This window comes from Acanthisitta chloris, unplaced genomic scaffold (assembly GCF_000695815.1).
Source record: "Acanthisitta chloris isolate BGI_N310 unplaced genomic scaffold, ASM69581v1 scaffold11077, whole genome shotgun sequence".
Taxonomy (NCBI): Eukaryota; Metazoa; Chordata; class Aves; order Passeriformes; family Acanthisittidae; genus Acanthisitta; species Acanthisitta chloris.
In genome coordinates, this window is record NW_008682059.1 from 7,565 (window position 1) to 67,304 (window position 59,740).

At 38.2% G+C, this 59,740-nt stretch overlaps 2 protein-coding genes across 2 annotated transcripts in view; both read right to left on the reverse strand.

Annotated features, from left to right (window-relative positions):
* The window catches only part of LOC103805696 (collagen alpha-6(VI) chain-like), a gene marked incomplete at its 3' end in the record, with an annotated part of 4,105 nt that extends 2,606 nt beyond the window's left edge, over positions 1–1,499 (reverse strand). Inside the window, exon 1 of the mRNA XM_009078357.1 lies at positions 887–1,499. Coding sequence (XP_009076605.1) covers positions 887–1,499 — 613 coding nt within the window. The remainder of the gene's footprint in view (positions 1–886) is intronic.
* A 3,160-nt stretch (positions 1,500–4,659) lies between these two features.
* Positions 4,660–31,840, reverse strand: LOC103805697 (collagen alpha-4(VI) chain-like; the record flags this gene model as incomplete). The annotated part of the gene is made up of 22 exons (XM_009078358.1): positions 4,660–5,159; positions 5,856–5,892; positions 6,758–6,793; positions 7,275–7,337; positions 7,599–7,661; positions 7,785–7,820; positions 9,670–9,720; positions 10,131–10,193; positions 11,751–11,813; positions 13,571–13,633; positions 18,666–18,701; positions 19,654–19,707; positions 20,740–20,805; positions 21,919–21,981; positions 22,513–22,557; positions 24,967–24,993; positions 25,478–25,549; positions 26,080–26,133; positions 27,620–27,712; positions 27,812–27,957; positions 28,499–28,577; positions 31,497–31,840. Coding segments are annotated over 22 exons (2,054 nt in total), but the record flags the coding sequence as incomplete, so codon positions are not given.
* Positions 31,841–59,740: the final 27,900 nt, after the last annotated feature.

A 59,740-nucleotide genomic window follows, 5' to 3' on the forward strand; every position in this document is an offset into this window, starting at 1 on the left:
TAAAGTCCTCCAAATCCCAATATGTTTAATAAAAAGCACTACATGACTTTTTTTGCAGTGAACTGGAGTTTGCATCTTTCAGTAAGTAGCACACCATATCCAGAGTGACCGGCACTATGTCCAGGAAAAGAAAAATTATGATAGAGATCAACTAGATGAGAATGACTCACAGACTAACCTTTTATACTTTTGTCTTGCTCTGTAATACACTATTTGTCCTTCTACAGAAGCTTTGACATCTCTACGTACAGGCTTCTGTATGTATGAGGATTTTAAATCAGTGACAGTTTCCCTCTTGATAATCTCATTTGTATTTCAAAACACCTAAGACCTGCTAATCTGCAAGACTGTGTGGTGAAAAGCGAAGAAGTCCTTTCTCTGCTCTAGAGAGGAAGAATAACTGCAGTAAAGAAGGTTTAATGTCAAATGTGCTAAATATTTAATATTGCGCCCATCCAAAAGCCTAAATACACATAAACACCTCAGTAAATCTGAACCTGCCAATGGTCTGAGGAGAAATGTGGGCCTAAATTAGGAATTCTGTTCTTTTACCTGAAGGATGATCTCTTTAGTCAAAGTGGAGTCCACATAGCCACACATTAATTACAAACTTTAGAGAAGCGTCTCTTTAGTAAAAGTGGAGTCCACATAGCTACACATTAATTACAAACTTTAGAGAAGCAAAATTACTGACTAGAACATAACGCTGCTCTGTCATTACTGGCATTTCCGTTAATGCTGAGCATGAGGCAAACTAAAGATGAAAGATTGGCATCTAAATTATGACTAGGAACTGAATGATAGCACATACATACTGACTACCTCTTTCCATCCAGCATTTCCCTTCTCTCCAAGACTTAAACAAAAGCCATTGTGTGATACTTACGTTGTAGAAGATTTAGAAATGTCCGGCTAAACCTCTGAGCATATACCATCTCTGCTGCTGAAACCCTGCCCAATGTCAGTAAGTGCTGGTCTGTGGGGGAGCTTGACAGCTCCATCAGCTCATTGCCACTCACATCACTGCCAAGGGCAAGAACGAACAAGGTGAATCCCTGGCACTTGGCTCCGAGTGAAATCTCTCTCAGCCTCTCTCTGTCCCACGTGCTTGTCTTGCTTCCAACTATTGAAAATATGACCCTGTGTTTTCTTTGTCTGGGAGCTTTAAAGAATACGTTTTCAACTGTCCACTGTAGAGCAGAAGCAATGGCTGATGGCCCTTCCAGTTGTTGAACAGACTCTTGGATGTGTTTCTTCATCAATTCTTTATTGCTGTATGTGACTAGATCAAACTCCAAGGCCACAGGGGTCTGGTTTCTGTCAGGCAGGAAGCCCCTGGGAGCCTGCTGCACCAGTGCCACTCTGATGCCTCCATATGATTCATTTGGCTGTGAGGAAACGACAAACTGATCTACCATGTTGCTTACAAAGTCTTTGGCTCTCTGAAACTCTTCACTGCTGATGCTGCGAGAGCTGTCCATGATGTAAGTGATATCCATATCCATCTGAACAGTGGGAGAAAAGGGCACCTCACAGTTGGTCCTTGGTTTGCATTTATCTAGAGAGGAAGAGCCAATAGGCAGCAAAATATTTAGTAAGAAAATTTACACAGTCCTATACATCTATTTTATTTTTCTTAAATATTCATTTTAAAAAAAATCAGCTTGGGAACTGGAAACCTTGTTGTTCTAGTAAGGAGCAACAGACAAAACTAGCTGGAGATGGTTTTGAGATACCATGGGAAATTTTTCAGACTCGAGAGCAAAAACTATTCATCAGGTAAAACTTCATAGATAAGAGTTCCCTTGAGAAAGTTTCTTGTGTTGAAATCTAAACATTGTAAAGGACACAGAAACAAACTCTATTTTTCATCTCAGATGATTGTTCAATACTGAAATACTATGATTTCAGAGCTTCTCCCCTCCTCACAGTGAGGGGAGAATTTACAGAATTTCCCTGAATTTACAGCAAGTGAGCCTGTTTTCCCAGAATCATAATGCTATTTTAAGTGCATTTCTGTTAAACAGCAAATGCTAAACACAATAGTTCATTTCACATGGCTGTGACAGCAACAAATTAAACATTTTTTGTGGGTTTGAGATTCTAATTTTTACCATCCACTGAAGGGGAAATTAAAATTTCAACTCTCCAGCAGTGGTAATTTGTAACTAAGGAATGATCTGTCACAGAGGGCAACCTGTTGCAGAAGGGGTTAAACTGGCTGGAAGCAGGAACACCAGAAACAGAGCAACTCCCTGTAAGGGAGTGAAATTTCTCTTAGTGCTGACAAAAACCAGCTACCACGTTGTCTTGTAGCCATCCAGGAATGGGAGCACTCAGGGCCACCTATGGACAGCAGAGCTGGGCTGAGTTGTTCCATACAACCCCTCATGGGATTGGTGCTGGTGCAAGCATGTGTAAGCAATAAGCTCTTAATGTGTTTACAAATGTCTTGAAGAGCCATTTATGACATTAGGATCCTGCCCAATGCATTATTCATATTTTTCTTTTATATTTAAGCACAAACATGTTTAAGGTGTACCCTAAAAATTCACCAACACCACACTGCAAAACAAAAGCTATAGAATTTGTTATTGGAAAGGTAAATAGACCAATTCAACAGGTGGAATTTTAAAATGTCTTACCAAAGCAAAGTGTACAATATGTGATGTCCTCCAAACTTTCATCCTGTTGTCTTTCCCAAATAAATAATTGAAAACTTCTAGTGTCATCAATCTATGTTTTAAAGCAGACACAAAGGTAACATTAAAAAAGACAAGTAAAGCACAGGTAAAAGATATGACTTTTTTTTTTCCAGTGGAGGACTATGACTTTTTTTGTTGTTGTTTTCTTAATAGGGTGCTATTTTTCTACAGAGAAAAGGGCAGGATCTCCTATCTCAGGTCTTTCTTGGACAAAGAGTGAAGATGTCTTCTTGGGACAGAGAATTCTAGCATTAGATAGTTCCAGCATGAGAACAACCTATGTGTTGCTTGTGATCAGCTGAAGAAAGACAATTGTCACCAGTAGAAGATTTGACCACAGAAATGCTTGAGGAACTCTGAAGAAGCTCCAACAACATCCTACAATTTCACTGACCACCTAGCCCCACACAAATGGGATTCAAGGGAAAAGCATTTCCTTGTGGACTAAGATAAATAAAAGTGGCTGCAAAATATCATAGTATTGCAGGAAACAAACAATATCTAGATAGGCTATAATGGTGAATAAAGAAATAATTGCTCCTCTGCACTAAACTTCAGCTTTGTGTGTTACATGCAACACAATTAAATTCTGGTTAATGTCTGTAAAGGACGTTAATGATAGAACTCTACAAACTAATTAGAATTAGTAAAGACTGTTTAAGTGATCTCTAAACTGAAGCTCCTAAAGCAAAATAACCAAAGCCAGTAAGTATCTGTGGCTACAAACTGGTAGGATTATAAAGATTAAACCACCTCTCAACTGAAAGGGCAGAAGTCCATCTGAAAGAAACAGGGAAGTTATATCTGCCTGGAGCATGGTGGTGAGGTTGGTTGCCTTCCCACCATGGTAAACATAAAGGAGAGTGGGGCAGTGGTTCTTTTTGCCTTTCCCCCCACTAAGCTTCTCTTTTAAACATTTCTACTCTGAAAACTGATTTATGGAAAGTCAGCACCTTTGTAAATACCAGCTGTGATCACACGCATTTAGAGTCATAATCTGCTTATACTAAGTAAAAAAAATACTGATGTTTGCACCTGTTTATCCTGTGGAGCAACCCAGTCAATAAACTATAAGCTTCCTTCTCATACACCAGCAGCATTTTTTCATTCTGCTATATTAACATTCAGCCAGAAAAGTACAGGAATTGGCTTACAGATATGAGGTTGCATGAGAATAAATATAATATGAAGATTTAAGGGCTGACTCAGATGCTTCTAGATCAGAATTTAAACTCCAAGTTTTGCACTTTTTCTCATGTATAAGTGAACATGTTTCCTTCTAAAAGGACAATTTTGAAGAAACAGCAGCTGGAAAGAAATTTATTTTGAAAAAGTTAAGTCTGAGAACATATGATACCAAAACAAATTAAAAAGATGGAAAACATAAAATCTGTATTATGAAATCTTAAATAAACTTAGAATTGTTTTCCTTTCATACCTTGTATAATGGATTGTTTATTTTTGTTCACTATCTTTCATATCAAGTCATATCTCTAAACAAATGTTGATAATTATCCTGTACTAATGGCAATACAGTGATACCAGGAAAACCTGAATCAAAAGGGGCTTTGCTTAGATAATTTTCTTTTGAAAAGAAAACTAGTGCACTTGCAGACTTCTACTACTACTTTTTCTAGAAGCTAGGGCCACAGCTTGTTAGTTAAATGGTTAGTACATGTCACAGCTTCAGAAGAGTAATGGCATAGGTAACTAAGAGAAATTAACACAATGTTAGGGCAATTCTGTTATTTGACCTAAAAGCACAAATGATTAATAGTTCATGTGCAGAAAGAGGTCAGATGCTCATCATTATGGTCACTGTTTCTTTGTTAAAACAGTAGCCATTAATATACCTCTACCTAATAAGGGATTGGACAGTTTCCATTGAACTTATTGGCTTGAGAGCAGACTTCACTCAAATACTAGCAGGCACTAAGCAAATGGGTGTCTTAGTCTATCTACTTACTGAGAAGGCACGTCTGACATTTGGCACTTCACTGAAGGCAATAACCACTGGAGTGATATCTAAGGCACTCAACTCAAGCACAGCTGTGCTGATGGCAACATCATCCTGTGATGGACCATTGGCAAAAAATACGGCAACTTTTCTTGTGAGGAGGCCCTGACGAACACGTTTGAAGACATTTCGTGCAACAAATCTCATGGCTGCCCCAATATGGCGTTTTCCAGAGGATCTCTCTAGTGGTATGCTCTGGACTGCTTGTAGCAGCAAGTTGCTTTTTCGGAATTCTGAGAATCGGATGAGATAACGCATGTTGGTATTGAAAGAAACAACAGAGACGCGAGCGCCTGTTGGGCAATTGCTTTCACTGATCTTAATGGTCTTCAGCAATGACAGAACAATGTTCCTCATCCTTTCAAATGCAGCTGGTGTAACGTCATCAGACATATCGAAGGCAAACACCACTTCAGTTGGATAAGCTGGACACGTGTCTGTATATTGAAACAGAACATTTGTGTGAGAACCTGTCCACTACTCAAACATTCTTAGCTTTTTCTTCAAGTCTATAAAAGCATGGATATGCAGAGGCCAGATGAGCTTACCTGATGAGCAAGCTGGAATGAAGAGAGGGAGAAAAAATAAATTATTTTGGACTCATATTCATTAATATAAAGACATATTCAGTTGCTTTCACTAAAGAGCCAGATTCAAAGGTCAGACAACTGACAGAATCTGTCAGTGCAAGACAACACTCCTCTTCCACAATCAAATACTCAAAATACTGCAATTTTACCAGATAAGAATTAAAATAATTGTTCTGGGTACTGCTGAGCACACATCTGAGAGAGGATGAACATAATTAATCTGGAGGACAGCTGATATACAAATACTGTCTTCTCTCAGAGAACTCCCCAGACAGTGTTGGCATAGCACCAAAGAATTTATTTAATCTTTAATGAGTAAGAGAGGTATTTGTTACAGTTTTTGTAATTAACAGATAGAAAAAATGAGCAAAAAGCCTAAGTCTGCCTCATACACCTGTTGAAAAAACCCTCACCATTAGCAACTACAAGTCAAACTAAACGCAGGCACAAACAAGCAATTTAGAGGGTTTCCAATAGAGGCTCTTCCATTTAAGAAAAGTGACTAGATGGAATCAGAGGTAAAAGAAGATGCTCCCTACTTACGGCAGTTTTTTCGTGTAAAATTCACTAGTTCACAAGGCTGCAGGGTCAAAACAAAAAAGGAATTAGTGGCAAATCCCAGACCATCCCAGACTGGGAATCTCACTATTGGTTTGAGCTGAAGGTCATATCCCAGCTCCTGAACTAACTTTCATTACAGTAGATGCAAAATCACACATCCCAGTTCCTCTGTATTTCTAATAGTACAGGGGCTTTCCTGTCCCTGCAGAAACTAGGCAGCTTTTTTAGACCTGCTGTGCTGACATTTAACCATGTTCTGGAGTATTAAGCAGCCATTTATCCATTCATTATTTTGTGCAATAATCTGATCAATGATGTCACCAGGCAAAGGCAATTCTATAAAAGAATGGGTATTTCAGTAGCAATTCACATAGGAAGAGAGAGGTCCATGGAGGAGGAGAGGGCCTTCTCTGGACACAAAACACACCTGCAATAGCATTGCCTGCAGGTAGTCAACCATGCAAGGGTTAGATGGAGCCTTTACTCAGAAGTGTTCAATTTACATGGGATTAGGATTCTGAAGAAATCCTGCACTTCTGTTCCCAGTGAAAACAGCTGTTGCTGCAGGAAAGCCTCCCTTTCCAAGAGGGTGAAAAGTAATCCTAAACAGTTGGTATGTAAACTGATGAGAGTAAAGAAATAAATAAAGAAATATTAATGGTCCAACAATTTGTAAAATTTTGGACATGGCGTTAATCCATATGCATAATTGTTTCTCTTTCCTTGATAATTTGCAGAACAGAAGAACACATTACACTCTGACAAATACGTGAGATAGTGTTTTATAACAACTAATTGTTGTCGTTGCTGTTAGTGCTTACAAATGGAAGACTAAAACTGCTAATTCCATGCAGTATACAGTTATCTCTAAGGTGATTACTTACTTCCATTAAAATGGTGCCCATTGGTCCCTTGGCACCCTGAAACAAATTAAACACAAGTCCAAAAAATCAGATCTTGATCATGTATTTCCATCTATTACTCCATAGCCCAAAGAAGATGCAGGCACACAGTGTTTCCCAACAGCCATTTGTGAATGTGAAATATGAGAAGACATCAGTTCCCAGCATGTTCCCCCTGTGGACCTGTTCCAGAGTTGCAGACTACTTCTCAGACTTATTTCTCAGTCCATTTTCCTTAATAGTTTTAAAATGTTCAATACTTGTTGCCCTTGAGGACCAGTATAATTCAGAAGAAATTCTGCCCTGAAATGTACTGCTGCAGTTCCATTTCCAACAGCAGGTGCTCCTGTGCACACACATCCACAGGCAAGACATAACTCCATGCAACTGCCAATTAAACATAGTTTACCACATGAAACATTATTAAGTATTCCATTAATCTAATAGTAAGTTTCATAGCAATCCAAGAGTGATTTTTTTAGAAATAAAAATACTTTACCATAGGTCCTGATGGCCCTCGGTCCCCTGGATCTCCCAGGGAACCTGGTGTGCCAGCATTACCCTAAAAATAGGAAAAACAAACCCTGTATAACCATGTTGTGAGCTGGATCCTGCATTTACATGAAGATAGACTACCTATGAATTATTGGCAACTAGCATCTCTGAAGACAGACTTGCATTCTCTCATGACCTCTTGCCCAAGATATGGCAATACAAGATCAGGGTGGAACCAATTTAAAACTTTGTTGGCAAGGAAACACTTAGGACATAAGGGTTTTACTTAGAGGACTCCACAGAGTTAGCATTCTTTAGTCATTCTTACTCTTCTACCCCTAACTCCTTTGGGTCCTTCAACTCCTGGGCTGCCTGGATCTCCTTCTTCTCCCTGAAAATTAATGATATCCATAATTTATTGGAAAGAAGACAGACAGAAACACAGATAACCACTTCCAAATAAGAATAATATAAAACAAGACACATAGAAAGCAAACATGCCCATTAATCATACCTCTGGACCAGGATATCCTATTAATCCAGATTCTCCCTACCAAAAGAAAGCACAAAGACTTCATAAGAATCTAGAACTTTATGATCTGCTTAGTGTTTGACGCCTTTAAGCCAAAAATATTTTCAAAATCATTCTTGGCATTCCAGCCCTTTCAAGTAATAGTGGCTCCTACACTGGTCTCAAATGACACCATTTTAGATTAACACCTCGTTAAATTAAAGGAAGAGCATTAAAAAAATTTCAAAATTTCTGAATTTTCAATAGTATTCCATTCCTCAAATAAGTGTTTTATCAAAACTTATTGATGCCTCCTATTAACATACAATGGAGTTCATGTGTAGTGATTATCAGTAATGTGTAACTTTCAGAACTCAGTCTTTGAATGTAATTTCAAAATATTGTACCCTATGTACTAAACAATGATGCCATAGTACTTTGTTGGCATATTAGAAGCCAATTCATTAATTGTTTTAAGTTACTTCAGTTTCTGGTGGGCTCTTTGCTCATATATAAGAAATATGGAAACTCACAAAAACCAATCAGCAATGTATCTTTCCTCGACATCAGAATTCACATTAATTATGTATGTCCTTGTCTTAAGAGTTCCCTCCCATGAAAGTGGACATGCCTGTAAAACATTATATGACTTTATCCTACAATTTTCAGAAAATTTGGTGCACGTAGGTCCCATATTACACGTAAGAGTGTAATGTGATTGTGAACCTGTATAATTAATAGCAACATTAAGTTAAACCTATTCTAAAGGTTATTCTCTTAGAAATTAGGGAAAAACAACTCTTTCTGAATCACTATTCTGGGGTGAATTGGTTTTTTGGTTGCTTTTATTACTTATTCTAACCAGGCCATCCCAAATCTTGGGCAGATACATCAGTGTGTAAGAAGAACATTAAGTCAATCTTTTAAAATAATGAATAATGACAAGAAGATTTAGTAGAAACTTCTTTCCTCATTTCTTGTAAGACAGAGGATGTTCCCTGGAATGAACAAGTGGAAGATTCCAAGAGATAAAAGAGCAAGTCTTGCATATAATGTATGTGTAACCTATAAAACTCTCCCATCAAGGGAAATTGTTTGAGCTCAGAAGGTAAAAGAGAGACTGGAAAATAAGAAGCATCAAGAGCCATTTTAACAAAAAGGCATTTTAGAAAAATGAGCTTTTCAGTCGGAGAGTCTCCTGGGAAGCCTTTCATGTCTTTTCTACAGCATTCTGAAACACTGTTTCTTCCACAAACAGGGAGAGTGAAACAGATGGGACTACCAGTGAGATCCATTCGACCACTTCTGTTTCACAGGCAACAAGAAAGCACTTGTACTCCAACACTACATGAATTCTTTGAAAGGAGAACTGCAGCTGTGTCCAACATCCTGACCAGTTTTCTCATGGCTTTTTTTTTTTTCAGCACCATGAAGGGAATGATAAGAATTTCTTAGCAATCCAGAGATTAATCCTCAGAACTTATTGCTGACCACAATGGAGAATATTTCACATTGAAACAGTGAGGATGTTTGAAGAGTATTGCCCTCACCTTTGCAGTCTTCTGAAGAAAGAAAAATGAAAAGAATCAAAAGTGACTGCTCCACCAATACTTGCAAACAAGGGTGGCTAGTCAAGCAGACTAAAGCAGGGAGAAAACACTGTAATCCAAGAAGTACAATCCTCCATATCCATATACACACATCAAGGGAAGAGTGAGTGGTCCTCAAAAGAATATCCCTGTTGCAGAATTTCTCACAAGGACTGTGGGAATTCTGAACCTCTTACTGAACCTCAGAAATGCACCGTGGCATTTTCTTTTTCATCAAATATGGATGTTTCACTTGACACTGCAGAACACTGAGAGATGTTCTGACTTGAAGCACTCACCTTTGTTCCTTTGCTTCCTTCAGGACCATAGGCATCTCTGCCATCCATGCCCTGCATAGGTTGAATATACTATGAGTCAGTTTTTAATAGAGAATTAGATCTATATCGAGTTCTATTTTGGAATTAAGATGTCCCATTACAATGAGGTGCCCAAGCTGTTAAGAATGATGAAGTAGGGCAAGCTATCGCAATACAATCTAAAACCAGTAGCAATTGGCAAAAACCGTAAGAGAAAACAGGGATTAAGGCCACTGCTCCTTTCCACTGAATGCCCTTTAGCATATTTTCCTCTCTTCCAGAGAATCTGAGGGGAAAGATGTGCTCTCACAGGGAATCCAGTGTCCATAAGGAAACTGAGAACCAGATGTGAAGAAATTGTATCAAATTGAGAAAATTGAAGGGAATGAACTGTACCGATTGAGATGGAGAGGTATTAAACTACAGGGACCAGAACGACTCACAGGTATGCCTCTCTGTCCAGGTGGTCCAACTGGGCCCTTCTCTCCAGGGTCACCTGGTTCACCCTGTTAGGATTGAAACATAAAAGGCATTAGTTTGTCTCATTCAAGAGAATTCTTTTTTCTGAAATGCAAACTTCTCTGCTAGACTGAAGTGGGCCTATAGGTTTTATAGACTACTTGATGCTGGGCAAAAGCATTCCATTACAGACCATGTTTCATGAAAGATTTCTTATGGTGGAATTGGAAAGGACTTAACAGAATCAGAATATGCTCAGCATTCATGCAGTTAAACTCCAAAGGCCTTTGCTCAATAAAACTCCCATTGTTATACTCTATCACCAGTGAAAAAAGTGGGGTTTGGAAAAATTTGTACTAATGGTAGAAGGATATATTCTGGAATTCTACCAGCCTGAAGCACCTGTTGATAGGAGATGATATTCCTCAGGGCAGGCTGTCTACAACGCGCTCTTAGTCCTCTTGCAGGGTTTCTTTTCTTCAGTTCCATTTTTGTTTTCACTTTCTAATTAAACTTTCTTCTAACAAGGAACCCAATATTAAACAGCACAAAATCAGACATAGAAAATGGAATGTATGATGGAAATTCCTGGAGTATCTTCCCAGTTTTTGTCACTGTTTCTCTGTATGTTTTCATAGGAGCACTTTGACCTTCTGATACCTCTCTGTCACTGAATGTAGTAACCCTCTGAAGAAACTGAAAGGCTTAGCAAACTGATATTTCTTAGGCCTTTTAGACTCAAAGACCCATCAAGACCTAAAATGAGTTATTTTTATTAATTAAAGTGAGTCTCCCATATCAACACATGTAAATGAAAGGAAAGTAAGGCATAACATTTATTATTAATAAGTGAACCATAATGTGGACTATCTGTTAGTATAAGCCTTTCTGTTTAACTTCATGCTGATTCAGTTCTTCTCAGCATATGCATTGCACTATAACAGACATCATAACAGTCAGTGTTCCTTGGACTAGTCTAGAATCTTTAGAAAATCAAGGTTAAAATAAGCATCTATGCTTCTTTGAACTGGGAAGGTTAGATTGGATATATGGGAAAAGTTCTTCACCCACAGATTGAAGTCACTGTTCCAGTGTTGGTTACTGGAACATTGGCTCTCCACAGAAGTGGTCACAGCACAAATCCTACCAGAGTTCAAGAAGCATGTGGATGGTGTTTCTAGACATGTGATTTAGTTTTAAGTAGTTCTGCAAGGAGCAGGGAGTTGGACCTGATGATCATCTTGGGTCTCTTCCAACTTGACATATTCTATGATTTGCCGGTATGTATTTTCAATGGATTGGACAGATTCTAGGAATCATAAAACAAGCTCAAGCGTCAGCACTTCCTTATCCCTGCTGCATTTTGTGAGAAGCCAGGACCCAATGAGAACCATTACCTCAACAGTGATCATGGCTCTGACACCTGTAAGATTACCTTGAGCAAATCACTTGTCTTCCCATGCAATCTAAAAATGCCTATAAAACTTAACATTCTACACATGTTCCATAGGACTAACAAAGTGTCAGTCCACACTTCTTCAGTCAAATTCTTGAATGAATGAAACTGTTAGATTCCTGCAATTAGACACCTTAAAAATCTTTACCTTTGCTCCTGTTGCACCTAACTTTCCAACAGAGCCAGGTGAACCTGGGGGCCCCTGACTGCCCTGTAACAAGAAGTATCAGTTAAAAGATGCACAATTAAGAAATCAAGGGCTCAGCAGCACTCAAGGATTCATTGCCACTTGAAATAACTACAGAATCAATAGAAATATTAGTGCATTTACGGGCTGTTGAGGACCAGAGTAAGAGTTACTGGTCACTATGTTATTCCACTTCCTGTTATCTGTATAACTGCTGCATAATTCTCAAAATGCTATTAGTATGCCATAAATGCTATTTTCTATCTACATAAATACCTAGTGAAGACATGCATATGTGCACAAAAAATATGAATATGCACATATAATGGGGTACCTAAACCTGAGCATCATTACTTGACAGAAGCAAATGACCAAGGCTGACAGTGTAGGACATTCCAGCCCTGAGTTACACTAGTGTAACTCCAGACAAGAAACACCAAATCAACAGCATCACACAAGGGAGAAGATCAGGAGGCAGTGCTTAAACATTGCAATCTCATCATGCTCTAGCATAAAGCCTCACAGGACATACTTAAATGAAACTACTGATCATTATATAACTTTGGTCTCAACTACTCCACTGTACGTCTGTATTTATACATACTGCAAGCCATAAACCTAGTCCTAATACTAGAGAACTGAGGGTGGAATCTAGAGTAAAGGTTTTCAGTGCAGTAATGGAAAAGCTTGGTAACACTGAAGTTCACTTCCCATTCACCTACCTAAACTTATTTTCAAGGCTGTTATCTTATCATTTGAGGCTGCAAATCAGTTTCCTTAAGTACTGCACTGAAAACCTCTCAGTTTCTTCTTTCTATGTTTTTTTTTTAAAATCCCTTTATAAGTATAAAACCAACATTGAGAACCAAAATCCCTAATGTGTGCAGCGGGAATATATTATTTAAAGCTAACCAGAGGGCCTGGCATGCCTTGTGGTCCTGCAGGTCCTCTGATTCCTTGTGGTCCTCTTGGGCCCTGATGTAAACAAAGTCATTAAAAAAAAAAGAAGTCAGTTCAATGTTGACAGCCTTTCATTGAAAATCAGATTGCTGTAATGGGCAGAATCTAAGTGCCTGTTTTGCAAGCCTTAATGCTCAGGTGAAATTTCTGTCTGTTTGGTTGTGAGGATTTGCCTGTGTGAAGCAGCTCAGATAGTCACTGCCTGAGGGCCACATTCAGAGAGGCACTGAAGTGTTTATGATACCAAGGGAGTCATAAGCAGTCCACTATCAACTAGGCACACTTTCTGCAGATCTTAAAACTTAACTTATACTTAAAAGCATCTTTAGATCATCTTAAAACTGGAAGTAAGGAGTCTACCACGATAATTCCCTTCAAAATGACTCCACCTAGCAAAAACACAAGTCTTTCCTCATTGTTTTTGTCAATTGGTAAATAATTTACATGATTTTAATGCACCCTGGAAATACAGTATATTCAACAATGCAATAGATTTTATGTACCTATTGCTAACAATTTCTAATGAATTCATTTTGATGATATCTGTTTGATAATATCCTGAAATTTGGAGATGTGTTGGCTAAATTACTTATTTTTGCTGTTAATTTTCCTCTTTTAATTTCACTAGAAGCTGCACCCACATAACTTGCCATATTGAATTCCTCAGCGTGACAGAAGAGATTTGCCAAGGAAGAATCTTACTCATAATATTCCTTAGCTGAAGTAAACAAAACATTCCAAAAGAAAAACAAAAGATCATGACTGATAATTCATCTTCTCCACAGCTAACCTAAAACCAACTCAGAAGTTCTATTAGTTACCTGTGGGCCTGGAAGACCAGTCTCTCCTGGGAAACCTTCTTCCCCCAATTCTCCTTGCTCACCCTGCCAAAACAAAACCCAAGGCAACAACAAACCCAAACAAATTAGCCCTTGTCATCTGTACATCAAAAGATAATAATTTCATATCTGTAAAAAGCATCAGTTGACAGAATGTTTTTCAATGCTTTCAAACAGCTTCAGATTCCTGTTGAAGAAAGCTCAATCAAAAAGTAAAAGAGTTGAGTAGCTTTTTATTGCTCTTTAGGGGATGTGAAGAATATAAAAACTGCAGCACAAGAGGTCAGTTCTATCTGCTTTGCATTTTGTTGAACACATTTTACACCATGTCTCAGCAATATTCCTGCGTTACCCTTGTCCATGTCCACTGCAAAGACCATGAGAAATCATAAAACCAGGACCACAAGGGCAGACCCTCTCCCCTTATCCATGAAGAATGACTCTGAGTGGGAATTGTGACTTCACAATCATCATAGAATTGGATGATTTTATACTCCCCAGTTTTCACTCTCGTTATTTAGTGAGGCAAGTCAAATTTTCCTTGATGATGGAAACAAACCAGTTTTCCAGCTCTCATCTCCATAAAGCTGTCGTCTGAAGATGAGAAAGTTTAGCTGACATCCATGAGAAATATTTGCTGTCTGCTGGATTGAGTAAAATGGTGACAATTAGCACCAAAGTATTCCAGGCCTTACAGACCTCCTTTCACTGGAGAAATCATAAACATTTGTCTGAAGATTTCTGGGAAATAGAGGGTTCTGGAAAGAATCTCCTGAGGAAACCTGCATTTGAAAGGCTTGAACTTCCATTCTCTACCACACAAATGGCATTCAAGATAACAACAGAAAAAAAAGCCAAAAGGAATAAACAAAGTTAAATTATAGACAGAGTAACAATACTGTAAAACAGAACATGAATAAGCAGATGTTATTGCCAGATGAAAAAAGAAATTGAATAGATTTCCACAAAAATCATTATGACTATAATGAAAATGATTTCTTAGGCACACTCTACTAGAATCCAAAACCAATAGAATTTCAGCTGCTGAAATTTACTTTGAATCAAACCCAGAAAAGAGGCTGTGCTTTACTCTTCTCAACACATTTTTCCTCTCTCTCATGCTTTCCTTTATCGCATTTCCATCTTCACTGTCTTGCTCTGTTTTCAGAACACAGACTGCAGTGTTGTTCTTGTCTGTAGAAGACACTTCTTGGACACTACATCACATCTTCTGTTCCTTCTGACTGCTGACTGCTTCTGACTGTTAAGGATGCCTAGCTATACTGCTTTATTTTATTTTTTAACAATTTGGAAAAGTAAGCCTCCCTTTTGTCACAAAAAATGGACAGATAATTTGAACTACAAGTCCTGGGAGAAGTCATGTTCAGAGTATGGTGAAAAGTGGTGTGTTCATGCTGACTGCAAGGGAAGTTAATGGCTTTGTTGAGAAGTACCTTATTTCTGTGCCTTTTATTAACAGCTAAACCCAATACAAGTCCTTAGGCATTAGCTGGGTGAATGCTGTGTCACTGTCCCTAATTTGATTATTTGTTCCCATATACATTACCAATAATATCTGTCTTAATGTAAAAGAGGGATTCCTTTCCATTCCATTTCAGCACAAAACCTTCCTCTTCCAGAATGACTGGTCATACAATATTTCCTTACAAAGACAGATACTGTGGTCCACAGAAGGCCCCCTTGAACACCTCACAAACATCAGGACTAATTAGTTCTTCTTCCTGGCCCAGGGACACCCAGAGGATGTCATAGCAAAGTTCTAGACTTGTGCTGAGTCTATCTCTGTGGCAGCTTTGCAAATCTCTGCCATGCAAGAGATCCCAGTGGGAGGACACAACACCCAAAATCTTACCCAAGGATGGATGACACTGTCAGGGTTCCTGACCTATATGTTCCATCTAGGTCCTCCAGGAGATGTGGAAGACAGAAGTGTCTTTGCCATTCCTTTTTACACCTCTTCAGTGAAGGACATTTACATCAGCTGTGTTCTGAACATGTGTAGGGAGGGACCTTAGTTTTTAGTGATTAACTGACCCATGCAAATGGAATTTTTTTGTTTTTAGTGCCTACTGACCCATGCAAATGGAATTTTTTTGTTATACTTTTAGAAGTCAAAGCTGGTCATCACGTACTTGAATGAAAACAGTTTGGAAGTTCTCAGTTGTAGTGAGGTTCAATCACCTTTCTTGTTCCCCACCATATTACAAAAGGGTGGCCTCATCACAGGGTTGTTTCAGAAGGTTCAACTAATTCTGTACTCTATGTCCTACTGACCCATGCAAATGGAATTTTTTTGTTATACTTTTAGAAGTCAAAGCTGGTCATCACGTACTTGAATGAAAACAGTTTGGAAGTTCTCAGTTGTAGTGAGGTTCAATCACCTTTCTTGTTCCCCACCATATTACAAAAGGGTGGCCTCATCACAGGGTTGTTTCAGAAGGTTCAACTAATTCTGTACTCTATGTTTTTACTAAATGAACTGAGCATTTTTATTTTCTAACCACATCAGAGTTCTTGTGCTTGTTAGTACAACCAAGATAAGGCACAAATCCATTTCTACAGACTTCAGTTTTTGTCCTGTTATTCTCATAGCTTACTTGTATTATTTCTTTCTGCTGGTACCTGACAGAAAGATGCAAACAAAGATCTTCAGAGTTCAGCAGCAATCAAATGGAAAGACAAAAAAGCACAAAGTTTCATAGTTACCTAAGAAATTTCTGAGTTATTAAGCAAGAAATGAAATAATTAAGAGGCAGGCTTGGTGAACATTCTTCAGTATTTTTCATCTAAAATGCCTTTATAAACCATATAAAGACTTTCTGAGATAGTAATAGGAAACAGTAACTATGAAAACTCATATTCTTTCAAGTTACACTGATCCCTGTGAATAGCCAAAGCATGGAGCTTTGTACCCACTGGCAGATAGTGTCAAAATCTTCCAGTCTATTGCTGTCTGCAATATCCCAGACAGTGAAAATTCTGGATTCTCAGAGTGAAATCTAAATTGGGACTTTCAGAAACCAGATGGGGATAGGGGGTTGGGCACAAGGCATACCTGCATATTCCATAAAGCTGGGATGTGTATTTGGGGAAGTTACAGGACCCTCACTTTTGACTGGCATTTCCCAGTAAAAAATTCATTGATATCAGTTTAAATGTAAGAAAATTGTGTTATCTTGCTGCAGCTCACTGGAAACTGTAATAAATGTAGAGCAAATCTGCTCCTCTCAACAGGAGAGGAACAGGAACTCCAGAAATGGGAGTTAAATCAACCACTGTGCTGCTGAAGAAATACTACTACCATAAAAGACACCTCATCCCTCCCAGCAGCCTTTTTCCTTTGCTGAAATTTATGTTCTATACTGCATCATCATGGTTATTCTTGCTGCTATTTATCAATATTTTACACTTGGCCTTCAGTTTAAATGCTTATTGCTGTTGCAGAAAAAAACCCACTCAATCCATGCAAAAGTGTCATGAAAAATCATGAACCTTTTGCCAAAGTTCAGAAAAAACCCCACTCAATCCATGCAAAAGTGTCGTGAAAAATCATGAACCTTTTGCCAAAGTAAGAACATGGCAACAACTTCAATTTATGTACTGCATCCACAATAAAAAAACATGAGAAATTGTGCAAACTTATCAAACTGAGCAAACTGTTACCAGTTAATGTGTTTTATGCAGGCCAAACATTTTCATATTGTGAACTTTGGTCAATGAAACAGGGCTTTGGCAAGGAGTTTGAAAAAATTGCTACTCGAGTGCCTGCACATCATTCTGTCTCCTCTTCGATACAAGGACTGAACTGGTTGTGTATGAGGATGTCTTGGAAAGAAGAGATTGGGTAAAACTGGTCTGAATTTTTACCTGACCTTGCTTATGAGTGAAGAGTTAAATAGAACAGCCTCTGTTTAGAGGCTACAGCTCTGTCCATTCCCCAGACTCCAACACAGGGCAGAACTTCAAGATATATTCCATCCTGCTGGTACTGACAGTGTCGCAGACAAAATAGCAGTGCTTCTCTTGGTTTATATGTACTAAGATTAAGGGGAAATGTTATACAAAGACATCTTCCTTCTCTGTGTTAGCAGCTCTGCAGAGAGATTGGGTCAAATGTGAACCACTTGCACTAAATCAATGTTTCCTGGAATTATCATATAACCTGTACTTGAGAATTCTTAGAATTTCATTTTTACTTGCATTAGTCTGCTCTTAAACATGCTACCTTTAGATTTGCTTTGATAAGTGTGTTTTGTAATTTGTACCCTAGGACAAACAAGTTTCTTTTCCAAGAAAATTATCTGAATCATCATTTAAGAGAATGGCTGTGACGTCTTTACCAAGTATGTCTCAGGAAAGTTTCTTTTCATTGTGACTCTATGGGGCATAGGTCCAGGAAAAACAGGGATACCACCTAACAATGACATGAGAGAATTTTTCACCAGAGGATCTTTCTGGAAGGATCAGTCAGCATGCACTGGTGTGGACCTATTCCTTCCATCCTATACCAGCATCCAAACTATACTATATTCTTTTAGATATCAACTTGGGAAATTAAATTATCTCCAAAATCTTGATTATTTTAAATACGTTGAGTCAATTTTCAGAGCTGCAGTTAACACTGCTATGCTTATTTTTAGCACAGCATCATGTAGAACTTGCCTTAGTTTTATCTCTGCTGCATGTGTGCATCATGCATATATCTGTGTTCATGCAGCAGAGGAATGAACTGTCCAACTTTGCAGCCTGACTACTCATTCCTGTCACCTTTAGTGACAGTCTTTTCTCTAGTTATGTTCCCACATTTGCCCTAATAATAAAAGTAACTGTCCTTTTATTTTGATGAAAGCTCTTTTCCAATTCTAAATCTTTCAAGACAGGAGGGCCTCAAGTGCATCCACCTGAGATCCAAAGGCTACCTTGGCTTGAAGGAGACTTTTGATTGTTAAACACCTGTGTCTTGCATCACATTGAAATATCTCCCTTAAGTGGTGCAGATACTCAGGCTGGACGTGTAGCTGCATATAGATAGGTAGCAGCAGCATCAGCCACTCACCTTCATACCTGGAGGGCCTCTTCGACCTGCTGCACCCTAGGAAGGAGTGGCATGAGAGATTACATCCAGAACACTCAGCCATATTTGAAACAACAGCTTATAATAAAATACATTATACATACAATAAAATCAAATACAGATTACAGAAAGTAGAGATTATTTCCAAAGAAAGGTTTAAGGTAAAAATGAGAAAAAAGTGGATTTGGGACAGATATTCTTACACAAGTAAGCCTTATATAAAAGAAAAAAAAGTTTTAGACTGTTAGTGAGTGCAGAAGGAAGATATTTCAACAAAATTCTGGAAAACATCTTCCCAGTCAGCTTCCCCTTGGCTAAAATAAAAAGAACTTCTCTCCCTCTGAGCTAAGAGGTTTGCACTGCTTACCACTGCACCCTGCTTAGCAGCACTAGTGAATGTTACTGTTAAGCCTCACATCACCAGAGGCCTTTAGGAGGTTTCTGCAGCTTGACTGAAGAGTGATCATCATTCCAGACTTTGGCATTAGGCCCCATTCTGACAGACAAGCAGAGGTGCTTTCATAATTTCTAGTCTCCAGTGAACTAAAAAACAGCAGCTCAGCTGCCAGTGAGTTTATATATGTGCTTGAACAGGCATACAAAACTTGCAGTCACAGGGAGGAAGAAGAGGAAGATTTATCCATGGTGAAATTATGAAGCAATTAAGGCTCATAGAACAGGTTGCACTGAGTTTAAAGTTTGTGACTTCACATGAATCAGACCTGAAATTCATAGGACAGCAAATTGATAATTGTAAGAAAACAATCTACACTGCAATATACATAAGCCACTAAATTTGAAGCCAAATATGTTTCACTAGGAAAATATTAGAAAATTTTTGTTCCATCTCCTTGCAGGAGTTTGAAGTGTGGGATAAAAGGAAGAAGAGAAAATGGGTTTTGTCAATGGAACTCCACTGTGCCAAGATACCCATCAGTTACTTCCACCCCATATTGATTACTGTTCTTACATCAGGGCCAGCATCACCCTGCTCTCCTTGGAGTCCACGTGGGCCTGGGTCTCCCTGCAAAACAAAGTAATGAACAAGCTCTTTAAACACTCCTCCCTTTTTCTTGTACTTGCACATTCTTCTTTATACATTCCTTCTTTGTTTCTTCCTCTAAGTATTTACATTGCAATCAGTTGTGTCATGCTAAATGTTGATTCTTGTGTTCTGCAAATCATTTACAACCAAAAATTATAAACCAGGCAGATCATGCTTGCTTTGAATTGTCAATCCATCAGTTACCAACAGCTGATACTTGGTCAAGGCTTCTGTGAAACTATTTTTGTTGTCTTCAGCCTTTCAGTTGGACTTTTTAAAAAGAGAAAGTTTGATGATATTTCCTTCCAAAGAGTTATCAAAACCCAATTATTCTCCAAAACGTAACCCTCACAGCTTTTCTGCTGCTTTCAACACACTCTTCATAGACATATGCACACAACCCTACTTGTTCAGATAGAATCGTACTTCTAAAATAGTGGATTTTTCTCACATATTGCTAATCCTCATCTTCTTAAACTTTCATATGCTACTGTCCAGCTACTTAACAGTTTATTCTTTATGAACAAAGTGTAATGGTAGAGCAGGCTTTGCTTTTCTGTTATGTTTCTTTTCTCATACTATTGCTCAAACACCTCTTAAAAACTCAGACATCTCTATATAAACATATATCCCAGCTCTTACATTCTACATACAGGTCAAAGTAGAGTTTATCCACCACCCTGAGGAAATAGAAATTCCATAGCAAAATAAGTACAGCCTGTTGATACTCAATGCTTTTTTCCCAGCATGATGTTTAACAATATCCTCACAATCCATTACTAGAAGCTTCTCAGGTTGCTGATGTAAATTTGAGGTAGAATAATATATTTTATAGTAAATGCATATTTTACTCTAGCAAGCACTTCTCAAAGTTTCCTGTATTGCAGACAAATACTAAAGGCAAAATGCAAAATAAAATAAAGTTTGCAAGAGCTTCTTGGTCATTGGAGAACCAACAGAACTTAGCAATTATGCAAAACCTCTCTCCATAATATAGGACTACTTGCTTACCTGTGGTGCTAGGTTTCCCTTGTCACCCTTAAGACCAGTAACATTATTGTTAGCCCCAGGATCTCCCTGGAAAAGTTAAATGGAAAGCTCAGCATTCTTAGTGACCACACCTTTACTGCTTTGATTACAGAGGCAGGATATGGAGGCAGAATTAATTAGATTTGTCATTGCAGACAGTAAGAAATAAAAAAGTTGTTTTAAAAGATGATGCTTGTAAGAAAACTATATAGGTAGTTCTGAAAATTCCACAAAGTTCTTTTCCAAAGAGATTTAAAAAAGTTGCTAAAGGACAACAAATTAAACCTGAAAATGTGAAGCTGTTCTGCTTGATCTGGTATAGTTAATTGAGTTAACACCATAACTCATCAGAATGGAGTTCCATTTAGCCACTTAATGCTAGACACAGGTGAAATCCTGATCTCTCTAGGATGCAAATTACCATGACACCTGAATTATTTTTTTAATATAAGCCTTAGAAGACCATCAGTCAACACTATATTTGACAGTTTAGAACAAAAATCTTGGAAATACATGTGCAAAGACATAAAGCTGTGGCACAGGAAGCATGATATCTCCACTGAAATTTTAGTCCTTAGGGACTGCATTTATACAGAGCTCTGGAGAACATACAGAATAAAATGTCAGCCAAAGAAGTAGCTTGCCTTTGCATCATTATAAATTGCTAACCAAAAGCACAGGGTTTTCAAATGGTCTAAAATTCCTCTCTAATGTGGGAACCACCAGGAAAGACTGGTCTAGTCCAACTGATTTTTCACTAGACCATCTAGTCGAGTGGGAGGTGCCCCTGCCCATGGCAGGGAGTGTGGAACTTGATGGTCTTTAAGGTCCCTTTCAACACAAGCCGTTCGATGATTCCATGATAAGCAGCTCCAAAAGGAGTTATGTTGCCCATGGTAAAACCAAACAAATTAATAAATAAAACAAAAATGCAAGGAACAAGCAGGAGGCTTGAAGCTTAAATACCTGCTTCCAAGCAACACATCAAAACATCTGCATTTGAAGAGTTCAGGCCTCCTGGAATATGCCATACTTCCTGCAGAGTACTGCACTATCTAGGACTGTGAAAAACCCTTCAATTCACACACATTTCAGACACCACCATCACAAAATCCAGGTGAAAATCAGTGCAATTTTGCAAAAATAAAAGAATACACTTACATGATCTCCTCTTAGGCCAGATTCTCCTCGTTCACCTGGTTCTCCCCTGGGGCCTTTTCTGCCCTAAATTCATGAAAAGAGCACAAGCAATTCTAGTACCAGTATAAATAGTATCTGTGGTAGAGGAAGGCCAGATAAGAGAACACAGATCTGTTGATGTCAGTGGAGCTACACTGATTTACGGCAGGAGTCACATCGTATAAGAGGAGAGACAGCTATTAAAAACAACTCATAGGCATTACAGACAGCACTACACTTTCGAAAGATGCTTCCATAAAACCCAAACATTTCTGCAAATGGTACTTCACCCATTTTCCTGTGTTGCCCTTCTCTCCAGATGGTCCAGGAAAGCCACGTTCTCCCTAGACTCACAGAGGGCGAAGAAAGAAAAAGAAATTAATGGTTGTTCTTTCTGGAAAATGTGGTTCTCCAATTTTGTCTGGCAGAATCCAACTTCAGTCACTTATGCAAGTCTGAACAAAAAACAAAGGAATTTCTACTCAGGATTAAAGCCCATTGAAGGCACAAAATCTGTACTTTTGAACCCTGAGGTAGGTGTGTCTAATTGCACTGCATATTTAAAGCAATGATTACCTGCTCTCCATCAGTGCCATCAAATCCACTCTCACCATGTTCACCCTGTAGCAATAAGCAAAAAAAAAAAAGCCTATTAGCATCTGTCCACTTGCCTCTGTGAGCAAGGGAAGAAGCTTTCACCCTACATTTGCAAACTTGAATAAGATTATTGTTTTTCAATGGCTAGCAATAATAATGAAGAATAATAATTACAAATTGGAATCAATAATTCAGATTTTTAATGAATTAAGAACATCTAAAACAATTAATAGTAAAAAACCCTTAGTAACAACAACAGTTATTAAAACTATAGATTTTCATCATATTTAAATACTGATTTTCCTTCTAATAGTTTTCAAATCTTTTCCTGACTGCAGCACCTTCAAACTCTAGATATATTCCAAAATATAATGACTAGCATTTGAGCTATCATGCTGATAATCTTGTAATTCTGATGCAAACCATCATATGTGTTTGCATTGTCCTTGAGGTTTTTTACCTAGCTTTATACCATGAACAGTACATTGAACAGCTAGTAAGAATAACCATGATTAAAAAAATTACAGAAGGCTGATCTTCGGCTTTAGAGCTATCTAAAGAATCTGCATAACTCTTTTAGCAATGTGATCCTTGTTACAGAAATAGGAGTCATCTTCCCTTTCAAACACACTTTACTTTTCTCTTCCCTTTGTCTGCAAAAATGATTCACCATAGGGAATTCATTTATGGAAGACATTTTCCCACAAAACAGCCATCCCAGCCTTAAGGAATTTGCCATGTTATCTTGTGTGAGGCATCAAATAGAGCTATAACTATAAGAACTGTCTTTTATGTATGCTCCACAATGTTTCAGACCTGGCCAAATAACACACTCGATTTTTAAAGGATATTTTGAGGCGCTTCTTCTGTCTTTCTTTGCTAGGATAAAAATGAAGAAATTACCTGTGGTGTATTAATTTGTAGCAAGAAATCAAATTAGCAGAGAACACTACCCTGAAAGCTGAAATATTCAACACATCACTGAAAGTGGCACTAGAGCATGTTGTAAATGTTAAAACCATCAGGAGTCTCACTCTGATAGAGACCACAGACACAATTGTTTTGTAGGGTTTGATGCTAAATTGACTTTGCAAAACCACCTAGTTCCTGAGGAAAAATTTCATCAATTTATAACAGTTCTGCATGTACAACAAGAAAAAATATCTGGTTGCATATTTTGATAAGATTAATATGTCACAAACAAGAATTTCTTCAATATGTATTCTAGAAAAATTTTGAGCACTATGTAAGAAATCACAACTTTTAATCAAGTGTTATTTCTTCCATCCCTCATATCCTGCCTCAGAAAACCTGAGCCAGACTTCATACTATTAAATATTCATCGTTTCCTTTTTTCTCTAAATAGCTGTACTAAAATGCCTTACAGACTTGAACAAACTGCCTCAACCGTACTAAGTTAGCAAAATTGAATCACATTTTTTTGTGTGCTGAAAGTTTCATATTTTTAGTTAAAATAAAATTAGTGGATATAAGGATACAACATAAGGAAGATATTCACATATTTGTTGGATTTCAGTAGGGTTTGTGCACATGGTAAGTCCTGCTGCACTATTCAACTTGGACAAATCAAAATAATCAGGACGCACTCTCCCTCTTCTGTAACCAGATGTTTCAGATATTTAAAGGAGAAATTACTTCAGAAAACAGAGCAGAAAATGGAAAAGGAATGAAAAATACATGAGAAGATTAAAAAGTTAGTACAGAGCAGCACTTTAAATAGAGCTGAGGTATCAGAAACACTCTCTGAACTTTCTCACATGTACAGCTGCTCAGTTTTGGAGGCAAATATCTTCTGAGCCTTTGAGGCTCCCAAGTCTTTTTTAGAAGTGGTTTTGTATCAAACCATTCAATTCAAGTTAATTCCATTTTAATCACTGGAGCTTGTGAACTAATATTGCCATTATAGATCATTGTCTTCCAGGGTTCAAATTGTATTAATGAATTGATGGCAATGTCTCTTTGATGAACAGGTATGTTTGAAAGCTTAAATAAGCAGACTTGCAGGATCAGTGAAAGAGAAAAACAGCTCAAAGAGAAGTTTTGGTATGTCAACAATGATCTAGTGAAAGTGCTGTCCAAACTCTCAAAAAATATGAGTCACAATCTTTTTTTCCCACCTGTTCCACTTCCTCAACAATTAGAACATGAGATTCAGCTGACCAGAATTACCACCTTAGACTAAATCAACTATGACAGTAACCATATAAAAATATAAACGACTGCTAATTTTGATTGATGTGATAGGTATGTTAAATCCATTCTTATACAACCATAGCAAAAGTACATTATGTGCTCTGAAACTTCTGCAGTTTTTCTTCCTTGTTGATAATTTCATTTTAAAAGGTAACATGAACTTAAAAGAAAGCAGAACACTGTTCTCAAAGAAAATTGAACACACATGAAAACACGTACCTGATTTCCTCTATAGCCTCTGGCCCCCTGAAATTGAAAATAAACATAGATGAAATTTGGTGAAAGTACTTTCATTGAGCTTGAAAAGCAGCTTGAAAAGCAGGACACAGCAGCTTGCTGTGCAGAGGCATGCTGGGCTCAGTATTGGTAGTCCCTACTGTAAAACTCTCTACTGCCACATATGGGATTTATGCCTTTCCTGTGGGAAGACAGTACAGCCTTCATTTTCATTTCCATTCCATAGAGCTTTATAGTTTAAAGTAACTCTGGACTTGGTGGTAAAAACGGCACTGGCAAGTTGCTGAGCCAGCAAAATCCTTAGCTATTTGACCATGCTTTGGTTACACAAAATACCTCTCAAAATGAGACAGCCAAAATTGTTTTCCATTTTTATGGCTGTGTCTTGCTTTCTGTTCATGCTTCAGGAATATAGCACAGGGATTTGTCCTCAGTAGAGAAAACAGGTTTGTGGGAAACAAAAGCAGGAAATGCTTCCAAGTTTCATACTTGCCTTATGGCCTCTAGCACCTGGACATCCCCTGTCTCCTTGAGTCCCACTGAAACCAGCTGGGCCTCTCTCCCCCTACAAAACAAAAGAAAATGTTCATTCTTATCCATACAGTGATGTTTACTGGATAAGTCATCACATAAGATTATAGCAAATCATTCTCATCCATACAGTGATGTTTACTTGATAAGTCATCACATAAGATTATAGCAAGAGAGAACTGTATCACTATTTACTGCACTAAGGACACAAATGCAAGTAACCTGGAAATTTTCACACAGCCCACAAGAGAACAGTCAAGTCCTGGTTTGAGTTGCACCCAGTTTTCTGCTCTCACTATCATGCCATGTTTTATACTGCACTACCAAGCTCTGACTGATGTCTCTGTACTTGAATGTAGGCCTTTTGGTGGGATGGGTTTTTAACTGAATAACTAACGACAGTGATGTGCAGAGGCACAGAGAAGCTGATCCATATATTTACCTGCAGATACATGTTGCTCAAATGCATTTTGGGTTAACACTGATGAATACTCAGTGAATAAGTGCAGACAGGTTCAGGCATCAACAAACAATATTGCAGCAGAAAGAAATATGTTTACTTACAATCCCACCTTCCTCACCAGGATGGCCAGTGGATCCTCTGTAACCTGTACCTCCCTGAAAAATGAGAAGTTAAAAGATACATAACACTGTTCCCCAAGCACACTGGATTAATTTCTACCAGATTACTCTGCACAGAGAGATAGAAAACATTTCCTGAAAATTAGATCTGGTTATGCTGAGAAGGGCAGGCTCCATCAGCTACATTTACACAGACACTCTGCACAGTCCTATGTATTTGACACGACCATGAAAAAAAACCAAACACAAAACCAACAAAACAGCAATGATCAATACAAAATTTCAGTATGTTATTTCAGGAAACTGTCTGATGGCTTAATAAAGCTCTTTGGGATATTTGGTCAAAGTAAATACCTTTCTAGTGATTTGGAAAAGGAAGCATTACACAGTAATGAAATTCCTAGGTGAAATGAGAAATCTAAGGAGTTGAAAACGTTTCAGGGCAAAATTGTTGCAATGGCTTACAAAGACACAGGAATATTGCAACTTTCTATTTGAAGCCATGCAAAGCTCATACCCATAGGGCAAATATGTGAACAGATAGAAACTGGAACAAAGGGAATTGCTAGGAATGAAAATCAAGAAAATGAACAAAACTGAGACATGAATTTGTGCTGCAAAAAATGCTTTCAGAATTGTAAGCTGTACAACCCAGGCATCAGGTCTGTCTGCCTACAAAGCAACTATGCTTACATTCTGAACACTGTTTGTCTAAGCACCTTAATGTAGCCTTTTAGTAAAACAGAGAGGTGTAAGAAAATCAACAAGAGTAATGGAAGGAATCAGTAAATTGGTTTAAGAATAAATATTAGAAGACTATACTTTTGTTAAGAGATAACCCAAAATTCATTCAACTGCAGCCATGTAACTGAAGAGTGTTAACTACACATAAAATTTACATAGCATGCTACTGGAATAAGTAGAAATAATGGAATGGATAGTAGTCAAATGGAGATGACATACACTAAAAACCTTAATAATGAAGTCTACTAGCATGCTGTAGAAGTAGTGACATATGTAATACTCAAAAGGCCTAAAACACACAATATAAAATCTTAAAAGAAATATGTTAAATGAGTACTGTTTTGGATCAAAAAACTTACAGAAGAGGATATAGGCATTATATCTGGCATAATAACTGGAGGCACAATAGAACAAGGCACACACCTAGTGAAGAAGGGTTATTTTCTACTCTCAGCTTGTTGGCTGAAAGTGTCACATTGCGAATAGCTAATAACCCTCTTGGTTAATCAGACTTTATTTTTTTTAATCCCTCTCCATTTTCTGCTGAATTGCTGAAGGAGAGTGCTGAATGATTTTTGTATGTACAAATAATTTTCGTTACAAACATACTATTGCATAGGAACATGCAGCAGAGAAATGATCACTTTTCATGTTTCTCCTTCATTTCTCCTAACAATAAAGGTCATGCACAGATGCCTGCATGCTCTGAAGCGCTACAAAAAATGGAAACACTTTGAAAAATAAAGGAATTATTATGTAATGTCTAAATTGCTCCTACCTTGCTTCCAGGACTTCCCCGAACACCACGATCACCATTTTCTCCAAGGCATTTACAAAAAACCTCACAGCATTTCCTTTCTGCAACAGTATCCTAAAAAAAATGACAAGAAACATTTCATTTATGTATATTAATCATAAAGCAAAGACTGATTTTTTTCTCCCTTTTTGTTTATATCACAGAAGGACTTACAAGGTTTCTCTGCAAGATGTTTGCAATCTCTGTAAACCCCACACTCAGAGGTTCATTGTATCCAAACCCTCTGCCAAACTCTATTTCCCAAAATTCAGTCAAGTTCTGTGTATTGTCCAGGCCAACTAACAGAAGTGCATCAAGACCTTCAACATAAGCACAGATTTAAATTAGTGAATGCCTCAAATATAACAGCAGTTCTCTAAAAGACTTACGTTTCATGGCTTCAGCACAGTATGTTAAAAGAAATCAAGCTATTGAAACAATGTGTAAGAGAATAACCCAAACCAGTAATTTTCCAATTAACTTCTCTCCCCGGTTGTCAGACCAGACTGCTGCTCTGTGCACAAACACAAGTGTTTCATACTGTAGAAGTCAGTGTTGTGACTAATCTCTGGTGCTGTACTCATTGGTGAGTATGTGAAATTGAATATTGCCCCAGGTGTTGGAGCTGGACTCCAGAAACTAGAACCTCTGCATCCCTAGGTGTGTTTCTGGCATCATCTGCCAAACAGTGACAAGTCATCCTGTACTCTTGTTCACATGGAGAAGCACTCTCCCAGTGGCTCCTGAAGAATGCTACATGAGTGTGGAGAGGTAATGTTATGTGGAAAATTTGCAGTGGGGGAGCAATATGTTGGGCCTTTGACAGTAGGAGGTTGGAGCATCAACCTGGTACTGTAATACCTTTAAAGCGAAGTGAGTCAGCTGCTTTCCTGAGATCTTCCAAAGAATCATCCAGCCCATCTGAAAATACTAACAGAACCTGTCAGAAAAGGGAGTAATACCAAGTCAACTAGAAGGAATTGAAAGTTCAGCCATTGAAAAAAGTACAGTTTGCATTGAAAACTGGCTACAAGGTGGTTAAATTGCACTACACTGTGGTAGATCTGAAATGTGTGCTGGAAAAAAAGTGCTGAGGAGCAAAAAGCCTCTCTTCCCTGACAGTACTTCCATTTGAGGGATTTGTCTTCCTGAACAGTTCATAGCATGTGAGGTGGAAGGTGAACTCTGCTGTGACTTATCCTCTGAGAAGCTTTCTCCGATGTCTAAAAGAGTTCTGCTTTATGTGAATGTGGGGAAGAACTTCAAGCGGACAAAATTTTCCCATTTCTTCAAGCGCAGCTCCAGCTGGCTGTCAGGAAGTGCATCCTCTCTGGATCCCATACTCCCATCCTGCAGATGCCTGTGTACCCTTGCACTTCCCACATAGGCAATGCATCACCCTGTTTCACTCTCTGCCATATTTTTCCTTGCAAAGACATGTCTTAGCTCACCTATGGATGCTAAACATTTTTGTAGGCTACATTTCCACATTTTCAGGCCAAAGAGCTACAGTTAAGCCTCTTTCAGGACTGAGGAAAGCATAATTTCCTACAGTTCCCCTCCAGGCTACTAATCTCTTCCCATTTCTCTCTTTACATTCAAACCAGTAGAAGACTTCTCAGGCCCCACTCACCCAGTGGATTAGTTTTGCCAGAAAGAGGCTACACAGGTAAATGGTAATGATTTGAAGTCCTCCTGAACTCTCTGACCAAAACGTGGACAAGCACAGCTAGAGCTTCTTCCCTCCTATCCTTTGTATTTTACATTTCCTATACAAGGCACACCTTCAACCAATGCAAACTCTGTTATTTCTGTTAAGCTAAACTTTTCCACAGGTGACAAAGGCAAATGAAGTGACTGCCACACCAAACATCCCACTTCTGTGCTAAAGCAGAAAGGAGACAAGAATTTAAGAACTGGCAGAGCTAACTGGTTTTGGTGGTGGAAAATTCCCAAATATCCAATATGGAGCCACTGGTACTGATTCTACATTTGCTCAAGCACAGTGTGATACAGTGGAGAGCTGGCTCATGGGTGGGTAAACACATCACAGACTGTTACAAACAGCACTGTAGGCCTGGGATCAATGCTTTTTTTTTCTATGATCTTTTAGTTTAAAAACATGGGGAGCAGGGAATGTGGGGTGTTAGTGTGGGCATTCTATGTAAATATATGTAAACATATTATTATGTATACAAAGCTTTTGTTTATATAAAGCTCTTCTTGGAACTCTTGGAACTTTTTTGCAAAACAAAAAAATAATAAAGAAAAGAAGAAATGCAAACAACAGAGAATCACTGTCCCTGATGAGGTTTATAACTAATAATCCTTACAGTATAAGCATGTTATTGCTCAGGATCCTAGGGAGATTAAATTGCAATTTCATGTGCATTCTGAGCTCTTGTATTTTCAATTTGCACATAAATGGTATCAGAAAGGAATATTAATTCACTGGTAAAGTGCTGAGATATGCAGAATATTTATTTCTAGTAAAAATGCATAAGCAGAATGGAGCCTTACTTGACTCTAATCTTCAGAGCTGGCAATTAGGAGAAAAAAAAGCTCTGCTTTTACTTGTATGTCAAAAAAGTTCTCTCCCTGTGGCTCAGAAGCAGCAAAATCTTATGTGGTCATGTTCCCTGTTCAGACTTTCTAATAAATCTTTGGGGGGAAAACAATTAAAAACGCACCAAATGACAACCTAAATTGATATGCCACACCTATGCAAATGCTGTGAAAAATAGAATGCCAACTTTCATCTGAAAGCAGGGGAATTTGAAGTATGGATTTCTCACCCCATATCACATTAAAATCAGCATGTTATGAAAGTTAAAATAAGGTTGATAGAGGAAACCCCCTATGTATTTTGCAAGGACTAACCAGTCGTTCCTCAGCAGGGAGGTTTTCCTGCATTGAGGTCTTAGTAAATGGCAATCTTCAAACAGCTACTACAGGACGTGCTCAGTGCTTTACTGAGTCAGTGCCTTACCAAGAATAAATTATCAGGGTGATGACCCTGAAACACTCCAATGAGATCTAACATTCTTGAACTTAATTTGAAAGAATCCCTATTTACTTCAGAAGAGACTAGATTTATGTTTCTCCCTTCACTTCACTTCAAGATGGATGAATTAACTGCAGCATCTATGCAGATTTTCCTGATCATCAGTTATCCATAAGCAGAACTCAGTTTTGTCATTTGAAATTATTTGACAAGTTAATGACACAGAAAATCTTCTGTAAACAAATTTCCCGGATGACCTTTTTCTGTGACTTCTGCTTAGAGTTGTTACTACTCTGAACAGAAATTCAGGATCAGGATTAAGACTTCCTGAAAGTGAACTACTTTCCACTACTCAAAGTGCAGACATTCCATGGTAAATATAAGAAGGTTTTCTGTATGAATATTCATCATCACATGTATTAAGCCAAATGTTCTGGATACCATCTCAGTGCAGGAGTGCTTAGGGAATTGGAATTGATATATGTTGTTATATCAGGCCAGTGAAAAAACAGGAGGTTCTATATAAACTTGAGGAAACACTTTTTATCATGATAGCGACTGAGCACCTGCACAGGTTGCCTGGAGAGGTTGCGGAATCTCCATTCTTGGAGATACACAAAAGCTCCCTGGACATAGTCCTGAGCAGTGTGCTCTAGTTGACCCTCCTTGATCAGGGGGTTTGGACAAGCTGACTTTCAGAGGCTCCTCCTAACCTCTACCATTCTGTGATTCTGTTTATCAGATTCACCAATTCCTGAACTACATTTTTGTCTCCCTGGAGTACTCAGCATCAGAGGCTGTAAACATCAAACTTCATAATGTTTTCCAAGGTGCATGTGCATACCATTAAGTTACCTTAACTTTAGCAGAAGTCATATTAAAGAACTTCTCCTCAAGTGCCTGCAAGAAGTCTGCATTCAGGTAGGTGTCCACAATGTTCTGTGCATCTAAGAACTTCTGGATGATCTCTTCATTATAGTCTTCAAAACCAGAGTCAAAGATAAATTGTTTGTTCTGTGCCAACACTTGGAATTTGAATCTCATGTTAACTGGAGCGTTACAGCTGGTATTTGGCAACGATTTGATCTGGAGTAAAAGTCTGGGAAGGAATGCTTGCAACCTCTGTTTCAGAAGCACTGTGGGTGCTGGCTGCATGCGCCTTGAGATATCAATTGCTATAGAAAGATCTATGTTGCAATCTGAAAAAAAAAGGTGTAAGAAATAGGAAACTATAAACATACACCATTCGTGATCTTGTTTTTTGTCAGAATCATAGGATTGGGACAAAATTCAACATGATAGATTGAAAACCAGAAGTAAGAATTAGCGAGATAGGTTTTCACTAATCATAAAATACCACCATCCCACAGGTTTCAGTGGGGCCATGTGAACTTGTGAATACTAAGAACTACATTATTGGACATATGCACATGCCCAAACTGCAAAACATGTCACTGTTTTCCAGCTGCCCAATGTCCTCAAAGGGCCTAATCTTGAAAATGTTTCCATGGGCTTTGCTACCAACTGAGAATGTACAACCCATATTCCAGTTGCAATGGGAAGCTCGATGGCTGACTGTGCTTTGTTCCCTTTGTCACAAGACCAGATGATACAAATGTAGAACAACAGGCCAAAGAAACAAACATGAGAGAAAGAGGCTGTTGCCTATATGCAATGTCATATAACCATTGTGAAAAACAGCTGCTGTAAAGTGAGTGCTATCTCAGTTATGGAATTGCTTTCTTAGCTCCTTCTAATAACAGCAAATACTGTCATGTGGTTAATTCCTTCCTTCTCCCCAATCATCTTGCCCTCATGAAACATCTAAACTACATTACTTTTTTCTTCTTTACCTTGATTATTCATTTCTCACATTGAATTTTATTCTGTGCTCCTAGATGCATTATTATTCATTGTTTATCTCTGCAAGGAAGTCAAAGGCATGCAATTTTAGCTGAAAACAGCACTCTATCTAATTTTGTTCCTTCGTCACCCGTCAGCTCTGAAACACTTAAGAATCACAAGGTTGTTTCCCGTGTTTGCTAGTTTGGGCTGGTTCTTACAGACCATTATTCCATACATGTTTTTTACATTTTTCTGAGTTTTCACTCTCCCATGAAAAAGATGAACGTGTTCAGTTCTTCAACCAAATACATCTAGAAATAATTTAACCTCAGAGGGACCATTGTTATGTTTCAATATTTTCACTTGCAGTACAAACTGCCCTTTAGAGGGTATGATCTGCTGCTAAGCTGCATGAAAATCTTCAAATGTAAAAGGTCACCTTGAATGAGTTTTTATGTCTAAAAAATCTGACATTCAGGCCTCAGAGCAGCCTAAAAAAATTCTAAGCAGTGTATCTCTTTAGTCCACAACAAGATAAAAAGTTAAATATATCTATATATGCATACATGTCTACACCTATGAACATAAAATTTAAGGGTTATTTCTTCCAGTATGTGTTCATGTCCAGCACACACAGAGTATGTTTTCAACAATGAGATTTTTCTGAGACCTGGGTCTTTTTAATCACATCATTTGAAGACAGTTCAAGGGGCAACCATGGACTCAGCATTTTTACCCTGCCAAGTGGTCATCCACACTGCTTAGTTCTTAAAACATTCTCTGTCAAGTCCCCAGTGTACCAGCAATAAAACCAAAACAGCAGTAAAGCATTCACTTTTTACGCTACTGTGTTGTGCATGACAATGTGTAAAACAGCTTCTGGTAGGTACACTTTACTCCATTTATAATCTCTATTTATTTGGAGAAGTAAACACCTCTGTGTAGACAAACTCTTTTTTTTAATCACCTGTTCTCCTACAAACATCCACATTGTTCAACTGTCCTGTCTTACTGCTGCAAAGGTACCTTTTCCCCTGTCGACATGCTATACTGAAAATGTGCTTTTTTAAATTGAAAAATCTGTCAGGTTAAGACAAGGTGACTGGAGAAATGGGACTTAATAGATTTATTGCAGGAAAGAAGGTCAGTGAGTATAGGAAAACAGACGACAGGACAAGAAAAAACAGGCTTCACAGAAAGCTGATTTTTGTTTTATGAGATAAATTTATGCAGAAGTTAGCAATAAATACATGCATCGCTGAGATCAAAGCCAAAAAGCTTTCCTTAACTGCTCTCTCTCTCCAAACAAGTGTGCCTGTGAATATATTAAGTTTACTGCTGTATCTCCCATTAAATCTCCTTGTTCTCTGGCCGTGAAACACCAGGAGGTGCTACTGCGTCAGCCACGGTCGGTCACACTGTTCCATGGCAGAGAGCTCTATTTCCACAGCTGCTCCCTCTCCCTCTGCCTTCAGGAGCTGGGGGATACCTTTTCATCTGCCCAGCCCTTGATGAGAGAAAGAGTGGATGGGGGTGCAGAGCTCATACGGAATCAGACCCAGCTGTCCTCTCTGCAAACCACCTGAGCAGACACAATTCATACAGAGTGTTGCTTCTGTCTTTAGGAGGGAAGGCTCAGCTCCTCGTTTGGCCCCAGACACTCCAGCACACACCTGCCAGCTCTGGGGTGTTTCAGATCTCAGTAGCCTAGGGTGCTCAGCTGCTGTTACAAAAAGCCTTAGACAGGCAGTGTGATCATCCCAAAGTTCCTTTCTCACACTAGGTTTCTGGTCACTAAGGGAATGAAGCCTGGAGAGGTGGGTTGGATTTGTTTCATGGTGTAACAAAGAGAACAAAGATCATGTATCCAATACATGCTAAGTATCAGCTGTATGAGGAAAACACTGGGAAGACAACAAGGAGCTTTATAGGCCAGTCACAGTCCCTGTAAGGATGGGCAAAGAGAGAAGAACCACTCCAGAACTGTCTACTCCTGCTATCCCCAATCACTGCCACACACTTACACCACAGCAGGTCACCCTTACCATCAGCACAGAAAGAGCTCAGATTTTTGATTCGTCATTCGCTTAATTTTTTAATTTTTTAAATTTTTTTGCAACTTAACAAACACATCTACAATATCACCCGACTACAGAACTGGCATGAATAATTGTAACTTTGAAGAGCAACTGTGTATATTCTCTGGTTCAGTCTTCCCACAAGACAAGGTAACTGATACCACAGCACCAAGTCAGGATAAACTCAGATACAAACCCAGCATCTGACATCTGATCAAAGACAATACTGAACCTTTAATTTCTTCGGGGTTAGCAGCCTCTCAGGCTATGTGGCATCCAAGCCACTGGTGCCATCAAGATGTAGTAAGAGATACCACTGTCTGGGGGTTTTTTATCTATGAAAAGCTTTTGGGTAGCATCTCAGCATTACTGTGGATTTGCTGTTCACATCTTGCTGATACCTCCCACATATCCAAGGATGGATTTCCTCACACCCTCCCCTCCACAGTGCCTCCATGAGTCTTCAGTTTCACCAACAGTTGTTGCTGACAGTCTCATTAAGCAGTACGTGATAAAGTTAGGTTTCTGGAAGGCTCTTTTTAAAATATCACTGAATTCCCTGTTTCTCTCTTTTGATTAAGACACCATTCTTAGGAAAAGGAGAGATGCTGAAACCCACATCACACAATTTCCATACACAGCCTGCCCAAAACTCAGATGTAATAATGCATGTGGTAACTGGTGTAGGCACTTCTGTATGTGAAACAAAACCATAAGAATTTGTTGGCCTGTTGTCAAGTGAGCAAAGGAAAAGTTACTCATGCACTTTGAGCTCCATTCTGCAAACATACATTAATAATTAATATTTGGTTTCTGAGAGGGGGAAAAAATAAGCTCACACCAACTTAAAGTGTACTAACTACATTCCCTTGTAGTAAATATTAAACTCTTGTTTCCAGAGCTTCCAGAAACATATGACACTAGGAGTGCATGGATGGAACAGCTATTATTTCCTCAAACAGTCATGCAGAAAATGCTCTGCAACTGGGCAGAACTGTTTCTCAAACAGATCTTCCAGAAGACCTGACTACCAAAATGGAACTGCTAAACTTATCTTGCTTTTGGCAGTCATACAGTTGTAAGAGGTTTTCATCGCTTTTGAAAATATGAAATCTCAGCATGCATAAAAAAACCAAATTTTAATGAGCTGTTGTGTTTGATTTTGAATTTTTTAGAACAACTCTCCTATAGTAGCATAACTATAAGTTTCATAAAAACATACCACATTATCCCTATTTACAATCCCTAATTAGAAAAAATAATTCATCAGTTATTCATCTCTCTCTGACATTGGTTATAAATGTAAAAAAAATTTTTATAGCAACTTGAAGAGTAATTCCTTTACTGTATTACCAGTCTCCTGTGCATCTATAGAGCAGGTCAAAACATAGAGAAGAACAAGAAGTGGTTTCCAGTCATCCATTTGGAAAAATTCCCTGGAAAAACAAAACCAAAACCAAATACGGTAAGAAATACAGAGCATAATTTCCTCAAAAAGAGGTTTTTAATTGTGGAGGAACTGGGTAAGTGCACTTTATTAACAACATGCAGCCTTACTAGCTGTATGCAATTTAAAGTAGCACTTTAAATTCATATTTTCTTCCCTCAGCTTCTAACATACAGGCTCTGAACACAGACCTCTGAGAGTTTGACACTGATGTACAGCATATAACCAAAATGAACTGTTCACTGCTTCACTCTCACAATCATACTTTATTCTGATTCACACAGTTATATTTACCACAATCTAAAATTCAACTAAAAGCAAGCTATTCATGGTGTAAGATTAATGGGGGTTATGCCTTCAAGATACCCTCCTACCACTGAAATTTCCCACCCACACATTGATTTAAAAGAAAAATTTGGTGGTGGTATCTATATACGATACACATAGATAAGAACAAGCATTCATTTACAAATGAAATATGTCAGTGGGTCAGTAATAAAGACACTTGTCATATAAAAGTGCCAAAGCTGTGGGAAATGGGAATGAAAATCTCTCAGCAAGCAAGTACAAAATTAAGCACACCGAACAAATGAGAGCAAAGCAGTTTTGAATAACTTTCAATTCTAGGACACATGTACACTTAATGCTACTGTTAACAACTCAGTACACAGGTTTTATACTATACCTTGGATCTGCAAAGACAATTTACTAGAAAGGCTACTGCTGGTCTAACATTATAGCACAGTGTTCAGTTCCAGGTTCTTAGGGTAACAGTATGTAATATTACCCTAGGTCTTGTAAATAACAAAAAGCAATGAATAGAAATCATCTGCTTGAATCTATAGTACCCTCAGGCAAGAGCAAAGCTTCATTTCCAAGTATCACCATGCCAAGCTTCATTGTAATTCTTGAAGGGTTCTTTGGAACCTATTCCTGCGGGGAGTAAAAAGCCACTTTTCCTATGTTTCAAGATATTTATCAGATATGGGCACTCTTTACTATTATTAGCAGTGCAGTAATGCAGAGATTCCAGATGTAACTGAGGTCTCCATGCAACAAAAGAGGTTCCAGGTACTATGTAGTCCTTAGCAAGAATGAAAAGCAATGCTGGGGTTGATGCATTGAGGAAACCTTCCTCTTGTCTCTGAACATCACAATTTTCTTTAATAAGCCCTTCTAATGTAAAGGAAACTGTGGTATGTCATGCATGAAACCACAGCAAAGAAAAATGTTTTGCAACCATCTTATATGCCATCTTCACAATTAAATTTTGTCTTAGATTTAATTAATTTTTCTGTATATATTCCTGAGAGTTAGTGAATCTCTTAAGAGCTCTCCTTGATCACTTTGATATGGATATGATCCCTAGGTATCTATTTTCACTACTATGCCTCATTACATGAGCATTTTCTTTAGATGTTAATAAGCTAAAACTTTATATGGAGAGATAATGAAATATTTTAATGGTATCCAAAATCAAAACAATAATTATTACTAACTTTCATTACTGTATTATGCAGTACCTACTTTGATAGCCCAGTTATTGTGCCAGATCAGCAGTAAGCATCTTGAACCTCTGGTTTTAATAAATTGCACACAGATCTATAGGTGCAGACAGAAATGTACATATTCAAGAGCAGATAAGTAAAATGCTGCCAGTATTTCCAGAGTCTCTAATTAGTGTTTTACTCTAAAAATTTTCATGACTATGAGTTTGGGAAAAACTCGAGGGCACCAATATCACCAAGCTATCAGGGTGTATGTGGCTGCCCAGTCAGATGAGAAATATACAGTTGCTGTTTTAGCAAGGGGTTAGACTTTCCTCAATTATGTAATCATTCAAATTTCATACCAAAATTCAATAGCTCTTACTGGTACACGATACAAAATAATCAGTGACTGTTCAGCTATGCAATTATTTCCACAGCTCCTAACAGTAGTCTCTGTTTGCCTCCTTTAGTTTCTTCCAGACTCATGACTCAAGAAGATTTCCTGTGCATTAGGTGAAATACCTTAACACCTGGCAAAATCTCTCCCACTCTTCTAAACAGTGAGTGCAAATGGGGACCCATTTCCCACTTGCTTTTTGTTTTTTCCTTCATTAGCCCATACTGGCATCAGGAAGTTTCTTTATATACAGAGGACACTGCAATTGAAAAATGTGCAGACTGATTTCCATACTTGTACCATTTATTTTGTCTTATCTTCACATAGGAAATTCCAATCATGCACTACAAGCTGTATAAACAAAGGTACTTTATGCCTTCTACATGTATTCTTCATTATTTGCTAATGCAAAACAAAGTAAGCAATTTAATGGAAAATTCACATCATACAGATCATAGATACCATGGCTCAAAGACCAAGTAAACTCATTCAGAAAGATGCAGTGCCACAGAGCATTACCAGCTCTGCATATTACACTAGCAATATGTTAATTCCAAAACTTATTTGAACATAAAACAGTATATACTAGTCCTAGGATAAGGTACTTAAATATGCATATCTGTAGTTGTTTATATAAATATATATATAAGCATAATCTATGTAAGATGCTAAGACAGCAATTCTCAAGAATCTAAGTTATATTTCCACTTTCATTCTCTTTTAGGAGGCAACAGTATGAAAATTAAAAGTCCTTAGAAAACACTATTAAATGATACATATTTTAAAGCTTATTTTACTGCCGGCATTTCTCCTTATTTGTTCCCAGAGATCCACCAACACATATAAAATAAGTCTCAAATAAAGAAAAAAAATCAACAGTACTCCTGAATTCTTTAAATGTTTCACAAAGGTTACCAGCCACGATATTTTGGTTTTTTCTTTTTTAATCAACTAATATTGCAATTTTAGCTTCAGCTGCTTCAATGTTTTACTCAGGTAAAAAGTCAGTCTGTAGATTTTTGCTGCCAGTGCAAAATGCACTGTCAAACATTAAAACGCTTCTTAAGCACACTGTCAAAAGTATGGAGATCTGGTAGCAACATCTCTTTTTCACCTATAATTTATAACCATATTGCATATAGGATCCCCCTGCCTACCCTGGTTTGGGGAGAGTTTCCCTCTTCACTTTCTATATACTAAGAGAAGGAACACAATCTTTCTTGTGACAATTTAAAATCCCACCTCTACCAGTGCAAATGAATGTGATCACGTAGTTTTCACTTACCTACTGAGTACTCCAGTTAGATTTCTTTAACCTTTACGTGCTGATTTCATTCCTTCTGAAGTCTGAAAAATGCCCAGGTCCTGGAGTGCAGCAGATAGAAAGCTTCAGCTCACATGCTCCAGTTAGTTATCTCTTTCCTCTACCATCCCCTTTTCTCTCACTAATACAAATTTAAAACCATCTGTGGAACTTCCTGGTTACACCAAACAGTAAACCCAGGAGAAATCCATCCCACCTTCCCACCTCACCAGTCTCCTCATACATCCACGTATTGAACTTTCACCACTGAGACATCATAGTACCAGAAGGAGGATAAATGTTGCTGCAAAAATAATGCAAAATACTTTCTAGGTGTCAGCTCTTTATATAAAGGAAGACATGTTTCTGTTGGTTATCTCCTCTCTACAGGCACCTTTTTCCCCCTTACAAGTACATTATATTTTTGTTAGTACTGAAATGTCTCAGGAAGAAAGTGACATATTTAGCCATTGCAGGTTTCCCAGAGAAAAGAATAGTTTCCTAATGATTCCACACACAGTCACATGGTCAGACTGGTTCAAGGAAGGAGACCCCAGTTGACTTACCTGACTTCGGAAGTCAGTATGATCAACACGAGGTTCAGTGTTTCGAATGGTTTTGTTTAGAAGGACAAGTAGACACAGCTGGAAAGGATGTGGCCACAAGGCTAGGAACACCCCCCCACACAAGCACATAACCAGCCCATTAGGTGTCTACACCCAGCCTTACATGGAAAAATTGACTGACATTGAAAGTCAGTTTCATTTACTGTTAGAGTCAGTGTCTGCCTGTCTGTGAGCATTAACACTAATGTATGCAGGACTATGGCTTTAGACTTTTCTTCTGGTTAGTTTCCACAAGAAATGAATGTTACATTTCACCTTTAGTCCCAGATGGGGGAAAGAATTTGAAGACCAAAGCCTGTAAATGGAGCTGTGAAGATGAGGAATCTCTTAACCTTGTTAAATGAGTTCTTACCTAGCAGTGACTCATTCTGACCCAGAACAAATTCTTTCAAACTCCTAAACACTTTGCTCTTTGGCCTCAATAAAAGAAGAGCAGAGGGGGACCTCATATGACAATTTGGGACTGTAATCAATAGCATGTAGATAGACATATTTCACAGCAAAGAGAGTTTGTGTCTTACTGAGGGATTTGTTAAAAGACAGTAAAGGAGGTAAAAAGAGCTCCTTGTCATGGAGTAGTTTTCCCACATCAAAGTCCTTGTGGAGCTGGAGATGCATTTATTATTGTTCTTCTGTTTTCTATCAATTCTGGCTTTCAACTTATTTTGCATGAGACATGCAGCATCAGTACCAAAGAAATATCATGGCAGCACTATGGATCAAGTTTGTTTACTTACAGAAAAGAATATAAAAGTGATCAATCGAAAGCATTAAAGCAGGAAACCAAAACCATTTGACAGGTCTTGTAAAATGGGCCAGCTAAACCTGGAGGATGATACAAGTAATTTGTCATATCCTTGCCAGTTCCCTTGACTGGAAAATAGACAAATGTGAACAGCATAAAGGCTGAACTTTACCCACATGTGCTTCCCTGATTCATTTAGTAAAGGATATTAAGTGAACTAAACACAAACATTTCATTCATGAAAGCAGTTTCTCAAAGCCAAAAGTGCTTAAAAAACCCAGCAGATGTGACTCTCCTACTTCCAGGAATATTGAGTGGGAAAGCATCTCATACACAGGAGTAAGTACTCAAACCCACTCTCATCTGGAACAAATTGTTTTTAGAAGAAGTCTTGTTTTAGAACAAAAATAGTGTAAGTCACTTCATGTTGAACTATCACAAAGTGGGGAATTCAAAATTAAGGGCACCAGTTTGCACATAATGTTACAGAAGCTTTTGAATCAGCAGAACATTATCCGCTAGCATATGCTAGATGTAAATTTGAAACAGGACTGTAAGAATATAAGCTTACTGGTGGTGGAAAGATGCAGGTTCTTGTTTTATAAAACAAGCTTTGTATCAGTAAAACGTAACCTTGCAACAGCCAACAGAAGCAAAACTAGCAACATCTTGCTTAAAAAACCCTAATTAACCTCTCATTTCTAGCACTGAAAATCATGCAGTTTTACCAGAAACTATCACTTTTGATAGCATGAAAATATGAAGCTAGAAAGACTCAAGACTTTTGCTTGTGAATATCTTCACAAGGTCTGTCCTGAAAACAACAGAAAAACTGTCATTTTACAGCTACAGATGTGAGGTATATCTCCTCTTTCCTGACAGTTTTAGGCTTATATTTGCTTATAACTAGTCTTATAAAACATGTTAATAAAATTTAAACCAAGCTTTCACTAAGATCCAAAAAAAATATGACCTTTAGTAAGAAATAAAGCAAGATGTTATTCATTTTAATGTGTTCTCTGAAACTTTCAAGCACTTTTCTCATTACCATAACTCTTGGAAAACTGAAAAAGCAACAGCACCTTTTCATATCCTATGATTCTTTACTGTAAACCTCCAAAACTACAATATTGCCCATTCTTAATTCAAAGCTCATCATTTTTTGTCAAAAGAAATATTTTTGTAGTATGAACAAAGCAGAGAGACATATACATTTCTGAAGCATCCTAACATTGTTATTAGGTGCATATTTTACTTTGAATTGTTTGGAATAAATTTTGTTTATCCAAAGGCTCTTTGCTCATTCCCTGAAACAAACCAGATTTGTCTGACTGAATGATACTGTATTTGAATGTGTGGAAGAATTATGTAAATGATTGCATGAAGGCAAATTAGAGCTGAGTAGCTTTGCAGCAAACATCTTTACAACTACAGCTGTTGCAAAAGCAGTGAAAATTAAACAACATGGTTTATATATTGCCACATCGTGAGAAGAAACCATAGCAAATGTTGGAAAGTATGGAAAGCTGCCACCTTCTCAGGTGTCTGAGTATGTATGCAGGTAACTTAGAAAATGCTTTTTGTGATACTCACCATGCACTTGATAAAATGTAAGTTAATGCATATGCAAACATACATTAATCATCTTCAGAAATGGTATCTCAGTATAGTAAAGCTTCAAAACTAGCTTTGCTAGAAGCTAAGAAACTTTTAAATGTGACATTACAATCAGTCAAAATTAGAGCAAAAAACTCCAATTGTTCCTTGAAGGCAAAAGAATTTGAAAATAAATTGGCATCCCTTAAGTGCTGCATTTTCTCAAAAATTAGTGTCCTCTGCTTTTTTTTAAAATGCTATAATACCAAGCTCTTAAACACTGAAATGAGCTACATCACACTTCCAAAATAAGGGTTTGTTATGTATGATTAGTCAGTATCACACAGGACTACCTTGGCAGATGAAGGAAAATCACTTGAGTCTCCAGAGTAGTACTGAAGGTGTTGAGTTCTCTTCCTTAAAAGCCCTGTCCCTGACATCCCAATCCAGCAAGAACTGTGCACATAAACTCCTTTACTACGTATTTTTTAAATCCACAAAGCACACTGAAATCCACTTCATGCCCACTGAAAAATCTATGTAGGAAAATATTTTGAGTTAACATGCAATTAATAGTCATGGAATTGGCCTCTACAGAGTCATCTGCAAAAAGAATCCTCTGTTTCCTCAGGACAGCACAAAAGAAAACAACTATAGCATCACTGTTTTTTTCCCTGAGCGCTACTAAGATTTCCTGGCCAATATTTCAGTTCAAGACTACCATATGCCTCTATTTATTTACTTGATTGGAATACTTACATGTGCCATTATGCTTCTACTTTCTAATTTTGCTTCAGAAGGTTGTAGGTTCAGTTCAGTTGCTGAAGGGCTTCTAAGTAAGTGCATTTACTTGATCTGGTGTCAAGAAAGCTCAAAAGAAGTGAAATCTTACACACTGTACTGAACAACATAGTGACATACAGAAAATTTAACTGCAGTTCAGACCCATTTTAAAGCATGTTAATTACTTTCAAGTACTGCAAGAAGAGCTCTTGGGATGCTCTTAAGAGTTGAGAAGTGGGTCAAAATACTACCCAGTGACACTGCCCTCAAAAGAGAGCAAATATCCCTCCAAGGAAAGGGAGACAGTGGCAACTGTGTAACCCAATGTATCCAGTGACCTTCTAGGTAACAAAAATGCTTGTTCATGCTGCAGAGATGTATGAGATGTCTCAAGCTTGAAGACAAAGGAAAATGCTGAAAGCTCATTTGCTCACATCAGAGATAATGATTGAACAGAAGATTCCAAAGTGAAAAATGCACAAGTGGAAATTTTAAAAAGAAAAAACCCCTAAAAGTTAATTTAATTTAATTCAAAATACTTAACCTTGTATAGTATTAAAAATAACTCTGTTCTTATGTATCTTCTCACTTACATAGTCAGAAAACTAAGCATGTGTTTATCAACTATATAGAGTACAGCTACATCTGGATACAACTTGTCTTTCAGATTTTTTAATTTATGGCTTGGGGATGGAAAATGCTCTTCAGAATTGCTTCCTCGACAGCTTTTTATAATGTACTCAACAAATGATTTATTTTTTTTTAAAAATGTTTTTTTAAAACACGTAATCTCACCAATAGGATCTTTATCTAAAGCAAAATGCTCTGCAACACAGTTAAAGTTTTACTTGCACAGAACTTTTTATGTATCACCACAGGCCTGAGAGATACCAGGGCTTGTAAAAGAAAACTGTCACAACAGCTTGATGACAAGGCTAATTACACTGTGCTACTCAGAAAGCAACAGCCCTACCATATGTTACCCTACCATATTTTCTATTTCCTGAACAAATTTGTATCTCAAGCTGTATGTGGCATGAGTTTTCAAATGTATCAATAAACCTGTTTTCAATCACTAAGCAATGTTTTAAGGGATACGATTTTTCTACAGTGAATTATAAAGCTATTAAAATTGCATTAATATGCTTAAACAATAAATGTGTTATGCTGCCTCATGAAGCACTCTGTAATTTTGAAATCATGCCAAGGATCAGAACACATTGTCTGTGTATAGCATTTATGCAGTTTAGGAAGAAAGCTGGAAAAATCACAGAATCATGAAATGACAGAAGGGTTTGCCTTGGAAGGGACCTGAAAGATCACCTAGTTCCAACTTCTCACCACAGGCAGGGAACCCTCCCACTATGCCAGGGTGCTCAAAGCCCCATTCAACCTTGCCCTAAGCACTTCCACAAATGGTACATCCACAGCTTCTCTGGGAAGCCTGTTCCAGTGCCTCACCAACCTCACAGCAAAGAATTTATTTCTAGCATCTGATCTAAAACCACCCTGTGCCAGTTTGAAACTATTACTCCTGTATTAAGAATACAGAAGGCTACTTGTCCTATTCTTACTCTTGTAGAAAGTCCCTCTCCATCTTTCTTATAGGCCTCCTTTAGGTACTAGAAAGCCACTACAAGGTTTCCCCAGAGCCTTCTCTTTTCTAGCCTGAACAACCTCAGCTATCTCACAGGAGAGGTGCTCCAGCCCTCTGATCATCTTCATGGCTCTCCTCTGGACTCCAACAGGTCCACATTCTTCTTGTGTCAAAGAACCCAGAACTGGTGGCAGTACAACAGGTGGGGTCTCACAAGAGCAGAGCAGAGGGAGAGAATCACCTCCCTCAACCTGCTGGCCACACTGCTTTTGATGCAGCCCAGGATGTGATTGGCTTTCTGGACTGCAAGTGCACATTTCCAACTCATGTCAAGCTTCTTGTCCCTTAAGTCCTTCTCCTTAGGGGAGCTCTCAATCCATTCTCCACCCAGCCTGCATTTGTCTTTGGGATTGAACTGAGAGACATATCAGGATAAGAAGCTTTCTCATCACATCTTTAATCTGGGTCCCATGGAGGAAGCAGTCTTCCCTAAGAACTGGGTTCAGACTGCATATTAGGTCTTCTGTTCTCTTCAGAAGGGAGTCTGCTATAACAATGACCCACCTTTTTTAATTTATGGCAGCAGTTTTGGTGCAGGTAGTAGGGCACCTTTACCTCAGAGACACTCCCATGCTAGATGAACCATTTTCTTCATTATTGTTTGGTTCTACTTTCAGAGCATCATACCTATTATGCAAGGGCACCTGGGAAGGTGGGACTTGTGCACATTCAGGTTCCTTAACTAGTATTGAACCAGATCTTCTCCTAAGGTGGGCAGTACTTCATTTTCCCAGTCCCTGCCTTTGGATTCTGTGAATTGGGCAGTGTGGCTGGAGCACTTGCTGGTGAAGACCAAAGAAAAAGAAGTTGTTGAGTATTCTCAATCTTCCACGTCAGTTGAAGACAGGTCTCCCATTTTCCACGAATCAGGGAGGGTAGAGTTTGTTTCTCTTCCTTTGTTGTCCTATGTACCTGAAGAAAATCTGCTTGTTATTTTTCATGTCCCTAGCCAGGTTCAGCTCCAGATGTGTCTTTGCTTTGCTGATCTCCTTTCTGCACCTTGACTTCTTGTCTTCAGTTTTTCATTTTATTTTCAACTTGTTTTAACCTACAGCTGTGTCATCGGGTTTTTTTTCTTTCCCCAGGAAGCATCTTCTATGTATCATACAGTCACAAAACCCACACACTTTTTGTTCTCCTCTGTTTTATAGCAATCAGCTGTCTCAGGAAAGACAGGCTGCAACCTTGCTTTCTTTTTCAATTTATTTCCTATTCAACATATCCCTTGGGATAGGAATCAGCAAAGCACCACCAACTTCAATAGCACAGTTTACAGTAGATAAGGATCTGGTGTACAGATGGGGCTTTCATTCCGATGTCTCAGTAATCTCTTTCCTTAGAAGGAATAAGAAAAGCAATTGGGCTTCAGACTGCCTGGCACTGACAATGAACAAGTATTAGAAGAGTGACTCTACAGGCCACACTACTGCAAGGTACAAGAGGCATCATTTGGTTCATTTCCAGTGAAAGAGAGATTTAGAACAGTCCATCCCTTCTGAACATGGTAACTGAAAAAAGTGTAAAGTCTAAAAGAAGGATAAGCTAATAATGCCATTGTAAGCAAGGCTAGTGCTGGAACAGAGATCATGTAGTTAACATTTCAGACATATCTATCCCTGCTCCAATCACATGGTGTGGACTACATCATACAAAGTAATGGGGCAATTGCACTCTTTGTTCATTTTTGTTTGGTTTTTTTGAGAAGATATAGTGGCTTTAATTCTATTTTATTGCACCTTTTATTGAAAAACTGATTTCAGGTATCATGTGCTGTATTGTTTTGCTAATCTATCCTGCATTTGGTGGGTAAGGAGCCCACAGGTCAGTGTATGGGACTCACACTGCTGAATGTTTGCCCTTGCTGATGGATCATTCAAACTATACCTATTTGCAGAATATCTAGAAAGGTTTCTGGACCACCATGATCCTGTGGCACATTCATGGGATGACAGTACAAGAGTAATGCATTAATCCTGTACAGATAGAAAATCCTCAATCCTTAGGAAGGTGAGAATTTTTCATAAAAACACATTTAAAAAACAGACTGTTTTAACTTCTTACAATATCTCTGGCTCAGTTTTCAACCCTGCAGTGACATCTCATGGCTCCATGGTAGTTCCAGCAAATGCATGCTGTCAAAGAGCAGTGACAACACTGGGGAACACAAATATCTACACATAGAAAACTGGGTAATTGGCATTGATATGGGATGATCCAACCCCATTAGTTGGTAACACCAAACTCATTTATCCTCCCAAGTGAAGCTAATACAAAATACTGCCTGTTCCAAGGTACTTATGCCTCTTTGCACATAGATATGCATGACATGTCAAGAATGTTAGTTTTAAATAAAAGGACTAAGTAAAAGGACAGAATGGATGAGGAGAATGAAATTACAAAACACTAGGCAGGGCTTAAAGAAGTTAAGGAGCAGGGCCAGAGGAGCAACATTAGCTGCTGGAAAGGCTGATTCCCATCCTTCCTAACACAGACAAGCTACCATGCCAAAAGGTTGATGCCTTAGGTGGCCACCTACTTCAAGCAGAAAAAAATAGACAGTCTCTTAGTTTCAGAGGACTGAAGCCATCACATGAATATCATTACAGGGAGCTTTATATCTGCATTGCAGAAGCCAACAAGAGGTGAATTAATATGATGTATTAATAAAGTTAGCATTTTCTTAGCAAAAAAACCCTATTAAAATGCTAAGTCAAAACTCACTCAGTACTAAACCCATTCCAGTCTAACAAATCACTGCATGTGTATACCTTTTCCTAATTTGATGCAAGATCAGTCTTTATTCCTTAATCAACTCAAAGCACAATATCGTTTTCTGGGTCAAATGAAAACTACTATATAATTTATTTTCTTATGATGAATAGCAAAGCTCTTAACTAGGTCTCTTGGGAATCTGGTTTGGTTTTTGCATACATTGCTGGAAACATTAAGGTACTTCACAGATAAAAGCAAACTAGGGAGGTGGGGGAAACCATAAGGCTGGCTTACCTTGTAGCTGAGCTTGCTTTTGAGCACAATACAGTTTTTGTGTGATTATTTGTGAAGGGATCAAACTTGGGCTTATAGAGAAAACTCAGCTGTCCTTACCTACTCACTAGCATGCCAACCCTGCATCATCACATTTGTTCACTCCAGTTACTTAAATCTTCATCATGTCTTTAGGGTCTTGACCTGAATGCATGTGCACTGCCAAGAAGAACACACACTGAGCTCTAAATAAATTGTATTTCCATTTGCTTAATTTTGTGCCCTACTACAGCTATTTAAAAGTCTGAGTATTTCAAAACAGGAACTATAAAAAGTAAAAAACTCTACAGCTTGAACACTGAAAACAAATATTCTAAAATTTAAGGCTATACATTCTACATGATCTCTAAGCTCTTGACTTTTGACATAGGTCATTACTGAAGTCAAACCCTGCTGTGGCAATTTTGGTACTTAGCGACAATAATAGGGATTTTAACCAGAGAACACGGAACAAAAATCCTCAAAGACACACCCACCTTCTACGGAAATATGTTTTCCTCCTCTGGCAATCACCAGTTTTCATACAAAAGAAAGGAAATTAGAACATCTGGCAAAGTGAACTTTGCTATGTCCCTAAGAATGGAGGGTTTATTGAGCTCTAATATAAACTGGAATACTTCCCACTTGACTGGTACATAAAGATGAGATCAAATTAATAAAACATGCACAATTGCACACCCTTGCTACTTTTTTTTATTTATCTTTATTTCTTCATAACACATATCACCCTGACCTAAACATTGGTTTTGGTGGGGTTTTACTTCCATTCTTGTGACATATTGTTTGTTTTGAAGATTCTGATCTATTTATTGAAGAGCCCAACTTTCTTGCAGGGTGCCCCATGAGAGAGAAAGAAGCAGCAATGTTTGCATAGTTGCCTCCAATTAGAGGAGAGCTGCACAGGACAACTCAGGCCCTTCCAGCCCATTTGTTCCTTTTCCTGTCTTTTTTTAATCCAAATGATCAAATCCCCATATCTCCATTGGAGTAAAGTAACAGAGACCAGCAACAACTCTGAAGATGCATTCAAGCACAAAGCAGGGTAAAAGGACTACATAAAAACTATGGAAAGACTTTCAAGTATAAAATGCTTATTTAGTCTAGTGGAAAAAAAAAGATGACTGAGTATGATGGATGTTTATAAAGCCAAAAGCAGCTTGGACACAATGGCTCTCCAAGAAAAGGACAGGATATCAACTGAAGCTAAATGCTGGCAGATCCACAGCAGGCAAAATGAAGGCTCATGGATTGGGTGCTTCAGTCGTGGAAGCAGCAGGGTGTTGTGAATGCTAAGACTTCACATAAGCACAAATAGTTAATTAACTGAAGGTAGATATTTCAGAAGGTGTTGAAGATACCACCTTTTAGCTCTCTGATCCTTGAGCACTACTATATTTCTGTTGTGTTCTTTTATTTTTCTTTATAGAGCTGCATTTGTTTGCCAGAGACAGCAGAGCAGCTTAGATGAACATTTGGTTATGTCAGCTGCTGCCATTCTCAGTTTATGGCTAGTTATCCAAAAGCTAAAATTGCCATGAAAATCTAAGCAAGCTATCCAGCCCTGTGGATCAAGCATAGTCCTGGTGTTGCATTTTATTTATTGCCTCTGAAAAGCAAAAGATTATGTCTGTTAAAGAACAACACTATTTTTTACCAAATGGCACTCATTCTTGCCTAAGGACAAGAGCTCTTCTAGCTGCACATCTCTCACACAGACTTCCAGGGAGGGTGGGAAAAAATTTTTGCTAAACCAAGGATCTGAAAAAATTATCATTATACAGAACACAAAGTTTCCTCTTAGAACTCAGGTGAAGGACCATTGCAGAGAGCCTGAAGTTAAAACTCTAACAGTAGGGTCCACTTTAAAAAAGCATGTGCACTTGTAAAACACAGCAGAAAGACAATTTCCTGCAAGGAACACAGGGGATTTTGCCCTAAACAGTTATAACTTCCAGACTGCTCCAATTCCAGCTCTAAACTGCTTCTTTGTCTGTTTCTAGGCAGCAAAACAGACAAGGAAATATTCATCCACCAATACTGATGGAGGTCCCAGTTCTGTCTTCCAGACCATGTTCAGTGCCAACTTCCTTGCCTGCAGTACTTTAAAAATAAACAAAGCACAGGAATTGTCTTAATTCTGAGGGACATTTCCATATCATCCTTCTGTTCACTCACTCTTCTGAGGGAGACATAATTTCACTGAAAACCAAGCAAATATCTTACTGACTTTAAACTTTGAAACACTCAATGTATAAGTAAAAAATATGAGACAGTCACATGCAAAGCCACCACCATGTGGAAAGGTTAAGGGATATGACAGCCAGAACAGAAGTGACATTTCCAGGTCATGTTTTTCTGTCCTTAATTCTTTCTGGTTATACTCCTCTATTTTACTTTGGTAGTTCAGAGCAGACATACTGTGACAACATGGATGATAAAACACACTACATATTAGACTCTACTTGGTGCTATTTTATCGCACAGTTAATACTGCATAATGGTCCCACAGGACTAAAGGGAGACTCTGGTTACTTACAGAAGGAAAAAATAATAGGATTTTCATTTGAAAAACTGACTAGATTTTTTTTTGGTGTGATTTTTTAAAAAATCCATATCTGGAGAGTTATGGTTAGGTTAAGGGACTCAGCTGTAGTGTACCTATAATTTCTCTTGCTCCAGCAGAACACTTAGCGTGTGAACAACTTAATCCTGGTGAAATATTCAAGGGTAAAGTAAAAATTTAGAATATGCAATAACTGAATGAGGTCCACCATTACATACACATCCGTGTCCCCAGGACTTCAGAGCAATTTTTTTCCTGCCTTCCTATGCAGTGCAAATGGCATTATTTTAGCACTTACCATGGAATCTGCCTGCTGCCTGCCTGCTCACCTGCTCACCATAATGTGCCTGGCCTCCTGCAAAAACACACCCTGACTGCAGCCTGTGCTGGAGCATGTACACCCCCAAGGGGACTGCAGTCAGTGGACAACCCACACCAAACCACAGCAAACAATCAAGCACAAACGAGCAGCAAAAGAGAAACAAGGAGCAGCAAAGAGAAACTGCTGCATACTGACCCCTAACTCCTGCATCACCCATCACTTCAATGTACCAATGTACTAAGAAAGTAGGTGTCTGCAGTGAAGTTAAGCTTGGAAGAAGGGGAAGAAAAGTGCTTTCTCAAAGTGTTTAAATGTTTGCTATCTTTGTTTTCCAATGCCCAAATCAGTAATTAAATGTTTATGTTAACAGGCAATTTAAATTCCCCATATTTAAATTCCCCAACTAGAGTTTGTTTTGCCAACAACAGCAACTGGTGAATTATTTCCTTGCCTTTATTTTAACCCAGAGTTTTCTCACTCCTTTTTTTCCTGTTTTCTCTGTTCCTCCCTCAGCTCTGTCCTGCTGTGGGGGTAGAAGTGTGCAAGCTTGGCTGTTAGCTGAAGACAACCCATCACAATATGGAGTGTGTATAAAATTTTAAATTTTTAATTCCCTGGGAGTATAAATCTGACAGTATAACAAGCTGTTTCAGTAAAGGACTTGCTTGATTAAATTCAAGTTTCTTGCAAATAACATTATTCATGCTAATTAAAATGCCTTCATCAGAAATGGGAAAATAAATTGCAACGAAAGAACACTTTTTTAAAAGGCTCCTCTCCCCCAATGCATAGAGTCTGAATTTTAATTTTCTTCAAAGAGAAACCAGCCAGTATTAACCTTTCAGGTAAAAAATTTGCTATCCTGTAAAGAATACTGTTTTCCTTGCAGAACTGTTTTTCAACAAATGAGAGAGACATATTTGGGCATCTATTTTAGAACCTTTCTGTCTCGGAAACTGAGAAAATTAACCAGTGCTATGTTAATTATTTTGATTATTTTGGGCAATTTTGAGGAGTAACAGGACATTAACACCAAGAAACTGTCAGTGCTCAGATGTCAGTTTGTTCCAGAGCTTTTCCTCAGTATAATGCAGCACACAGAAAGGAAAGAACTGCTGTTAAGTGACAACCTAACTTTTATTAAGACACTGTTTTATATACGTATCTATAACAACTCATTTAATGATGGAGAAAATTTGCATTGAAAAGCAGATAGTGATTGTGAAGTCAGAGGAGATTGTTCATGGCAAAAAAACTGAACTAAATTATAAAGAGCATACTGACCAGCATGTTGCATACCTTTTGGTGCAGAACCTTTCTGGTCCCATGACAGCATAAATAAGTGAAAAACAACATAGGAGTTACATTTCACCTTTATATTGTACTGACTCTATTGCTGTCACACCTGTCATGTCACACCTAAGAGAGAAAATAGTGTTTAACAATTTATTTGGACACTAATGATCTATCAGTCTCTCCCACCAGTCCCTAAAAAGGGAAAACTTGTCCCTGGCAAAGTCATTCAACAGACTTAAAACGTCACCTCAATTCAATATGCTCATGAAGTCTTAACAAATCTCAGCTCATGTGCATGAGATCTGAACAAAACCTGTATTCATCTCCCTACTACATTACACAGTGTTTTTATATCTGCTCATTTAGAAAGCACAGAAAAGGCTCTGGCTCTGCTTGGCCAATAGTCTGCATTTCTTCTTAAAACAAAACCAAGTTTTACAGACTCCTTCTACAACCACAGAATTCAACTTTGAAATCTACAATTGTTTCAGGGTTTAACATATTCTACAATTCTCTGATGACTAATTTAGAGTCATAAACCCAAGAATACTTTGAGTGAATTGAAAAATGCCATCCTGCCACAGCTTTTTTTTTTTACTATACAAGGTTACATCAAACTGTGATCCATACAAAGAATTATATGTATACATAAATAGCATGTAGAAATATCTTAGTTAATGCACTAATTCATGGTGCCATTGATGCCTTCCACTCAAACCTATTTCATATAGTTTTATTTCATTATTAGGCTTCTTTTCCCAGTCAACACAGGCAGAAGAAAGAATCTGCAGGTGCAATTGCCAAAAGAAGTGTGCTTACTGACTAAAAAGGTGAAGAATTTTGTTGCCATCAAGACAAACTACTCACTTTTCTTCTCTCTTTCCATAGTTAGGATCACAGCCCCTATCACCATGACTGTTTCTAAACAGTTGCCACAAATTACAGCCCATAAAGGTGAGAGCTTCTCCTGTGTAAGGAGGAACACTTTACTTTAGAGAATTGTATTAGTTTTTGTAAGAAACTAACATAAGAAATTTTAGAGGACTGCAATAATCTCTGCTGAAACGGTGCTATTTAATTAAAAAAAACACTATAGAATCTACAGTAACATGATTTTATAATTGATACTGCTATTTCTCTAGTGTTTGGGGGCAGGAGGACCCAAAACCTCTGACTAGTCAGGATACTGAATGTTTGCAAAATACTTATCCAAATCTCAGTGACTGAGTCAAGAAAACTTCAAAACCAAAATGAACCAAAGCAACTTCAGCCATGCTTGTAGTTAACCAGATCCAAACTAAAAATGTGTTTGTTCAATTTCTGTTTCTTTAACCATGTAAAAACTTCTAGCTTCAATCTAACAGTAGATGGACATCTAGTGGTATAATATAACTGATTCCTTTTTTCAAGTAGTTTCATATATTCAAAGCCCTATGAATAGAAGGGCTTTCTAGCATTCTAAAAATTAAAATACCACATACACGCTTAAAGACTTTATTTTCAGCTGTGTTTTACCTGCCTTCTTAATTTCGTAAAAGTACCATCAGCAGCAATCAGGAGTCTGGGTTCATGTTCAGAAGACTTCAATCAAGGAAAATTTAATCTTTAGTAAAGAGTTGAATATAATCAATAAGTAAGGGTTCAGCCCTGCAAACACAATACTTAGGTACTCTGTGTAACAACAAATTGGTGGCACTTGGCATAAAAATAGGTCAATATCAGATAGATCTGTTTAAGAAAATGTTTTATGCACTAGAGAATATACACAAACTGTATATCATCATATACACATCATCTGTTAAAAGAGATTTGCTCTGGAACAGCCCAACCAAACCAGGCCCACAAATGTAGATATAAGGAGTTGCTCCTACACAGCTGAAAAATATTGGCAACAATTCTCTAAGTTATTGCAGAATCCATTTCACAATTGTGTATACAGGTTCAACAAGTTATCGATGAAACAGGTATTGATTTTCAGTGATGTTCTGAACAATCAGCAGTCATTGTTTAGTGAGCTATTTTACCTTCCTTAGCTTCTTGTCACTTTGGTGCATGCCTCTAAGATCTGCCCAGGTTTTTAAAATATTAACCACCACATGTCTAAAATAATTTTACCTGGCACTTACTGTACTATATCCTAACCACCACAAGTCTAAAATAGTTTTACCTGGCACTTACTGTACTATATCAAACTGGAAAAAACTAACCTACAATCTTTTAATGTAGAATAAAGAGTTTATTCAAGATATTTAAATGACTAAAATAATAAAAACCACATAAAAGAAGGGGAGCCATATACAGTGATTATTTTTGTTATTTATTTTATTAAAATTATAAAAATCACATAAAAGGGGAGCCAAATACAGTGATTATTTTTGTTATTTATTTTACAGTAGTGACTATCATATTTTTGCTGTACTTGAACTAAAAATAGAAAAAAATTACCTGTCGCTATCATAGTTTTGCTGTACTTGAAACTAAAAATAGAAAAAAATTACCTGTCATCTGACTAGACATGAAACAGTACAGACCATGGAAGCAATGAGATAACACTGCCCTGGCTAAGCAATAGGGTCAGGATAAGAACAGCATCTCATGTACAAGGCTTGGAACGCATGTCAAAAAAAGGAAAGAACTAGAGAAAGGATAGTCTCTTATGTCATTTGGAAAGCATGTCAAAAAAGGAAAGCACTAGAGAAAGGATAGTCTCTTATGTCACTCATAAGAGAGCAAAAATTTGAAAAGCAGTTCAATACAGGAGCACTTAAAGGTTCCCACAAAATGCATTTCTTTAACAAGATGATGGAGGAAAATGTAACTTTTAGTAAAATATATGGGATGCCAGTTCTTAAAATGGTAAAGGGAAAGGCCTCTATGGAAACTGAACACCACATATCCAACTTCTCTTTCTGAACAAAGTGGTCACCTACTGTAAAAACTCAGAAGTTACCTAGAAATGACAAGAAATAATAAGGTGAAAAGGTATGCAAATGTTGCATTAGAGTATGAAATATGGCAGAAAATTTGGCAGAAATTTAGCATGCTCTGACACAGTCAGGGACACAAATCTTACCACAGAAACTTCCCTGCTTTCAGGGGAGGAGAGGAGTAGTCAGAGACACAAATCTTACCACAGAAGCTTCCCTGCTTTCAGGGGAGGAGAGGAGCAAGCCCATCAACTTGTCTGCAAACTAGGCTTGTATTCTCAACCTCTACAGGGAGGATTCCAAATATCAATTTTATACTTTTGGATAAATGAAGGTGGGGCTGTAGTCAAATATAATTGGCCAAATGTTGTTGTCATCATAGATGGGGGGTTAGCCTCTTTCTCATTTTGATATTGCTGGGTATATTTTTCATATGCAAAGAAAGGATAAAGAGGGTTTGGTTTACCTTTGGTCAAGCTGAGCTGTAGGACTTACAGCTGAATCAAAGGAAGAAGAACTTCAGTATTGCTTCCTTCTCCACACAGCTGAGGCAGCAGTAAAGGCTGCCTGACCTCTGCCTGATAGCCTACTCCCATCAGCATGTGAAAACCACCCATCATTATCTCCTCAGATGAGCAGAATCCTGCTTCTAACAAGGCCTGTTAACACGTGGATAAAGGGGGGGTGAGGTTAACATCCCCATACAGAGGTGTGAGTGTTCTTCTGTGCTTCACTGAGACAACATCAAGCTGTGAGGCTTAAACTTCACCCCAGACATCAAGATGTTAACCTCACTATAGCCAGGTGCAAGATTTACAACAGAGTGGCAGGTTAATGGTTGGGCTTGATGATCTTAGTCTTCTCCAACCTGGATGATACCATGATTCTATGATTCTGTGTTTCTAAGATAAGCAAGTGTCTCATCCCACATTCTTGCTCAACCAGCCTCAGAAATTCTCCACAGCAAGCTTGGCAATTTTCCACAGCCAGTAATACAAATACTCTGGTTTGTGAAAGCCTACTACAGAAAGTTGTGCAAGGATCTCTCCTCTGTGTGTAGTAAACAGCCTGTGAAATTAAAAGCTGTTAAGTCACAGGGGAAAAAATACCACATTAGGCACATAATGGCAGATGCTAAACTATCCTTTCTCAGGAAAGCTGAGTCATTCTGGAGAGTGCTCAGAACTGTAGTCAGTGTTCAGCAGTGGCTGAAAAGGTACATAAAGTGTTAGGAGTCATTATGAAACACCAGAAAACAGTACACCAGGATACAAAATTAATGATACAACTAATAGTGCACCCCATTCTGGTCACTCCATGTCAAAGGAAACATAGGAGAGATTGAAAAGAGTCTCAGGGTATTGAGAGGATTCTGTTCCAGCAGAGATCAAATGTATGAAGTAAGAAATAACAGAAGAAAGAGCTAGCAAAGAACACAAAGTTGTGGGTAACCTAAAGGCTGTGTGAGATGTGAACATAATTTTTTATGAGCAGGGGAGATGAGGCAAATACAAATTAAACTGAGTAATAGGGGGAGAGGCAGTGGTTAATTGGTTGGTTGGTTGGTTTTAAAGGGAATGTTTTCAAACAAATTTAAACATTCTCACAAAATGTTTTGAATGCCAAAAATCAAAATGTGCTAAAGGAACAATTAGACTAATTAACTGAAAACAACCCCAGCAAGTGGTATCAGAAGCAATGATGAAAATTCAACCCATAGGCTACTGGAAGCTGAGACAAAATACTACTCTGAACTTGTCCTCTTCTTGTACTCTTCCAACAAGCATCAACTACCATCCAGTCAGAGGAATACAGGACTAGAGCGATGCCTGTTCTGACTTTGTATTGCCACAATAGTGAAAGCAACCATGGAGGAATTCACAGCCCAGATTATATCAAAATTTTGGATATTTGTTTTTTTAATGCCCCGAGAAAAGCATTTAAAAAGCATTAGAAAGCATTAAAAAGCAATAGAAAGCATTAAAAAGTATCAAAAGCTTTGGCTATAGTCAATGAAAATAGGTCTGGCAGGAAATAAAATTTAGGTAAGAACCACCGCAAACATGCAAATGTCTATCCCTACAGCATATATTTGAAAAAAGGAGAAGAGGAAGAAGCAGAGAAGCAAGACTCAAAATCAGGAGGCAGGAAGAGGAGCTGGGAGACAACAAATTATAGCATTGTGGGAGACCAAAAAGGAAAAGAGGAATGAAAACATTTCATAGAGGAGGGACAAACGAGAATGAGTTGATTCTGTCTCGTTAGCAGTAAAGGAGTATGACACAGAAACAGAGGCCTGAATTTCTTCATCTGATATTGCCTCTGCAAAAAGGCAAGAGCTGGAGGGAATAAGATTAAGACAACGTAGAGAGCTATGATCTTCTCAGAGAATATTGACTGCAAAAGGCAGGCAGGAAGGAGAGAGCAGAAAGCAAGCATTAGATGAGGTTAGGAAGGAAGGAATGTAAGGAAAGTAGAAGGTGGGAAGCAAGGGATACTCAGAGCAAGCATCACCAAAGATAAGAAAAACTGAGGCAGAAGAGGACCTGGATGTGGAATTGGGATTTGTGACCCCTGAAAAAAGGATATAACAACCTTAGCAAGTGGAAGTGATTTTCTGCACAGAATCTTGGAAGACATGAGTTAACCATACATATAAAAATTAAATGTCTGGGATATATCAATATCAACTGAAGAATCAACTAATTTTTCTTCAGCTATGAATAAAAGGAGCCAATTTCAATATGTGGCTCCAAAACTAAAAAGCTACTATGATCAAAAGGCAAAAATTGGTATATATAAAGTCTTAGCTGCAGTCAAGACCTCACTAACTTACTCTGCTTATTGTACATTTAAGAGCTTCTTGTAGACTTTTACAGCAGATTAGTAGGAAACAGAAACACACAAGTCATTTATTATCTGAAGAGGGCCAATGACCAGTGGCCCTTCGTCAGTGAAAAGTTAATTCTCCTAAGTGACATTTCTGAATGCCAATTAGCTAGAAGAGATCTTAGTTTATGTTACAGCATAAATGTTTTTGACATGTAGATTTAAAACCAGCATTATCTGTGTTCTGCCTGGTTCAGTCTTCTTTTCATTAAGCATGTCATACTTCAGAGTTGCATTTGATCTGTAAATGGTTTCGTCTGAAGCCATGATACACAAATTAATTTTAGGCTATACAAGTTATGGCACTATGTCTGAACGTCAAATTGAAGCAGACCTTGACTGAAATTCCTTGTTCATTTTCATGGTATCATTAGGTAAATACTGAACAAATATGTCTTTATTCAGAAAAACTCCTATAGTGCAATCTGGATCTTTCCTGTGCTCAGATAAATACCATAAAACATACTTTGAAAAGAAAAAAAAAAACAAACCACAAAACAACTTTATCAGGAGAACAATCGAAAAGCAAAGCTATGAAGATTGCAAGAACGGCCCCTGCATAGAATGTCACAAAACCCAAGTCATATTTTACAGAGAATATTACTGCATTTTATATAAATGCAGTCTGTAAAGCTCAAAGGGGATAAGGAAGGAGATAGAATGGGAATGCTTAACTCTGTCCATAAGAAAATAAGAGGAAAATCAACAGATTTTAGGATTTCAGTACCTTGTACTCCTGCTGTACCTGCTACTAAAGCTATCATCAGAAAAACAGGTTGAAAAGACTCACTCATAAAGGGAAGCTGCAGAATAACTTGCCAGACAGTATTTTTACAGCTTGTTAAGACAATGCCTTGCAATAAGCTGCATTTTCTGGCAGAAAAAAAATGCCTATAGAATCACAGAATTGCCCAGCTTAGAAGGCACCTTGGTATGTTCCCTGGTCCAATCTTAGGGAAAAAAGGTAGATGAGATTATCCATCACCCTGTCTATACCAGCCATTGAAAACCCCCAGCAGGGGCAACTCTATCATTCCCCATGGGAGGCTGTTCCAATTAATGGCTGATCCTTCTACAAAGACTTTCTTTCTTATGTCAAGATGAAAGTTCTCTCAGTGCAACTTGTTTCCATTGCCCCTACCCTTGGCCATGTGGCTTCTAGTGGAGGGATCCCACTCCTCAAGGACCCCATCCCTCAGATTAAGGAGAAAATCTGTAAAAGCAAGTAGATGTGGTATTTCATGATATGGGTTAGTGGGCATGGTGGCATTTGTTCAAAGGTTGGACTAGATGACCTTGGAGGCCTTTTCCAGCCTCAATGATTCTATGATTCTAGAGCACAGCACTGAAGGCACTGCTTGCAGAAGAGACATGGACCAAGGCTTCCCAGCCCACGGCTCTCAGAGCAGATCAGCCTGTGGAATTCATCCTGCAACACAAGCCAGGTGTGGTGGAAATCAGGCAGCTATTGCAAACAGGAAATAGAAGACATGCAGCCACCTCTGAGTGAGGGCAATTTTCGCCTCCACTGCTCCTATGAGGAAGGAAAAAAATCCTGAATATTCTGGTAGGTGATCTAGGTTACAAAACTGTCAGCCTGAATTTCTTCTTTGTTTGTTTGCTTTAACAAGAAAATACACCATTTTATGAATATTATTTACTTTCCCTTTACTTTCCCCTTGCCTTGCCTTGCCTTTTGCCTTTTGTGTTTTGCCTTGCCTTGCGCCCCTTGCCCTGCCTTGCCTTTTGCCTTGCCTTTTGCCTTTCCCCTTGCCTTGCCTTTTGCCTTTCCTTTCCTTGCCTTTTGCCCCGCCTTGCCTTTTGCCTTTTGCCTTGTCTTTTGCCTAGCCTTGCCTTGCCTTTTGCCTTGCCTTTTGCCTTGCCCTTGCCTTTTGCCTTGCCTTTGCCTTGCCTTTGCCTTGCCTTTTGCCTAACCTTGGCCTTGCCTTGCCTTTTGCCTTGCCTTGCCTTTGCCTTGCCTTTTGCCCCTCGCCTTGCCTTTTGCCTAGCCTTGCCTTGCCCACACACTCCGTGCCCGCGCCGCGTGCGCATGCGCGCTGCGCCCCGCCGGGCGGGTATGGGCGGTGAGG